Raw genomic sequence first — 72,089 nt, forward strand, 5'->3', positions numbered from 1 at the left:
AGGAATGGGAATTTCAACAACCAAGGTAGGAACCAAAACCAAGGTCAATCATCCCAATTTGGCAATCAAGGTAACAACAACAATTCTCAAAAAGAACCAAGTGTTCAAGACTTGCTTAAGAACATTTTGCAAGAGCAAGTCAAAACGAACAAGAGGCTTGACAAGATTGATGTTGACAAGAGTGTTAGTGATGCCAAGGTTGCCAACCTTGAAGTCCAACTTGGCCAAATTGCCCATGAACTTGCCAAGAAAAATCAAAGGACCTCAACTTCTATTCCCTCCACTATATTTCCTCCTAGAGAGAATGCTAGTGCTATGACATTGAGGAAGGGGAGAACTTTAGAATCCCCTCCCAAGAAGAAGAGAAGGGGCAAGTCACAAGAAAGGGTTATTAACATTGAAGAGCAAATTGAAGAAGAGCTTGTGGTTGAACAAGGGAAAGGATCATCTTCAAAAGCTAATGAGGAAAAAGAAAAGAGTCCTTGGAGCATTGACAAAGGAAAGGAGGGAAGCACCAACACAAAGGATCAACTCAAAGAGATTGAACAAGAGTATGAACCGGAAGTACCATTTCCTAGTGCCCTCACAAGTCCCAAGAAGTTTGATAAAGACACCGATCTTTATGAGGCTTTTAGGAAATGTGAGGTCAACATCCCTCTTTTTACTATCATTAACACCGTTCCTAGGTATGCAAAGTTCCTCAAAGAACTTTGCACCCCTAAACGGAAGCCAAGAAAAGGGGTTGAAAGAGTCACGATTAGTAGGCATGTCTCGGCCATTTTCAAACAAAATCTTCCCAAAAAGTGCGATGATTCGGGCATGCTAACTATACCGTGCTCAATTGGAGGCAAAGATTTTGCTAGAGCTATGCTAGACTCGGGGTCCTCTATTAATGTCATGCCTTATTCCATTTATGAGACCTTAGAATTGCCTCCCTTGTCTAGGACCAATGTTGTGATCCAATTGGCGGACCGTTCCACAATTCACCCCAAGGGCCTTGTAGAGGATGTGTTGGTAGAAGTTGATAAATTCATGTTTCCGGCCGATTTTTATGTTTTGGATATGGAACCGGAATCTAAGGCTACACCCCTCTTGCTAGGGAGGCCTTTTATGAGAACCTCTAAAACCAAGCTTGACATGTATGATGGAACTTTGACCATGGAATTTGAAGGGAAAGTTTTGAAATATAATGTGTATGAGACGATGAAAAAGACCGATGATTTGAGTTGTTGTTACTTTCTTGATAAAATTGAACATTTGGCAAATCGAGTTTAACAAATTAGTCAAAGGGACCCACTTGAGGTAGCCCTCACTAACAATGTCGAGAAGGAAGGGTTGCGGTTTTTGTTGTCTCATGATGTGCAGAAAAATATAGAAGCATTGGAAAAGGAAGAACCACTAGAAGAATCAAAGGAAGAAAAATAAGTGAAAAAAATTGAAGAGGAAATGTCGAGCCCATGCGCAGCCTGCGCAATCCTGCGCAGACCCTATGCGCAGCTTGCGCAATTCCCAGCTCATCCGAATCATGTTTTTCTTCCTACTCTTATGACAACCTATCCCATTTTCTTCCCTTAGAGGCCTCCCTTGAAAGACCCCTTCCATCCATCATTAAGCCACCCACCCCCAATCTCAAACCACTCCCCGACCATTTGAAATACGTCTTTCTTGGGGCAAATAACACTCTACCCCTCATAATTTCAAACCAACTTGAGGGTGATCAAGAGAGGAGATTGGTGGATGTTTTGCATAAGTACAAAGAAGCATTTGGATGGAGCATCGCGGATATCAAGGGGATAAGCCCAAGCACTTGCATGCACAAAATTCGATTGGAAAAGGATGCAAAACCCGTCCGGCAACCACAACGGAGGCTTAATCCACCTATGATGGAAGTTGTCAAGGAAGAAGTTATCAAACTTCTCCAAATGGGTATTATCTTTCCAATTAGTGACTCCCAATGAGTAAGTCCTACTCAAGTTGTGCCAAAGAAGGGAGGGGTGACGGTAGTCAAAAACACTCAAGGGGCATTGATCCCCACCCGTTTACAAACGGGATGGAGGGTGTGTATTGATTATCGCCGCCTCAACCAAGTCACTTGGAAGGACCATTTCCCCCTACCCTTTCTAGATCAAATGCTAGAGAGGTTAGGTGGGAAAGAGTACTATTGTTTTTTGGATAGGTATTCCGGGTATTTTCAAATCCCTATACACCCAGAGGATCAATCCAAAACAACCTTCACTTGCCCATTTGGTACTTATTCTTACCGCCGCATGCCCTTTGGATTGTGCAATGCCCCCGGCACTTTCCAACGATGCATGATGAGCATTTTTTCGGACTATGTGGAGCGCATTTTGGAAGTCTTCATGGATGACTTCACCATCCATGGGGACTCATTTGACTCGTGTCTAGACCATCTCGCTATGGTCCTATCACGGTGCATAGACTCTCACCTCGTTTTAAATTCTGAAAAGTGTCACTTAATGGTGAGTAGCGGAATCGTGTTAGGGCACATAGTGTCGAAAAGAGGGATTGAGGTGGATACGGCAAAGGTGGATGTGATTAAAACCTTACCGTATCCATCTAATACTCGAGACGTGAGGTCGTTCTTAGGACACGCGGGTTTTTATCGAAGATTTATTAAGGATTTCTTCAAAATCGCTTACCCCTTGTGCAAGCTTTTGCACAAGGATGTGGAGTTTGTTTTTGATGATGCTTGTAGGTTGGCATTCGATAACTTGAAGGAAAAGCTTGTAACGGCCCCGATAATTCAAGCTCCAAAATGGGACCTCCCGTTTGAAATCATGACCGATGCTAGTGAGTATGCCCTTGGCGCGGTTTTAGACCAAAGGGAAGGGAAGATTGCTCATGTGATCCAATATGCTTCTTCACTCTTGAATAATGCTCAACGGAACTACACCGTCACGGAAAAGGAGTTTTTAGCGGTGGTGTATGCCATTGAAAAATTCCGGGCTTATCTCTTGGGTGCAAAGGTCATCATCTATACCGATCACAAGTCTATAAGGCAACTTGTAGACAAGAAAGACACCAAGGCAAGGCTCATGAGATGGGTGCTTTTGTTGAGTGAGTTTGACATAGAGATCAAGGATAAGCAAGGAAGTGCTAATGTGGTGGCCGACCATTTGAGTAGGCTTCACATCAAGGAGGATCTCATGAAGACTATGGGAGTAGTTGACGGTAGCTTACCACATGAATATCTTTATTCCATGAAGGCCGTTGAGCCTTGGTATGCCAACCTTGTCAATTACATGGTCACCAAGAAGTTTCCCACCTCACTTTCATCTAGTCAAAGGAACAAGATCAAGTCCGATTCTAGATTCTATATATGGGATGAGCCATATTTATGGAAAATGTGTCAAGACCAAGTCATCCGACGTTGTGTACCGGATGTAGAAATCCCATCCATCCTAACACATTGCCATGAGTACGCTTGTGGGGGTCACTTTGGGCCTCATAGAACGGCACGTAAAATCCTTGAGTGCGGGTTCTATTGGCCCAAGTTGTTTAAAGATGCTCATACTTTCGTTACTACTTGTGATAGATGCCAACGTTTTGGCAACATATCACGTAAGAACGAAATGCCCCAACAACCGATGCTTTACTTGGAAATTTTTGATGTTTGGGGAATAGACTTCATGGGGCCATTCCCTAATTCCTATGGATACATCTACATCCTCTTGGCGGTAGATTACGTGTCTAAGTGGGTGGAAGCCATTCCCACGAAATGTGATGACGCAAAGACGGTGCAAGCATTTGTCAAAAGCAATATATTTTCAAGGTTCAGCTTCCCAAAAGCCATTGTGAGTGATAGGGGGACTCATTTTTACAACAAGGTGATCTCAACCTTGCTTCAAAAATATGGTGTGCTTCACAAGGTTTCTACGGCATATCACCCCCAAACAAATGGCCAAGCGGAAGTCTCTAACCGGGAGGTTAAACATATCTTGGAAAGAACGGTCAATCCCGACCGAAAGGATTGGAGCAAGAGGCTTGAAGATGCTCTTTGGGCTTATAGAACGGCTTACAAGACCCCAATCGACATGTCCCCATATAGGCTAATTTATGGGAAGGGATGCCACCTTCCCGTAGAAGTGGAGCACAAAGCCTATTGGGCAATCAAAGCTTTTAATCAAAATGTCGATGAGGCGGGATTGCACCGGAAGCTTCAAATTCAAGAATTGGAAGAGCTTAGGCACAATGCCTATGACAATGCTAGCATCTACAAGGAAAAAGCTCGGTCTTGGCATGACAAGATGGTCACAAGAAGGGTTTTCAAAGAGGGAGAAGATGTGTTGGTTTTTCAAAGTCGCCTCAAGAATTTTCCCGGCAAGCTAAGGTCGAAGTGGTATGGACCTTACAAAGTCAAGAAGGTCTTTCCACACGGAGCGGTGGAAGTGGAAGACCCGACCTCGGGAAAGTGATAAAGGTAAATGGTCAAAGGTTGAAGCATTACTACAAAGGAATCGAGCTACAAGGCGAAGAGGATCTTCTTTTAGAAGATCCAATTTACAAAGATTGATTCTCCAACATTGACTTTGTCGAGCCATCGACGTTAAATAACGGCAAATTTGTAAATATTCTATCCCAATTTAATTGCTTTCTTAGCGTAGTTTATTTCCGCAATTTCATTCCGCAATTTATTTCCGCAATTTATTTAATCGCATGTTAATTTCGTTAAATTAATTTCATTTGCATTGACATGTAAAAAGACACTTGAGGTTTGTTTAATGATATAGTGATTTGCAAGAACCCTCTTGGAAGGCGTGCCCAAGAGGAGATGAGAGTCGGGTTTAATAGGAAAAATGATTGGAAGAAGCTTTGAGGAAGAGATCAAGGGTAAAAGAAGAAAAAATGAACTAAATTTGAGTTTTCACAATTAAAAGAGCTGAACACGAAAGCTGAAGGTATGCGCGACTGCGCAGATAGGGCTTTGCGCAGTGCGCAATTTCTTGTGAGCATGAACAATGATTGCGCGACTGCTGCGCAGTCGTAATCTCGGTTCTTTATCCTTTCTTATCCCGTGTTCAACCTCATTTCTTACCAAAGCTTTTTCGACAAAACCCCAACATTCATCCTCTCATTCACTCCAAATCCAACCAAATCACTTCATATCAACAACAAACCTACATCTCATCACCAATTTCTTCACCAAGTTCATCCTTGGAATCAAAAACACCATTAAATCTCCAATTTTCTGACAAAAATCCCCCAATCTCCCAAACCCTAGAATTTTTCCGGGTTGATTTGAAGCTTGTTCAAGTGGATTTCTGGGTTATAAAGGGGTTTTTATGCAACATTCTTCCGTATTCAAGCAAGATCGAGGATTTTCGGGAAGGTATAACAACTTTCTTCACTATCTTTGTCTTAAATTTATTCAATTCGATTTCCTTTGAGTAGTTGAGTTGAATTCTTGCTTGTAATTGCTTGTTTGGGGATTGTTGGCAATCATTTTCTGTTAGGGAAGGCAAATATTCAACAAAATTACCTTAGCTACACAAGATTGTGCTAGTGCACACAAGGTGTTTGTTGAATTGCCCCTTAGAAAATTTTTCAGATTTTTGGTTGTTTTTAAGTGGTTGTTTTTGCAGTTTTAAAAGAGAACAAGATGGTTTTTGGTCTTGGCAAAGAAAATCTAAGAAGAAGGGTGAGTCCTCCAACCAACCTCCACCCAATGCACCACCCAAACCTTTTAAGGGGGATGAAGGGTTACCAAAAAACCTTAAGACCTACTTTAAGTTCCTTGAGAGTAAGCCCCTACCGGTCTCCAAATTCCTTCACCCGGAAACCTTGAGGGATATGGGTATCTTTGATCACACCCTTGCCTTCCTCACCAAGGTGGGGTTAGAGAGGTACATTAACCTTCAACCTCGTACATACCCCGCCTACACCTTAGAATTCCTCTCGACCATCCAAATCACGGGGGAAAGAGGGAATGAACAGGTGAACTTTAGGTTGAACAAAACTTGGCATACCATAACCTTTGAGAGAGTAAGGGAAATTTTGAGAATCACCAAACCACCCTCCTCCTTAAACCTACCGGGTACGGCCTTGGACGATACTTGGTTTGCCCTCACGAGGAAAACACCCCGGACAAACAATGACAAGATCTCCTCAATCACAAACCCCCCATCCGGATTCTTACACGGATGATTTCGTGCTTTTTCTTTACGATGGGGGAGCCTACCAAACTCAATGATGGGGTCCGTGAGTGTATGTGGGCGATGTTGCCCGAGGGGGAGGGGGTGCTGGATTGGGCAAGGCTTTTTGTGGTTGGTGCATCTAAGCAACGTGAGAAGAAGGGAAGCATTAATTGTGGAGGTTTGGTCACTCTTTTTGTGGCTAGTTTGTGTGGGGATATTCCGGATGAACAACCTCAAGTGTGGGGGAATCACCTTTACAATGAAGCGGGGTTGGTAGAGACTCACATGATTCTTCCATTGGATACGGTTCCATGGAGTTGTCATTGGTTGGGGGAGGGGAGTGTACAATACATGAAGCTACCTTTGAATGGCCCTCTCCCGAGTGGACCACGAGCCCGGGACTTCTTTTGTCCCGCCGAAACCAATCTCCCCAACCCACCCCCACCAAAAATGAGGAAGAGGAGAGCCGTTGAATTTTCCCGTGATCCCCAACAAGAGGAAGAAAGAGAGGTTGAGATAATTGAGGGGGGTTTCCATGAGACCCCACACATTCCTTCATCCTACCAACCGCCTCAAGACACTCCTATGTTTGAGGCCGGGGGTTCCTCAAGTCCACCTTTACCACCATGGCAACACCAAATGTTTAAGTACTTTGAGGAGACCCGGGGAACGTTGGAAGCAATTAGTGGGAGGGTTGAGAGCTCCCATTCTTGGCAACAACAACAAGCGCCAAGATTGGAGAGTTTTGATCAATTTCGAAAATCTTTTGAAGAACATAAAAGGTTAGGAGATGAGGCCGAATTGGCCCAAAGGAAAATTCTTGAGGAGATTGTCGAGAGGCAAGAGGAGTCTCTTGCATGGCAACAACAAAGTGCCAAGGCTTGGGCGGAAAATCAAGCCATGTGGCAAGAGCAAAACAAGTGGCGTGAAGAAGTGAGCCAACAATTTGGGGTGCAAAACGAAAGGCACCACCAATACCTTGAGGACTCTTACTATGACGCTCGAGCCCATGAAGACTCCTTTGGCCTTATTCAAGGCCTTTTCGGCATGACTCTTCATTAAAATGAACCAACCTATCAACCCACCATCAATGAAGCTCAAGTCAATGCGGCCTACATAAGGGCCCAACAAGAAAAAGAAAGAAGAGAAAGAAGAAGAATGAACCGGGGGGCATATGAGCAAGACGAAGGCTCGGGCCCCTCCAACTAAAAGTTTGAAGAAGTTGGCACTCCCTCACATTGAGTACAATGTGAGATTTAAGTGTGGGGGAGTGAGAAATTGTAACATATGTAAATTGTCTTTCAAGTCAATGCAAATGCAAAAAAAAAAAAAAAAAATTGAAAATTCCGGCTAGGTGAAAACCCACAAGGGTGGGCACCTAGGCAAGATTGGAAAAGGTGGCCGAGGACGGAATGAAAACCTGAAAGGGCATTCCGGGCAAAATGAAGAATCGAGTTGCGAGCCACCGATGAGAGGAAAGGAAATAGCTAAGGTGAAAACCCGAAAGGGCACCTTGGGCAAAATGAGGGATTTTAAAAAAAAAAAAAAAAAAAAAAAATTGAAAAATGCAACACCAAAAAGATGGAGGGACAAGAAGGGAGTGATAAGGAGGGTCTTGGAAGGACGCTAACTTTAGGATTTAATTTCTTTTTGTGTCACAAAATTTTGCTTCAAATTGGTGGTTTTTCATGTTGGCTACTAAGTTGTTGATCCTTGTTGGTGTTTGGCCAACTTAGTAGCATGACTTGCATTGCTTGGAGTGATAAGGGGGTGATATAAGGGGAAGATGAATGAGTTGGAGGATTGTTTAGGTCACTTTGCTATTGCCTTGGGATAAGGCAAGAGTGACCACTTCTACTTTGGTGATATAAGAAGGGTGGAGTTGCGTGATGAGTCGGCGTTGGTGGTGTGTCATGTCCGTGTTTGAGGGAGAAATAAGGCGGGGGAGTGAGTGAAGAGTGGTGTCAAATTTGAGTCAAGTTCTTTTTCTTTTTAATTGGTGGTTGTGTTTTGAGGGAGATATAAGAAGGAAGAGGAAAGGGAAGAGTGATCATTCACTCCTACACTCTCTTATAGACTTCATGGTTGCTCGTTTCGGGTTTTGCTCGGGACTAACAAAAGTCTAAGTGTGGGGGAGTTTGATAGTAATGTATTGTGTCGGTCTAAGAGGGTGATTTTATCACCCTCGTGTCTTTTAATATGGGTCTTTTGGTACACTTTTCCTAACAATTGGCAATTGGTTATATGGGGGTGACTTGTGCATTTTTACTCGGTTGGGCACTCAATCCTTAATGAATGGAACCCGAGCGGAAATAGAGCACCTTTCAAAGGTCAAGACAAGGCACAAGAGGATCACTTGTAACCCGGAAACCAGTTGGGAGAAGTAGGAATGAAGACTAGAAGAAATGAAGGCAATTGAAGAGGTCTAGCTCGTGGAAAATAGAAGTCCAGAAATGCGAGCCTGTGCGCAGCCTGCGCAAACAGGGTGCGCAGGTGCGCAAAATTGCGCAGGCATGAACAGTGTTTGCGCAGCCTGCGCAGCTCTGCTTTACGGGTTTTTCTAATCTTCTTTGTGGGCTTCTTAAGTGGAAATCTTTCTAGGTTTTCGTGAAGGCCTATAAATACCCGAGAGTTTGAAGACCTAAAACATTCACCTACCATCATATCATCTCATCTAATCTCATTCTTAGGGTTTAAGCTTGTAGTAATTTAGAAGACTTTTGGATGCAAAGTTGTAATCTTTCTTTATTTCTTTGGGTTTTGAAGACTATGGAAGGCTAAATCCTTCCCTACTTGGTGTAATCCATTGCAAGTTTCCATCTTTATCATTGTATTGACTCCTTAATCTCTACTCTTTCATTTATTTCAATTTCTAAGTTTGAATGTCATGATGAATGTTTTGTTGTGAGAAGTAATTACCCTTGCCTCTTTTACATTCATCTATTGCTTGTTGTTGTAAAGTTGCTTGCTTTTGTAATAACTTGTTGAAGCATCTCATAATTGTTGTTATCTTGGTTTAAAGTATCAACCTTTGTGAGTAGAAATTGATTATATCATAGGATTTGTTGGTTTAAACATATCTTTGTGATATCCCATTTACTTTCCTCTTGGTTTTGTTCTTCATGCTCTTGGTTACAATTCTTACATGGTTTAATGTTAGAATTTGTAGTTTAAGTAGGATAATCATTGTTGGCTTAGATAGTGGTAATTACTTGCTTGAGGATTGTTGTTGGGTAAATGAAAGCTAGAGAGGAAAGAGTCTTGCTTTGAGAAAAGTTGGAACTTGTAGGATTGCACCAAGTTCTCTTAATTATCAATCATCTTACTCACCAAAGTGTTTGTTATATTCTTGTTAGACTAAGATTGCTAATTTTACTTTGTTTCATGTCACCAATCAACTCAAAAACCCCCTTTTCACGTATCTCTCTATTGTTTCGCTATTGTGAATAACCATTTGTTTGTCTATAGCTTTGTCATTAGTAGTCAATAGTTTACATTTCAAGTTTTTAGCTTAAAAGACCTCTCTTTAATTCCACCCTTACTTGCACTATATTACTTTATCATTTAGAGTAGTCTAGAGTATAGTTTGGCTTATAAATTGTTAATTTGGTAGCTTAATTCTAGTATTTTAACGACCTAGTTTATTCTCTACCAACCACACCCCAATTTCAAGCAGGAAAGCTCAAGGAAGTCTTGTTTGTCATGTTGATTGTTTTTGTTTAAACAATTTGTTTTAGCTTGATGACTATGATGAGTTTAAGGGAGATACATATTACACTAAGACATGTAAATTAATTGCTGATTCTCATAGCAAAGATAATTTTTTTTACTAGTAAGAAATGGAGGTACTAACCGTAGATAATCAATCTAACGACAAATTTGGAGTACTCTTAAGTCCTTAACTATACAAATTTATAGGTCGGGTCCTTAACGGAAAACAAATCAATAGTTCGGGTCCTTATCTTAGTGTTAACTCCTTTATTATAATATCTTGTAATATTACAACATTAAAAAAAAAAAAAAAAAAACACTGGATGAATGAGGAAAAGACAGATTCTCAGTACTCTGGTATATGTACAAAGTGGTGCAAATTAAATTAAAAAGATTGTAAAACAGGGCGTTTACCAAGCCTCTTCATCTCTCTATCCATTTGACCAGTAATCATTAATCCAAACATCTTAAAATCACAATACAATGACCAAAATGGATGCCCAAATGTTGCAGGTAAATTCCTTTCTACAAAGAAATGGCTATACCATGCTAATCCGTATCCGATCAATGGTACCATTATAATCAGCTTCCAGTTGAACAACAACGAATAAATCAACGTCACGACTGCGCTAAGTGTACCCGCCAAGTGCCATCGTCTCGTTGATGCTTTCGAGTGTTGGCTCATGTAAAACGCCCAGAATTCATCCAAGTTTCTAAAATTCATTGCCACCTGACAAACCCCAGAAACGATTTATTTGGGATTACTCTTTGAATTTGGATAAACTGCAAATATCTGTGAGTTTGACTATAAGAATCAGATTCCGGCACAAAAGCTTGGAAGCTTTGGGTGCGTGAGAAAGATTTTCGTCTTGTTATGCAAGTATGGTAGAAGAATTTAGAAACCAGATTTGGGAAGGTTTAATGAAGGTTGACTAATACAATCATCGATTACTTGAAGCAAAACCTGACGTAGAGATAAAGATTAAGATGGGATCATGGGAGGATAGAGTGATAGAGTAATGAGAGGATACAATCATTAGAATGGTTGAAAGGTTGCCTTCTGTGTTTAGTTGGAAAATGGAAAAATAAAGTCAAATTTTCATTTAAGACTGGAATATCCGTCCTAACCTAAGACGGTCAAGTGTGACTATCTGGGAGTTGGGACACATAAATAAGATAAAAATAGAATATACACGGAAAAACAAAAAGATTCATCTTATATAGTCGTGTGGGATATTATTCGACCCGTTTTAATATTAAGATGGATACCTCGATTTTAAGGAAGATTAGTTTTTATAATATACTCCCTCTTATTCAATATAAACCTCTATATTTCCTTTTCCGTCTATTCACAATAACTTCCCGATTTCCTTTTTAGGTAAGTGTTTGTGTTGTCCAATTTAATTGTATGGTGGAGTAGTGTATTTGTGTGGTCCAAATTTATATATATGGTGGGGTAGTGTGTTTCCTTAATTTTTGTGTCAAAATGAAAGGGAAAGTTTATTGTGAATATGAGGGGAGTGAAAAGTTACCGATTCATTAGGCTACGCAATCTCAACGATCTCATGAGTAGACTTGCCACATGGTCAATCGGGTCGGGTTTGTGTCGGGTCAGATCAAGTCGAGTTAGTTAAGGTCTGAAACATTATCAGGTTTGTTCGGACGGGTGGGTTATTTCAAGTTTTCAGAATTTTTCAGTTATGTTGGTCAGGTTATTTTCGGGTCAAATGGGTCGAGTCATCTTGGAGTTAATGATTAATAGAGAAAAAATACGCTTTGAATTATTTTTTATTTATAGTTTACTAGTATAGACCCCGCATATTCCGCGGTATAATATACTTTTTTTTACTTTTACAGTCATTAATTTTCATATTTCTCATCATTGAATTTTATTTTGATTTGATAAAAATAGTTAATCTAAAAATTAAACAAGATAATTGAATAATTTCATGAAATGATTATTTTTATGAAAATATTTTAATTACCTGAAATCTAGTAATTTTATTTTTTTAAATTTTCTCAAATTCTTTTCATAAATTCTTTAAATAACAATTTATGGTTATAAATGGTTATAGTTTTAAACCAAGTGCTATGAGTGCAATGAAGCGGGGGTCACCCTCAAAGCATGCACTCGCATGAATTGCGAGGTCTCGGAATCGACTCCCTACATGGGCAGTATGCAGTTATTGCACGGGGACCTTCGGGGTTTGTTAAAAGAGAGTGTCGGCTTACCGTGCTGTCGCGTATCTCTCGGAGTTTGGTCTCTCAAAGGTGTATCGCCTTAGGCTGCCAATGAGAGATGTTACGCGTTACCAAAAAAAAATGTAGTTTTATTTATACCAAATTTATTTAATTTTAGTTAAAAGGTTACATTTTAAAGTTTAATGATGAAAATATTATAGGTGGATGAAAAGATTGTTATTTTTTAAATGAAAGATTAGTTAGTTATTAATTAAAGAAAATTTATTTTATTTCCATGACTAAATTGGAGCATTTTGGAGGTTATTTTTTGAGGATCTTTATTCTGCTAGTAGATATGGGATTGCATTTGTGTAAAAAAAATAAGAAAATAGTTATTTATGATATAGAATAATTGAGATGTAAATATTGTGAAATATAGTAGCTCACATATTGGGTATTCATATCTATAGCAAGTGGGTTTATTTTACTATGTAAAATTGTAATACCTGGATATTGTGGGACTCGTAGAGGAGACCTCGGGATGCGTGAGAGACCACTCGGGTGTAAGGTGTGACCCTACAATGAACCTAGTGGAGTGTTTGATGGACCTAGTAAGTATAGACTAGACCAAGTAAGACCCAGACTAAACCTAGTGAACCTGCAGTAGACCGAGTAGAGCTCCCAGTGACCGAGTAACTAATCTCAGGGTCTTTATCCTCCAAAGCCTCCTTAAGAAGTCCGTCAATCATCCAAACATCAATGTAGTATAAATTGACTATCGGGTGCTTAGTTCCTATAAAGAGATTAGCAATGTTTTTAAGAGGCTTCAGAAGCTCGAAAATCTTTTCAACCCCAGACCACTCTTCTTCTGTCAAATGCCAGCCAGTATACTCGTCATCAATCATCACGTGTTCAAAGGCACTACGGTATTTGATCACCCTCTCAAGCATCAAATATGTCGAATTCCATAAATGGAAACAATTTGACCAAAGAGGTTCTAGAGCACCTTCTGAAGCAAATCAAGGCACACCTAGTCCCATTGAGCCCGATTTTGGACCATCACGCAATTTGAGGTCCAAGACCAAACCCGTCTAAAGAAAATGTCGAACTTTTGGCCTAGAATCCTCATATCAAGGATTGGAGGATTTTTACATGTTATGTTTTGTCTTAAAAGGAATTGAACCATGTGGAACAAGGGAGAAAACCGAGTGATGGGGACATCTACACGGTTTTAGAGACTATCAAGGGGTCACTTTCAACCTTTCCTCTTTTGAACAAGCAAGTTCTAATGCACCTTTGGAAGGCTACCAAAAGCATGAACCGGTTTTGTGAGCTTCTAAAAGGTCTATTGTGATTATAAATAAGTCAATAGAACATGCCAAAGGAAGGTTGTGTCATTATGCTTTATGTCACTGTCTTGTGTAAGTTGTGTAAGGTCTAGAGGACCGTTTTTCTTGTTGTTTTTTCGGCCCTTATGTGAGCCTTAGATCTTAGTTTGTAATCAAGGGTCAAGATTGTATGGCTTGTAGTATAAAAGCCAAAGTTAGACATGAGAAAATCAGAATTTGATGAATGAATAAACACAAGTTAGAAACATTGATTTCTACTAATCTCCTTTGCTTAGTGCTGGGAAATCCTCTTTTGCTTAGTACTTAGAGTCAGGTATTTTCTTTGTTGTGTGCTTGAAATTATCCTTAGGCTTAGTCTAGTGGCTTAGTGCTTGGATTAAGTCATATCTTAATCACATCCTTTACTCTATTCGATTGTAGAGTTCTGGAACCGTGGTTATAAACAGTTCTGCCGACTGTTCGATTGCAGTCCTCAGAGTTTCTGTTTAGTTTTTAGTCGTTTTTATCACAATTAAATAGTCTCATTCACTGTCCAAATCGAGTCAGTTTCAATCAAAATCCGAGTCTTGAGAGTTTTACTTCAAATTGGTATCAGAGCAAAGGTTTAACACAATTCCATTGTTGTGTTAGTCTTGGGTTGGTAATCCTTCTTGTGAGTCCACTAAACCTCAACTACATTCAAAAACACAAAAAACAACCATGAGTGAAGAAAGGCTACTTGGATTCGAAACTCAAGTAATACGACTCTCCAAGAAATGTGACTACGTGTTGAATACCCTCAACAACTTCTTTCCAACATCAACAAAGAAAGAAGGACCACTCCGTGATAAGGAAAGGAGCTATAGCCGGATGGGAAGAGAACAAGCTTATGGAACACAAGGGCCATACTCGGATCCAAGGGTCCTCGACAAAAACTCAAAGGTACAAAGTCCTAGCCTTCATGATAGTTTAAATCCGAATGTGGGTCTTAACTTAGTAACATGGAGAGTAATGCATACTCATCCCCAACCCCTAGAGATGGATCAAAGACACTGTAGATACCCAGTATCTGCTGAGACTCCAACAAACACCCGACGATTATCGGACTACAACATGTTTTGGGATCGCAGCGTTTGATCGACAGTTTGTGTACAACTTTACGTCGGAAAACTTAAAACTATTTCAAAAACAAAACATTTCAAAACATTTCAAAAATACCTGGAGTGTTTAATGGACGACGACGGGGTCGCAATGACACTAACTAGAGTCAAAACCGACACCGAACCAAAAACCGACTCGAAAATTCAAATCCCGATTCCAACAACAAGTCAAACCGAGTCAAACACAAAAACCAAAATATCTCAAACCTTCTATGCTAAGTTTTCCCGGATTCATGTTGGTCAAGTACCAAACATGTGACTACAAAACCTAGGATAGAACAAATCATGATTGCGTTTGTTGTGATAGTGACAACACAACTCGAAGTGCCGCAACGTGGCTCGCGCCTCTTTGAGCAGCCCAGGTGGCCACGTCGCTCAAAACTCACACAACCACTCATTCTCCTATAAATACCCCTCAAATGCCACCCATTTGAGACTTACGCGAGTGTCCGCCCCCTCTTTTCTCCCTTAAAATTCTCGAGTCGACTTCTTAAGTCACAATCCGACGCGTATTTACGACCTACCGATCGTAAACACGAGCCTTACACATTGTTTGGTACCGTCATCGAGCATTAAACCACTTGACCGACCACTTTGACCACTACACCATCACTAAACTTTTAAAACACTCTTTACTTATCAAAACGGTTTTAAACCGAGTTTTTTCCGATCAAACGAGTTATTACACTTACGTCGGTCACTCGGCATAACCAAACATGTAAGTATGAGGGTGTAAAAGTCCTCTTTTATTATGTTTTCATTTGTTTCATGACTTTAACATGCTAAAACATGCATAACATGAACCAAAACATGGGATAAACGAGCCAAAACCGATTTTTGGTCTGAGGCAGAAGCCCCTTAGGTCGCCAAATGGCTCACGCCTAAATGGGGTACTCAGACCAGAGATCAACTGTGTTTGTTCTCGTCATTTCCCTTAATCCATTTTTCATATTTGTAATCGGTTTTTACCATTTCAAGTATTTTCGAAACCTTTTGTTTCATTTCACATGTTTTAACCATAAAGCATTTTTCACCCTTGGTTCTTCATACCATGACGGTTAAATCCGTGTTTGGGTGATAATATTTGGTTAATGACATTTAAAAGGTATTTTAAAGCCTTTTATTTCATTTCTTTACATTTTCAAACAAACACATTAGTCACCAACACAAAATCATCCTTGGTTCTACACACCATGCCTGATTTTAACCCGGGTACGATGACGAGTACCGACTAATTACATTCAAAATGGACTTAAAACAATTAGTCCATAATCATTTTCAAAACTATTCATGTCAAGTTTGTCAAACCGAACCCGACACCGAATATCATCAAATAATGACGATTATTCGAGTCTAGTTCTTCAAATCAACAAATGCGGTCTAAACGACCCTTTCAAAACCAAACCGGGTTCAAAAAACCATTTTTAACATGTTTTATAACGTTTTCTAAACAGTCAGAACACGGCATACAACCGTTGGCTAACCCGCGCCTCAAGCAGGCCTTTTCTTTCTCATTTTCAAAACCAGAGGGAGGCCCCTTACACCGCCGGCTGGCTCGCGCCTCTTATAGCCGTCAGTACAGGCCCGTTCCTTCCAAAGATTAGTCTAGGACGATCCCGACTCCGGTTAACCCGGATATAGGACGGATCAGATGACTATTCGATTATTCAAAACCATATTTGAAAAATGCCTTACTAAGACAAATGGATCATATTATGCACCCTAAACCTAATACGGTAAATGGATGTTTAATTTCCGTCTTGTATGCAAATCAACCATTAATCCAACTCGACATCTTATACTTGATATTTGGATTAAATCAACCGACTTAGAAAGCTCTCACATGTTAGGTTTAAATTATTGGATGCGCATTCATGCATTTAAATCGTTTTATCAACTTTTGCATTCAACCAACCAAGATCGATCAGTAGAGGCCGCTAAACGCGGGCGAGATTGGGTGTCTGATTAAAGGGCTTCCCAATACGTACCTTCACCTCTTACTCAGAAACTTTGGATAGTGGACGACCTTATCCAGGGCGTACGAGAGTCATTCTAGAGATAGGATGCTAAAGAGGGACGATTTCCTTATCTTTAGTACCTATGTCAAACGCTGCTTTGTGCTTCGATTTGACCGAGGTATAAAGTGGAATTCGAACGGGTTCCAGGCATCCCACAAATGCTTGGTGGTGACTCCGAACATCTCTAATCGTTTCGAGACCCTTACCGAGACGAAACCGACCGATCTAAAACGATCCGGTCGAAGGCATTTTTACGCCGCCGAGTGTGGCTTTCAAAAGACTGCTATACGTCCACAAATTGGCTAGGCGTGTAGGTGAGCCATGTCCACAGATTGGCGACTCCGCTGGGGAAAACTAGGACACTTACATCTTTGTGATCCCTAGATGGTGAGACTCGAACGAGGTCTTGGTTGGAATGCATTAATTAATCTTACGGTCACGGTCGGGTTCCTTGTCTGGGCCCACAACCTAACCCTTTTCGACCAATTGGCTCGTCCCGTCGGCGTGAGTTTTCTCATCCCCGTGTTTCGAATCCCGATTGAGTCAAGCATACCATTGACGCTACACATTTCTGTTTCGTCAAAGAGCTTTCATCACTTTCGAGCACGAGGCTAGGGCACCCTCCTTACACATTTTGTTTGGATTGCTATCCCTCTCGCAAATCGGGGTTTGATTGCTTGGTGTGTAACCCACCCTTCTAAGCCAAAACCCGTGTCAGCATGATGCATAATATAATGAACTGTGAGTGCTTATGTGCTATTTGATCATAAGTCCTTCCGTGTCATTTTCAAACTTTCAAAAACACCCTTTTTGCGCCGTTATAATGGCCATTTCAAACCTCGGTCTTTCGCCGACCGATGCACGCTTTTCTAGGCCGTCGTAATGACGATTTTCAAACCCGGTTTTGTATAACCATTTCAACACGCCTTTCTAGGCCGTCATAATGACGATTTTCAAACCCGGTTTTGTATAACCATTTCAACACGCCTTTCTAGGCCGTCATAATGACGATTTTCAAACCCGGTTTTGCATAACCATTTCAAATCACCTTTTTACGCCGTTATAATCTCCGCGTCTAGACACGGATTTTAACCCGTTTCGCGCCGACAATGGCTCTTTCAAAACCCGAGAAAAGCACACACCCTTTTCTCGAGACACTTTCGAGATCCCGAGGACCATGCACCGTCCCCGAGACCTTTTCAAACATTTCAAACCCGATTTTCAAAGCATACAATTTTGAATTTCAAAACCGTCTTGGGAAGCAACACACTGTTTTCCGAGCCGAATCAAGCTCAAACCATCTTTTGCAAATAAACTTAAGACAACCCTTTCAACTGATCGACTTGCGGAGATTTCTATCTTCGGAAGCCGCCCATTAAAGCGACAAATGAATCTTTTTGAAAATTTCTATTTTCGAAAACTTCAGTCCACCATTCCAATTCCGCCTCGTGTCTATCGAGTCAAAGCAAACGTACTTATACGTCTTTAATTATGAGTCGTCTCAGCACGAGACCCGTCCAATGACGTCACGCCATCATGTTGGACTCATGTCAAAGGTTCGGTCAAACACCGTCACGTCACAAATCGAGTCAGCACCGAGGGACCACACAAGGTCACCCCGTCTTATTGAGTTGATCTTTGTCTCGTCCTTTGTGTTGTCTGCGTTCAGTCTTGGAACCGTGTCGGATTGAGTTGTAATGTGAGCCGTTTTTCTGCCTCAGAACAATGGCCCCGTCTTCAACTTCGTCTGTCAACCACAACAACAATGATAACAACAGAGATTTCACAACTGATCAGCTAGCCAGCCTGCTTACCGCTCTTAAGGTCACCCTGGATCGCGTCGAGACCCGTATCGACGCCCTCGAGAACAAGGAAATTGGGGAACATAATACCCCACCTCGATCGAAACCGAGAAGAGGTGAAACTCTTGGAAGAACAACTCCTAGCCCGGGGTAACAACATCCACCTTGAAAATAACCGAAGGTTCGAACCTGTTGGGGACCAGTTACCTGACAACTTCACCCTGACTGATGTGCCTAAGTTCAAGGGAGTGGAAGATCCACTCAACCACATCCGTGCTTTCAAAGACTACATGGCCATTAAGGGGGTCAAACATGAGCTTTTTACCAGAATCTTCCCATCCTCTTTGGAGCCGATTCCTCGCCAATGGTACTACTCATTGGACCCGAAAAACCTTACCACTTGGGATGAGATCGCAGTTGAGTTTGCCAAACAGTATGCCGACAACGTCGAAATCCAGGCCAACACCCGTACTCTCGAGGTGTTAACCCAAAACGACAAGGAAGGATTCACTGAGTTCCTAACCCGTTGGAGGAGGGTGAGTACTCAGTTGGTCAGTAAGCCGAGTGAATCAACTCTGGTGGAAAAATTTGTCAACAACCTCTGCCCGGTTTATGCCAACCTACTGAAGTATCAAAATATCAAAACTTTTCAAGATCTGCAGATTCTGGGGACACGTATTGAGGACGACCTCCGAAAGAGTGTCTTAGCAAAGACCACTGGCAGAGGTTATCAAGGATCCACCTCAACCGGATCTCGCCCTTACGGACAGACAAACAAGATTGATGAGGTTAACCTCGTCGAACCATCTGCCAAGAAAACTGAACGCCCTAAGAGAGTGTTCACCAACATAGGGTCGACTTATGCAAGTGCCTTGAAAAGGCTCATGGACCAAGGGAAGTTACAACCGATCGGGCCCACCCCGGACCCGGCCGACGCCAAGAAATCCCGATTTTGGAACCCCAACGCCTACTGCCAGTATCATCGAGGGAAAGGGCATGATACCAAAAATTGCTTCAAACTCAAGCACCTCATTCAAGACATGATTGAGAAGGGAGATTTGCCTATACCCCCACCAACTAAGCCGAACAACAAGACGAATCCCCTGGGAATTCACGCCATCTCTGACGATGAGCCGACCCTAGACTGCTCTCATCTCATCTCGCCAATTGACGACGAGGTGAACGTTCTGGAAAAAGATCCTTCAGACGGAGTGTTCGTGTTCAGTGCTGCCACCATGCTCACTATGTTTCAGCAAGTTGAAGAGGCCATAGCCAACCTCTCTGAGAGAATCACCCGACTCGACGACGCCTACCGTCGACTCATCTTCAAACCCCCAACACCGCGTCCGAGGGAGAATTCCCCAAGCATTCAAAACTACCCACCCCAGGATGGATTGCTCCCGCGACCATTCTGGCATAGACCTCACGAAAATCACCCTCAAAATAACTACCCTCAAAATAACTACCCTCAAAATAATTACCCTCAAAATAACTACCCCCATAAAAATCGCCCTCACAAAAATATTCCCCACAAGAACTACCCACCGAGGAATACCCCTCCAAGGTATCCTCGAGACCCTGAAATTAACGGCATATGGCCAGATGATGTTGAGGATGTATATGTCATCCCGGGGAAGGAAAAGCGGACGAAGGAAATCAGACATCTCACCCGGTCCGGACGTCCCTATCAGAATCCGAGCAACCCAGCGGTCGTTCCAACAACGAATGACCAAATCGTCCTGGGAGCAGACACTCAACCAAAGGCTCCCGAGAACTCAATCCTGAAACAGCTCCAGAAAGCAAAGGCCGAAATCTCAATTTGGCAATTGATCACAACGTCTTTTGAGCACCGACAGGCCTTACTGCAGGCCTTGGGGAAATTAACCGTGCCCTCCACCTCTTCCCCAGAAGAAATAGTGGCACATATGACGAGAGACGCCCCTGATCTGAGTAACCCGGTCGTCTTCTTCGACGAGGATATCCCCCTGTTCGGAGCCAATCATAACCTGGCTCTGTACATCACCGTACAATGCCTCCAAAAAAATATACCAATGGTTCTCGTAGATGACGCTTCCGCCGTGAATGTCATTCCTCTCAAGACTGCCCACAGGCTAGGTATAAAGGAATCTAATTTAATCCCAACGAATCAAGGAGTACGCGCCTACGACGGCACTCGTCGCAAGGTCGCTGGGCTAGTCACTTTAACCGTCGCAACCGGGCCACTGGAAAGGCAAACCAGTTTTCAAGTGGTCGACATCGACGCGTCCTTCAACATGCTCCTGGGACGTCCCTGGATTCACGCCGTCAAGGCGGTCACATCAACGCTCCACCAAAAGATCAGGGTTCCCTTCAACGGGAAAACGATCACGATTCCCGCTTCCCCAATCAAAGCAGTTATGAGAAGAGGGGTAGCCTCCCAAGCCATTGAGGAGGACGACAATGAAATGTGGGGTTTCTAAGCCGTGAACGCCATAACTAATGAACCTGCAACCTCTGAGTGTGACCCGTTCACCAACCTCACGATCAACCGTATCATGATGCGTCAGGGTTACTTCCCGGGTTTGCCGCTCAATCAACTAAAGGACCCATTGCCTCCCTTAAAACAAGCTAAGGTCCCCAACATTCCCTTTGGGCTGGGATACGAACCTACTGACAAAGATATCCAGGAGATGAACCTCCTAATCCGAAAACGCAAGAAGCACGGGGTTATCCTCCGTCCCTACCACCTGACTCTCAACGGATACTTTATCCCCGAAGGAGAGTCTGAACTCTACCACGGCTTTCCGGAGCCAATCTATGACTCTGTGGCCAGGGCTAGATACCCGGGAGTGGAAGTCTTCTAAGACTGCTATTTTGTCCCCGACAACATCGAAGCTGCATCAACTGAGTCCAAACCGTCACCATGCCTGGACGGACAAGCTGTCACACTCCTCTTCGGGGAAGATAACTGTTTCGGGTGTAATTTCGGAGCAGATTTGTGACCACGTAAGCTTGTAGAATGATGTCGTTGCTTGTCTCTTCCTTTCGCCCTCTCCTGTTTAAGATGAACAAACTGAGGGCTCGGCTTGGGGCCGAACGTACTCACTCCGACGCTCAAGTCAGTAAACTTAAAGAGATAAGTTGTATGTTAACTTGGCAAAGTATATTGTAGAGAGATAAGGGAGTTTATACCAATTTATTCAGTTGGTCTGGGATTGTGAGATTATTAGATGATATTCGGATAGTTTTCGGATCCTTTTCTCAATGAGAGAAGTGGAGTATTTATAGACTTTCACCTTTTGTCACGTAGTGGCCAAGTGGCCAAGTGGTCGTAGCAGGTGGAAAGACTATCTTACCCTCGGCCGAGGGACCCATGGCAGGCTGGCAGGCCTGGTTGACTCCATGCCGAGGGGACTGGATGTGAGTATGCGGATATGCTTCTCGGCCAGCTAGTTGCCTAGCCGAGACCCAAGTGGCAGGCCGACAGGCTGTGTCGGTTAGGCTGTTTTTCCTTTGACTTGTTGTCTTTTGGCTTTGACCTTGCTCAATATGTTGACTCGGGCAGCGGGTGCAGAATATGCCCCATCAATTTGCCCCCAGCGTAGTCTATGCCGTGGTATGGACCTTCGATGAGTGTTGAGCGTATTCTGCGCAAGTTGAACTTCTTCCTCGGCTTGGTTCTGTTCAGGCCGTACCATATCCCCCCTCCACATGGATGTGTAATGGACATCGAATGTGGAAAACAAAATGGCGCTGGCCGAGACCAAGGTTGAGTGCCGTGTGCTTTGATTGCCGCCGGTCTTTGTCAAGCTTGGTTGATCGGTGGCGTTGCAATAGATACCATGAAGCGTGTCAAAGAAGATTGGTAACTGTATGTCGATTGACATTCCGTGGCTGCATGCTTGACACGTGGCCTGGTGCTGATTGGTTGACGCTTCATGGGCCTTGCTCTGATTGGTCAATTGAATGGGCTTTGCTCTATAAATAGAGCAGTGTGCCCCTCATTTTGACCATCAAACTTCATTTTCTTAAAAAATTTCTTCTTTCTAGGTTTTTCTGAAGCGTTTTCTCTCTAACTTTCGAAGCGTTACTCGGCGTAACACTTTCTTCCAAGGTAAACAAACAAATTTTTCCAACTTTTATTTGTTAAGTATTTATTGTCACCATGTCTTCTGCTGATGCTCAACCCAGTACCTCTGCGCCGGGGGGCGAACCGTCGCGTCCTGATGAACAGGAGCCACTGGTTGTCACCCCGATAAGGATTGGGGGTCCCAAGTCGCCTTCTCCTGAAATTGATGAGAAATATTTGGAGGGTTTTGATGATGAGGATGATGAGGCGACCCATTCTGATGTAGAGAGGCCGCAGTTCTTGTGGCACGGTGAAGCCTGTTCGATCAATCCCGATCGTGTTTGGACGAACAAGTTCGCTAGTTGTTCTGGTCCTGAACTTTTTGAAGACCATTACTCCTTCGGCAGGGAGTATAGAATTATTGTCCCTAAGGGTGATCAGGTAGTCTGTTACCCTCCCGAAGGCTGTATCGGCGTGTACATCAGACACCTGGAGTATGGGCTCCGGTTTCCTATTAATGAACACGTTGCTGCCGTAATAAAAGCCATGAACGTCGCCGTGGCACAACTGCATCCGTTGGCCATCAGGACGATTATTGGCTTTGTGTGGCTCTGTCTCTTTAAGGGGGAGGCCCCAACGGTTAACCTGTTCCGCCGGCTCCACCATCTTCGGCAGACCACCCTAGGTGGCACGGGGTGGTACAGCATGCAGACGGAGCCGGGTTACTTTACCGTTTCTAAGTTGACGTCTTGCAAATATTGGAAGGGACGGTGGGTATACGTCGAGGTTCTGGAGAACTATCCACTGCCTCGGTCATTCCAGAGCCGCGTTAATTTGCGGTGTGAGAGTCAGGGGGAGCATGATAAATATGTCTCCTGTAATAAACTTAAGATGGAAGCCAAGAAGGTCTATCTTAAAGAGGACGAAACGCGGGCAATGAGGCTGTTTGAGGCTGAGAAGGATGGCACGCCGAAGGGATGGATGCCCCCGACGCAGATCGTTCTTCAGGACGAGCCGCTTTGCCATGTCGGCCTCATACCGTCCCTCGGCCAGGGTGAGTGGGGTCGGTATGAGGCCCACCTTTGCTTTTATGCTTCTGTATTTGAGCTTTGTTTTACTTCTTTTGCTTAACTGTTGACTTCGTTTCTTGCAGATCGATTTGGCCGGGATCTCTCCGTCTCCATTTTAAACAAGTTGGGACTTGATCAGGACGGGAGAGTTATTGAGCTGCATCCTAAGGCCGCGCCACGTGTTCGCAGACCGGCCCTGCACGAGCTTATGGAGCAGGCGATGAAGGCAATGGATGTGGCGGCGACTCAAGCGGAGATTGGCGGTTTCGTGCCGCGCCAAAAACCAAAAGTAATGTCTTCGGCGGCTACGACGTCAACTCCAGCTCAATCTTCAATCCCCGTAGTCCAAAAGGAGCAGGTGGTCGTCGATGTTGAAGAGGAGGTCACCATTGTGGAGGGTCCTCCTCCTTCAAATAAGAGAAAAGAGGCAACGCCTGCTGCTGCTGTTACCGAGGCAGGGAAAGAAAAGGGGTCAGCCGGCCCTCTATCCAAGAAGGCCAGGACCGGTACGGATCTAACCCATAGCTCGGATTTAGCAGGTTCCTTAGGCATTCCTGATGACAGGCTTTCTGATATGTCAATGAATGTTGACATGGATGCTTTGTCTGGATTTTTTGTAGATCAACCGTCGCCGGCTGTCGTTCCTACTGAACGACAATTGGGGAAGAAGCCTGTGCAAACGGGCGATAAAAATGTCAACGCCGACTCCTCATCCCAGAAGGCTTCCTGTGTTCAGCTCAGGGAGGACGGCGTAAAGTTGGCAAAAAGGCTGGTGAGGTGGGCTGAACTAGCCGGCACTCAGCTTATCGAGCAAGAAAAGCTTATGGCTCAATCTGCCCCTGAGCTCGAACGGCTTAGGCTTGAGCTAGCCGCTGCTAAGAAGGAGGCTGAGAGGACGAAGAAGGACTTCAAGGCCGCCATGAAGGACTTCCTCGCTGAGCGAAAGCTTAAGGAGGAAGCTGAGAAGCTGGTCCTGGCCGAGAGGGCCAAGGTTGAGGCTGCGTTGGCTGATGCCGCTAAGCTGCGGGAGGAGAAGACCAGATTTCAGGGCGGTTATAATACCATGGTTGAGCAGAGGGATAGATGGAAGTCCCTGCATTCGACTGAGGCAAAGGAGCACAAGAGCACAAAGGCTATCCTTGCTCAGAGGGAGAAGGATGTTGAGATGCTTAAAACCGTCATCATCCCTGACATGTGTGCCCGGTACCGGGACCAAGCTGAAGATGCTACCAGGGATGCGATCAAAGAGCTCCTTCCTGAAGGTACCTTCCCGTGGCAAGATTTTGACCGGCTTCTTGATGAGAAGGCGGCTGCTGCGGAGGCCAAGGCTGTGGATGAGGCGAAGGCGACGAAGGCTGATCAGGAAGCTGAGGCCAAGGCGGCCCATGCTGAAAAGGTGAAGGAGGCTAGGGAGGAGGCTGAGAGGGCAAAGGCAGGTGAAGCTGCCAAGTCGGCTCTCGGGCCGCCCATCGTTGGTGATGTCTTGCTCTGCCGCTGCCGGTGGCGAGCGAAAAGGCATAGGGAGACGGGCGGTCGTCACCGGATTCACCGGCCCTTCGGACGAGCCTTCACTGTTCGGGGGCCAACTATTGAGCCTTTCCCTCCTGCCATCCTTTTGGCGCTTCAAGTCTTATGTCTGTAACCTTTTGTTGTACCTTTTGTTTTTGTTAAACTTTGGTAGGTTGTGTTTAGGCTATCCCTATGGGGACGGCCGTCGACTTTGTTTTGCCTCACCTGTAAACATTTTTCAATAAAGTTTGTTTGTTTGCCTTCGGCTTGGCCGAGGCTTTTGATCTCATCCTCCATTAAGTTGTCTTCTTACGTTTTTAAACATATTGAGCGCTTTTTTTCGTTTTTACCTTCGGTTTGGCCGAGGCAGTTAGAATGCGTATCTCAACTGTACTTAAACGTGTATAAACATGTTGGCATGTCGGTCGCTTCCTCCTCCACTCCCGGTCTTAGCCGAGGCGGTCAGATTTACGCTTCCCAACCGCTGTTGTGAACATGTTGGCGTATCGGTCGTTGTTCCTCGCCGCTCCCGGCTTTGGCCGAGGCAATCGGGGTTACGGCTCGACAGCGTTCGTATCTATAGACATATTGATCGCTTCCTCTGCCACTCCCGGATTGGCCGGGGCAGTCAGATTTGCGTTCTCAACTGTACTTATACGTTCTTAAGCATGTTGGTCGCTTTCGCGAGTATCAACTGCATTTGTAGTGACTGCCGTGGCGTCTACTAAGCATGTTGGTCGCTTTCGCGAGTACCAACTGCCATTGCGGTGACTGCCCGGCTTTGGCCGTGGCGTCTACCTTGGTACGACTACGGAGGGGACAAGCATCTTGATGGAAAATTTGGGTCATTCTTCATAAGGTATAATCACGCGCTGGGGTGCCCACAACGGTCTCGGACACCTCCGCCGCTATACAAAATATTTCCTAAGGTTGTCCGTGTTCCAGTGGCTCATTAGAGGAACACCCTCCATGTCTGTCAGCCAGTATGTCCCCGGCCTCATTTCTTCAACCACCTTGTAGGGTCCTTCCCAGTTGGCCGTCATTTTACCATGGATGTTTCCTTTGTTTGTTGCGGCCGACTTTCTCAGGACTAGATCTCCTACTCTTAAGTTCCTTTTCTGGACCCTACGGTTGTATGCTCTTCTCATTCGGTTTTGATAAACTACCAAGTTGAGCGTGCCGTGTCTCGACTTTCTTCGACCAGGTCTAGGGAGGCTCTTAGGCCTTCCTCATTTTCGACTGGGTCAAAAGTTTGCGTTCTGAATGTCGGCACCGCTGTTTCAATTGGCAGGACGGCCTCAGACCCATAGACTAGGTGGAATGGACTGTACCCTGTTGCTTCTTTCTCCGTGGTTCGAAGGGACCACAGGACGCCGGGTAGCTCATCAGCCCATCTTCCCTTTAGATCTTCAACCTTCTTTTTCAGCCCGTTCAGTATTGTTTTATTGGCTGCCTCCGCCTGCCCGTTGCTCTGAGGGTGGCAGACGGAGGAGTATGCAAATTTGATACCGAGCTCCTCCAACCAATTCATTACCATGTCGCTCCAAAACTCTCGGCCGTGGTCAAATGCAATGACTTGGGGCAACCCAAATCGAGTTATGACGTTCTCCCAAATCACCTTTCTTACGGCCGCCGTGGTCTTGGCAGGTACCGCGACAGCCTCGACCCATTTGGTGAAGTAGTCAACGGCGACAATCAGGTACTTTCTTCCTCCGGAGGCCGTCGGAAATGGACCTAGTAGATCCATCCCCCACTGTGCAAATGGAAGGGGACTAAGCACCGGTTGCAGGTCTCGGGAAGGTGCATGTATTACCGGAGCATGCATCTGACAATTCTTGCACTTCTTGGTCTTTGCTCTGGAATCTCTCAGCATGGTAGGCCAGAAGTAGTCGGCTCGGAGAGCTTTGTGGGCTAGCGTTCTCGCCCCCATGTGATGTCCACAGATGCCTTCGTGAATCTCTATCAGTATTAGCTCCGCGTCGGCTGGGCCGACACATTTCAAGAGTGGTCTTATTACTGACCTTCTGTATAACTCTCCTTCGAACACTGAGTACCTTGAGGCGATCCTTCTTATCTTCTGCGAGAGACTGCGGTCCTCCGGCAACTCATTTGTCAGTTTGTATTTTATTATCGGAGTCATCCACGTCGTCTTGGTTTGGATGTCGCCCACCATGCCGACGGTCTCAGTGATGCTTTTAGCATTCCTGATATCCACCAGCACGGTTCGACTGACATTCTTGATGCTTGAACTGGCAAGTTTTGAGAGAGCGTCGGCTCGGTTGTTCTCAGACCTGGGAATGCACTGTATTTGGAAAGATTTCAATTTTGAGGTGTCAGCTTTTACCCTCTCCAGATACCTTATCATCCCATCATCTCGAGTCTCATTGTCTCCTCTGATTTGATTAGCCACTAAGGGTGAATCTGTTTTCAACACAACATGCTCCGCCCCGGCAGCTCTAGCTAACTCGACTCCAGTTATCACCGCCTCATATTCGGATTCGCTGTTTGAGGTCGAGAAGGTAAACTTCAAGGTGTACTCAAACTCGTCCCCGTTAGGGCTGATGATAAGGATGCCGGCTCCTGAGCTGTTCGCCGTGGAGGACCCGTCGGTATATACTTCCCACACACCGGGATGTGATTCTTCTTGATATGTGCACTCGGCCGGGGAAGTCTCGCAAGCGCTTGCCCCTTTATCGAAGGCCTCGGTTTTGTCTTGAATGCCGGCCGGATAGCTCCACTGCCCATTTGATAAGTCTGCCGGATTTTTCGAATTTTTCCAATGCTTTCTCCAATGGCTGGTCGGTTAAGACCGTCACGGGATGTGCGTCGAAGTAGGGTTTTAGCTTCCTTGCGGCAACGACGACGGCGAGGGCTGCTTTTTCGATTAGTGGGTAATTCCTTTCGGCATCCAACAGTGTATGGCTGATAAAGTAAATTGGGCATTGCTGCTTATTTTCTTCCCTGACGATTACGGCACTGACCGTGGCCGAGGTAATCGCTAAGTATAGATATAGCGTCTCCCCCGGCGTCGGCCTGGACGGGGGTCGGTAGTGTCGAAGGTGAGCTTTCGATTGCCGAAAGTCGTGCTCTATTCCTCCCCCCAACTGAAGTTTTTATTCCCTTTCAGCACTTTAAAGAACGGTGTGCTCTTGTCGGCCGACCGAGAGATGAAGCGGGCAAGTGCCGCCATTCTCCCGGTCAGCGTCATAACCTCTTTTCGATTCCTCGGCTCCGGTAGGTCCAGTATTGCTTGGACTTTCTTCGGATTGGCATCAATTCCCCTGGCACTGACAAGCACGCCGAGGAACTTGCCGGCCCGGACACCGAAGTTGCATTTCTTTGGGTTGAGCTTCATTCTATATTTCCTTAGTGAACAAAATGTCTCGCTTAAATCGGCCAAGTGCTCGCTGTCAAACTTGCTTTTTACAATAGCATCGTCGACGTAAGCCTCGATGTTTCGCCCTTTTTGATTTTGGAACACTTTGTCCACCAGCCTAGTGTAAGTTGCGCCAGCGTTCTTCAAAGCGAACGACATCATTTTATACATGTATGTGCCGTGTATGGTGATGAATGCGCACTTAGGCATGTCTTCCTCGGCCATGAATACCTGATGATACCCTGAGAAGGTGTCTAGCTGGCTCAGCATAGTGTAGCCTGCTGTAGCGTCAATTAAACTATCTATTCGAGGCAAGGGATAGCAATCTTTTGTTGGGAAATGTGTCCTCAACAATAGTGCGATCACATGATTTAAATATCATTATTAAATCTCATTTTAAGAATACAATTGGGAAGTAATATTGTTACTGTCAACTGGTCAACATATATCGGTAATGATTGGCTGACTAGAGTTTGACATTCTTGTCGTGTGACGGTGGTGATCGATTGACCCCTAGGTCATACCTAAAGGGCAATACTCTTAATTGATTATTTAATTAATCGTATAATGTTACGAGTTAATTAAATTACTTGAAAATTGACGGACGATTTTGGAAGTAAAATTTACGTATCATATTGAAATGTGATTAAATAAGGTACGGTCTGAGTAATTGAATTGTATCATTACTCGGATGAAATAATTGTTTAATGTAACAATTAAATTGAATGAATTGATATAAATACAATATGTTGTGATTTATAAATTGGTAAAATTTTTGGCACAAGTAATTATGAAATTACTAAGTCGATTTTGTATATGACGTATTTTTATTAATACGTTGATTTTTAATATGATAAAAATACATAAACAAATATATGTGACATGTGACATGTAACATATAGACAATTGACAAAAATAATATGGACACCATATTATGCAAAGGGCCGAAAATTAGAAGGTGTTTAGCTAATTATAAGTTGTTTGTAATTAGTGGAAAACACAATGATTAAAAGGAAACCTAGCCATGCAAGCCTATTGTTCCTTGTGAAGAACAATTTCTCCATGCATTGGCTCCCATTTTTCTCTCCTCTTACACGGTTTTGGGGAAGCAAATGCCATCATTGTTTTTCTTATAATTTTACCTAATAACACTAAAATGTTTTAGTGTGTATTCATTCTAACTTCACTCATCCAAAATACAAGTTTTAGAGAGAATAAAATCCTCCTCATCATCTCTCTAAAAACCGAAAATAATATAAGAGTTTATAAATATTTTTGGTTCCATTTCTCTACCATTGATTAATATTATAACTAGTATTTGTAATATTAATTATAATTAAGAGAAGCCTTGGGTATAAAGCATAGGGAGAGATCTTACACTTAGATCTTTGTTCTTCCATTGGAATAGCTCAAGAACAAGAAGAGATAGGTGATCTCTCTTGTGCCCTAATAGCCGAAATCCATTTTGTAAGGACATGATTTCTCCTCTATTTATATTATTGTTTGCATGCATAAGATCCGTTTTAATTTTATGACAAATTTATTTAGACATATAAGAGTATGTTAATATGTATATGAATCTACATTTCTTTCAATCGGTATCATGAGCCACGGTTGTTTGCATGCAAATTGGTTAAAAGTTTTTCCGAGTTATATGAATAACAAATAAAACTTGTGAAATTTGTGTTATTATGATATATCACGAAATAAATACATGCATGTTAATATTTCAGGTCCTAAAATGTTTTAGGATTTTTGGTTAATTTTACGGATTTTTATTGTTCATATTTCATTATAATGACATTTAAATGTGATTTTATGAGTAAAAATGTCATTTTTGGACGAAAATTAGCTATACTTTGAATTTTAAGTTGATTTTTGGATATGTTATCACATATATTATTTTGAGATAACCTGTAAATTTTCATAATTTTTGCACTTGTTATGCTCGAAAAATGAATTTTTCATTATTAAATTCGGATTTAAGAGAAAAATAGGTTAATATGAGTTAAATTTCGAATCTGGTCATAGAAAATTTATATGTTGTCACATGCAATTTTACAAGATGTGTGTAAAATAATTGGCTATAAAGAAGTCTTTTAGCATGATTTATGAATTTTTGAAGAAAAATGACATAAATAGTGACATTATTAGTGAAAATTAATAAAATATAATCTATGACTTAGGAAAAACGTATAATGTTGCATTTTATTATCTTTTTCAGATCTAAAATTGAAAAGTTAGTGAAAATAATTTTTCCATGTTTTTATGATTATTTTATTATAAATCGATAAACCGCAACATTGTTTTTCCGGAAAAATTTCGATATTTTTTAACCTATGATTTTGAACATTATGAGTGTCATGGATTTTTTCCAGAATGTTCATGAATTTAAATTTCAAATTTTGAATTTATTTGAAATTTTGTGATTTATTTGAAGTTTAATGGCTTATTTTTGTAATTTTTGGTCCATTTATGAACAATTTTGTAAATATGGGTTAATTATGGTCAAATTATTAGTGAAGACTATATTTTGAGTCCTAAGAGGTTAGGGTAATTAACTTATGCATAAATATGAGTTTATGTATTTTTGTGATTATAAAATGTTGAAATCACGCAAATCCGTAAAAACCGAGTAATATACGATATTGGCTATTTAAGGGCGATTTAGCATAAAAATTGAGCATGTTCATACATATTATAATGCTGCATTTTCTTTATGATTGTCATAATTTTCATTTATGTAATTTTGAATTATGTAATTTTACTTAGTATGGCCTTAGTTTTTTAATTGGTATTTCCCGAAATGTATGGGAATATCGATTCGGTTGTAATTTTTATTGTGATCTCGTATCACCGTTTTGTAATTTAATAGATTTATTTTATTTTAGTTACAAATGTATAATAGGAAATTATGTAATTTATTATGTAATTTTATTCATTAGGAGTTCCCAAAGGCGGATTTCTTCAAGAATGGCGATACATAAAGACGGTGTTACCTCGAGATGCGTGCCACAACCGAAGTTCAAGGGACCAATGGAGTTGGTTTCCGAATGTGTAATAGATTAATAGTTTTTCTATTTTAGGAAAGGCCATACTAGGATTTATTTATCTTTTATGCTTGCATTTTATTTTATGTCACATGCATCGCTAAATCGCCATAACTAAACATGCATTGTCTTTTATCGAGTTTAATCGACCGTGTCAATTAAAATTATCGTAGTTCACCGCTTTAGTTCACTTAAAACGTGATAGATAATAAATTGACATGACCTCTCGCTAAAACTATCAATTGAGACATAGCCTTACCAAATAGTAGAAACCATGAAAACCTATTTCGCGAGGGAGTGCGCTCGGCCCCACCGGGGTACAAACCTTGTTACGTAGGGGAAGTGGGTGATGAATGTTAATCCACCGAATTCATGTTGATGAGGGATGTATCGGCCACATCGTGCCCAAGTTAATGTGGGTTTGGATCATGGACACATTTATTCGAAATTTGGATTGAACTCAACAAAAGTATTTGATAAGGGATGTATCGGCCCCACCGTGCCCTTGTCGATGTGTTTTGGGCTATAGATAATTGTTAATGTAATGTTATCGACCAAGAGTTCTAAAAGTAGAATCGATTAAACGTTAATCCACCGAGTTATATTGATAAAGGATGTATCGGCCCCACCGTGCCTAAGTCAATATGAATTTGGGTCTTGGAATCATTTATCATAGTTGGGTAGAGGTCACTATGTAAATGCTATACTTGTTATTTACAAGTATTAATAAAACGATAAATGTTTTCTTTTCCACTATTCCGTTTTTATATTGTTCTATTTCTTTACCACAATTCATATACGATATCATTTCGATTTTGATTCAAATCTCCATTAAAACATCGTAACTAAAGACAAATATGAATTTGCTTCTAAAACCTCATACGAACCATTGCTAAGGATCTCTTGTAAAGAGTATAGATTGAAGTTATTCATTATCAAACAGGTTTTTGATTCTTGACTAACACATCTACTTACAATGGATTATTTTTCATGTACTTAAATGAATTAAGTACCTTGAAGCGATAAATTGTTTTGGTAATTAGTTTTGTCAAGAATTCGTAATTGACCAAAATAACGCAACCACTTCAATGAAAGTTTTAAGACTAAAACGAACAAATGAAGAGTGAATCTTCATGAATTCAATTTTGCTTCTCAAAGCAAAGACTCATTGAATTAAGTGGGAGCATTCTCTTAAACCGTTAAGATAAGGACGAGGTTCGAGAAGTAAGGATTATGATGGAATTGATACAAGGTAATGTTAAAAGGTAAAGTTGTTGAGAATGACGATACTAAACCTATCAATCCCGACCGATAAAGTTTCCATTGTCTTAAATGTTGGACACGAGAAAGGAAACTACCCCAAATTTTTGAAGAATCAACAAGTTAGTTGTGGGACATCTAATGGGATCTTCTTCTTTAAATGTCTATATGATTGACATAAATTTTGCTAGTACTACTTCGTCAATATTAGAAACCGGTGGTGGTTTTCATCATCATGTTTGATACATGGGATGATAAGAATATAACGACTAGCAACAATAATGTCGAGAGATAGAGTAATTGTGTACTCAATCTAGTTTTTGGATTTAAAGTTGTACTTAATTATGACTATTAAGTGCATAAACTCTAAATAAGGATATAAACTTGTTAAGATACAAAAGAGGTTTTCACTTTTTGTGACCCTATACACCACGATTTGATATATGGCTAGCCCATTATCAAGGTGATTATATTCTAAACCAAACTAGTATAATATATGTCATGTAGATGATGTAAGACTCAAAATTGGTAACCCAAGATTAAACCTTAAATTTTGGAATGATGAACGCAAAGAGTTATTGAGTACTCTTGAAACCATTAGATTGTTAATGGTATATGCGTATCTTGCATTCGAAGCAAGATGTCTCGTGCCTTTTGGTTGAAAAGGAGATCGAGGTTGTAAATCATTGATCCAAAATAGGTTGATCATTTTCTTTTACCAACGATTTAGGTTGACACTAATGTGTTCACTTAATAAGGTAAATAGAGAAATTTTTGAAGAATTTCAAAGAATTCAAGGAATCACGATTTAAGTCGTGATGGGATTATCAAAGTGAAGACTTTGATATAAGCAAAAGGAAATGTGATATAGTATCACAAGTTAATCTCTCTTAGCACGCATTATGGAATAATGTGTGATTAGATAAGAAATCAAACGTTATTCGATATGGTTTGGATTTCAATCAAGTTACTTTGAGTTACTTGATCCTTTTGGGGATTTTATCATTTTTGTCTAAATTATTTTTCCACTAAATCGAATCATATGAGATATGAAATGGTAAGGGTACCATGTTTGTAAGTTTTCACAAGAAACAAATACTCATTTTTCCCTTTCAATTATCACGAGTACGACGGGTTTGTGGCTCGTGAAGCTGTCTTTCTAAAATACAAGTTTATTTTTGAAGACAGAGTGGGAGAAATTTTTCAAGAGCCACAAAGAATGTTATGTCGCAAGAAACTGGTCTTTCTTGGCTACATGAGACGTTTTGTGTAAGACATTGTTTCTTCAAAACCTAGGAGGTTAAATTCGTCACTTGTTAAAAATGATGAATTCATGCTACTTTTAAGAAAGTAAAGAGCTTATAACTTACAAAAGAAATTGTTTGATTCAAGTTGATTACTTCTAGAAAGTAATGAACATATGACTTACATAAGAGTGTTTAAAGTCACAGCTCAATACAAGGCTTAGAGCCATGAAAATCCGAATCGAAAGACTTGATTAGTGACAAAGGGTTTTTGCACTAATAAAGAGAGATTTCAAAGTTTGGTTGGTGGCAAAGTGTTTTGCGCTAGTTGAAATGCTTAAGTCTATTTGGATCTTCTTAGGGATTGTATTTCATTATGAGGTTATGAAATACATAGCGAGTGAATCTAAAACCCACTTCTTCAATAGAAGGAATGTATTCAATACATGTCTTGAGTTTAGTAGATTCTTGCAATCCTAAGATAATGTGAAACTTAAGAGAGGGTCTTAAGTAGGACATCAATGAGTTGAAATCAACATTTTGATCATGTGATAAAACGTTTCTCGATAAGTCGAGAAGTTGTGTTTATACATGGAGTTTAGTGGGAGTTACGGAATTTTTAATTAGTCCGATATGTGGATGACATATTGATCATTGAGAATGATTTAAGACTTTTGGAGTATTATAATACATCTTGAATATCCGGATTTATGAAGATAAATCCACATGATATTAGCGTCAATAAGAAGTCTTATGTTGATAAGATTCATGACCAGTTCAATTAAATTGAACATATTTGATTGGTTTCATTTGCTTCCGCTGCCGAATCAATTAAAAAGAAATGATGTATAACACTTCATATGCTTTGAGCATGATGAGTTGTTTTCAAAAATCGAATTTAAGTAATCTTTACCAAGTAAGCTATAAAGATTACCCTTAGTGCTTGCTTCTTTGAAGCATTAAGGAAGTAAAGCAAAGTGTTTATGATGCAATTTTGTGTAAGGGTATTACACAAGTGACAATTGACAATTGAGGTTGCGCATGGTTTCCGACAAAACCATAATCAAAATACATTAGGATGGTTAAGATACCATTGTGGCTATGTTAATTAAGAAGTAGATTTTCTAGAATCGTTCTAGACAATAAAGAACAATAAGAGATATTTATAACGGAAATTGAGTACACTTGTGATCATGAGATGTGCAAGAAGGATGAGTCCCGCACATCTTTGTGAAAACAAAGTGGGAGCTATTCTTAGGCTAGAGGGCCTATGTCTTGATTGGATCTCGACACGTACTCAGAAAGTTTTGTAATGCAAATGTATACATTACAAAGGAAAACGAGTATGTAGTAAGGTTGAGTAAGGTACAAGAAGTTGATAAAACCTACTAACCAAAGCCTTCTCATAGGCTTAACATGATGAGTCATGTCATTTCAATTAAATTGAGATGAATAACTACATAAAAGATCAAATAAGATTATAGAATATGAAATAGTAATCAGGCATTGACTATTCATATGTGATAATCGCATTTGTCGTTCGAGTTTTTCTTTAAAAACTCCTTTTATACCTTGTTACATCCAAACGGGTTGTAGTGACAATTGAACCCCGTTAAAGTGAACACGGATTAACATTGTATTCGCCCATAGTCACTTGTATGAGGTGACGTCTCGAAGTGACTAGAGTGTGATGCGATTGATGGCAAGTTCAAATGCCATAGAGTCATGTGAGATGACTAGTCGATCACATAGGCAGACTGTTAGGAACTTTTTGTCGGGCCTAATGACCGCTTATAGAGTTCTGGCAAATTTATATAGCCTGGTCGTGGCGAGAGCTGCTATAGTATTCAAATGAGTCGATTCTTTTGACTAAAGACTATTCACCTAAGATGGCTCAGTTTCAGATTAACTTTGATTTGTGTTACTACGACCTTCGTAAATGGGGTCAAATGGGCATATTTTGGGTTATGATGGTGTGGCTAGTCGAAGGGAATGAGTGCGATAGGAATTGTCCATCCCCTTGTCAGGGTTAAAACAATATCTCAGGGCCACTCGAGGAGTAATGAACTGGAAATGCGTGGCCACGCTCGGAAGGTATCCAGAGTGGATAAATCCGGTCAATCGTTATTCTCCGGATCGAGGAAACCACTCTCGATATGATCACTTGCAAGTACGACCTGAAAGACACCTTGCATTGAGTGGGAGATAGTAATAGGACAAGAGAATTGGTGACGCACACTTGTCGAGGACAAGTGGGAGTTGTTGGAATATGTGTCCTCAACAATAGTGCGATCACATGATTTAAATATCATTATTAAATCTCATTTTAAGAATACAATTGGGAAGTAATATTGTTCTTGTCAACTGGTCAACATATATCGGTAATGATTGGCTGACTAGAGTTTGACATTACTTGTCGTGTGTGACGGTGGTGATCAGTTGACCCCCTAGGTCATACCTAAAGGGCAATACTCTTAATTGATTATTTAATTAATCGTATAATGTTACGAGTTAATTAAATTACTTGAAAATTGACGGACGATTTTGGAAGTAAAATTTACTTATCATATTGAAATGTGATTAAATAAGGTACGGTCTGAGTAATTGAATTGTATCATTACTCGGATGAAATAATTGTTTAATGTAACAATTAAATTGAATGAATTGATATAAATACAATATGTTGTGATTTATAAATTGGTAAAATTTTTGGCACAAGTAATTATGAAATTACTAAGTCGATTTTGTATATGACGTATTTTTATTAATACGTTGATTTTTAATATGATAAAAATACATAAACAAATATATGTGACATGTGACATGTAACATATAGACAATTGACAAAAATAATATGGACACCATATTATGCAAAGGGCCGAAAATTAGAAGGTGTTTAGCTAATTATAAGTTGTTTGTAATTAGTGGAAAACACAATGATTAAAAGGAAACCTAGCCATGCAAGCCTATTGTTCCTTGTGAAGAACAATTTCTCCATGCATTGGCTCCCATTTTTCTCTCCTCTTACACGGTTTTGGGGAAGCAAATGCCATCATTGTTTTTCTTATAATTTTACCTAATAACACTAAAATGTTTTAGTGTGTATTCATTCTAACTTCACTCATCCAAAATACAAGTTTTAGAGAGAATAAAATCCTCCTCATCATCTCTCTAAAAACCGAAAATAATATAAGAGTTTATAAATATTTTTGGTTCCATTTTTCTACCATTGATTAATATTATAACTAGTATTTGTAATATTAATTATAATTAAGAGAAGCCTTGGGTATAAAGCATAGGGAGAGATCTTACACTTAGATCTTTGTTCTTCCATTGGAATAGCTCAAGAACAAGAAGAGATAGGTGATCTCTCTTGTGCCCTAATAGCCGAAATCCATTTTGTAAGGACATGATTTCTCCTCTATTTATATTATTGTTTGCATGCATAAGATCCGTTTTAATTTTATGACAAATTTATTTAGACATATAAGAGTATGTTAATATGTATATGAATCTACATTTCTTTCATCTTTAGGGCACGCTTTATTTAGATTGGTAAAATCAACACACATCCTCCACGCCCCTGATGACTTCCTCACCATTACAACATTTGCTAGCCACTCAGGGTAAGTACAAGGCATGATAAAGCCTGCCTCTAATAGTTTGTCTACTTCGGCTTTGATGGCCTCATCCTTCTCGGCCGATGAGTTCCTCATCTTCTGCTTGACAGGGCGAGCGGTGGAGAGTACGTTCAGCTTGTGAACGATCACCTCCCGGCTCATGCCTGGCATCTCGGCTGCTGAGTATGCGAAGATATCTTTGTTCTTCCTCAGCAGGTCTAGGAGATCGGCTCTGAATTTTGGCTCCAGGTCGGCACCGATAGTTACGGTGCGCTCTGGGTCAATTTCCACTTCCTCGGTCTCGGCTCCTTCGACCATGCCGACGTTGGTATTCATCGGGTCGCCCTCCTGCTGCAAGGATGGGCTCTTCCCTTTCTCTTGACTTCTTCGCCACTTTGAGGGATTGCATGTTGCACCCTCTGGCAGATACTTGGATGTTGACGATTTCATCTCTCTCGTCCTTTGAGACGAGCTTTTGTGCTTCCCCCCGGTCCGAGACGTACATCAATGTCAGGGCCCGGATGGACATCACAGCATCGGCCTCGCTCAAAGTGACCCGACCTATAAGAACATTGTAGGCGGACGAACCGTCGATCACCACGAACTCAGATAAAACATTTTTGGCCGCATCCGCTTGGCCGAACATCACCGGCAGTCTGATTGACCCCAGGGGTATCAGGACGGCCCCAGAGAAGCTGTACAGCGGGCTAGTGCAGGGGCTCAGGTCTCCAATCTTTAGACCGAAATTGAGAAAGCACTCCCTGAACATGATGTTCGTGTAGGCGCCTGTGTCAATCAGGCACCTTTTGACCAAGTGGTTGTCTATATCAAGGTGGACTACAAGCGGGTCACTGTGCGGGGCAACGACTCCGTCGTAATCCTTCTTTCCGATGGTTATATCGGGGACGGTGGAAGCGGGGATCGCTGTGGTGGGCACAAAGTTGATGGCTTGGTAAAGCTCATTTAGGTGCCGTTTGTGCCCATTAGCTGATCCACCGTTCTCGTTTCCCCCGATGACAACCTGGATCACTCCCATCCTTTGGAATACTGATTTTCTATTCGCCCCGTCGGAGCTTGTTTCTGGGCGTCCAGCTACATACTTGCTGAGGGCCCCCTTTCGGATCAGCTCTTCGATGGCGTTCCTCAGATGCCGACAGTTGTCGGTCTTATGGCCGGTTTGGCCGTGGTACTCGCAAAACTGGTTAAGGTCGCCGTCCCCCCTCGCCTTGGGGGGCCTTGCCCATTTCTGCCCTTCATTCTTGCTTAGGGTAAAGACCTCGGCCGGTGATTTGACCAGGGGGGTGAGACCGCTGTACCGCTTCTGGGTGTATGGTCCCGAACTCCCCCCGGCGCCCGCCGAGTTCTGTTTCCTATTAAATCTCTCAGGCCGTGACCTATTAACGTCACGGCGTCCTTCATCTACGTTGTCCCGGCGGCTCCTCCTCTCCGGGTGCCTAGCTTCACTGTGGCCTACCCAGGTCTTGTGATAGTCCTCCACCTTTACGGCTCGGTCGGCCATCTTTATGACGGAGTCTAGGTTGAGGTCTTCGCACTTGATGAGCTCGTTTTTGAACTCGCCTTTCGGGAGGCCTTTCATCAGCGCGAAGGCCGCCAGTTCGGTGTTCAGCTCACGGATCTGCTGAACCTTAGCGTCGAATCTCTTGACGTAGCTCCGGAGGGACTCGTCCTCCCCCTGTCGGATAGTCAGGAGATCTGATGTCTCCACGGCCCTTCGCTTGTTGCAAGCGTATTGGGCTATGAAATTGTCTCTCAGGTCGGCATAACAGTATACCGAGCCATTAGGTAGCCCCTTGTACAAACTCTGAGCCATGCCATGGAGGGTCGTTGGGAAGACTCGGCACCACACCTCATCGGGTTGCTCCCATACCGACATGTACGACTAGAAAGCCTCGGCATGGTCGGTTGGGTCGCTATCCCCTTTGTATGATAGGGGAGGCAGCTTCAGTTTAGTCGGCACCGGGACTTCAAGGACATAGGCACTGAGGTGCTGTCTGACCACGTGTCGAATGATACGCGGCGATCGGCTCCTCGCAACCTTAGTCCGGCTTCTCTCCCCGTGGCGGGAAGGGCTTCTTGTTGTCCGACTTTGGAGAGTCGGACTTCTTTCTTCATTTCTTCGGGGGTGGCCTCGTTGTTGCCGCGGCGATGCTGTCCTCCCGCGAGTGGAGGAAGGACTTTGGTCTGCCACTGGCACCACGGGCTCCGCCGCTGTCCTTGCATCTTGACTCCTTGTATTACTCCGGTCAAGTTGTTCGGAGTCACTTTATGGGCCCTGGTCACTGTGGAGGCGCCGCCGTCACCGTGCCGTCGTGACGGGGTGACCGGCGTACCACCCATCAGGTCCAGGAATAGCTTCAATTTGGCCGCATCGACCACATGTCCCATGACAGTGACTTGGCCGGTCGGCAGCGGTGTTTCTGGCTCTCTTGGCATCCCGTACTTCACCGACTCAGTGACTCGGCCGGTGGGGGACTGCCCGATGTCAGAATTAAGGAACGTGTCATCCTGGTAGAATTCAGTTTCTACACTCACAATTTCTTGTTTTTTTGACATCCTCTTAGCTCTTTGAATGGTTTTTTGGTTGTTTTTTTTTGTAAGGTAGGTGACTAGCTTTTAGTATCTAATCCCCACAGACGGCGCCAATTGTTCTGGGTGTAATTTCGGAGCAGATTTGTGACGACGTAAGCTTGTAGAATGATGTCATTGCTTGTCTCTTCCTTTCGCTCTCTCCTGTTTAAGATGAACAAACTGAGGGCTCGGCTTGGGGCCGAACGTACTCACTCCGACGCTCAAGTCAGTATACTTAAAGAGATAAGTTGTATGTTAACTTGGCAAAGTATATTGTAGAGAGATAAGGGAGCTTATACCAATTTATTCAGTTGGTTTGGGATTGTGAGATTATTAGATGATATTCGGATAGTTTTCGGATCCTTTTCTCAATGAGAGAAGTGGAGTATTTATAGACTTTCACCTTTTGTCACGTAGTGGCCAAGTGGCCAAGTGGTCGTAGCAGGTGGAAAGACTATCTTACCCTCGGCCGAGGGACCCATGGCAGGCCGGCAGGCCTGGTTGACTCCATGCCGAGGGGACTGGATGTGAGTACGCGGATATGCTTCTCGGCCGGCTAGTTGCCTAGCCGAGACCCAAGTGGCAGGCCGACAGGCTGTGTCGGTTAGGTTGTTTTTCCTTTGACTTGTTGTCTTTTGGCTTTGACCTTGCTCAATATGTTGACTCGGTCAGCGGGTGCAGAATATGCCCCATCAATAACATCAAACACCTCGACTATGAGGACATCATCAACATCGCCCTGAAAGACAACCAATTTAATCCAACCGCCTTGATCTCCGATACTGACCTAGAGAAAGCCACCCAGAGCTGGAGGAAGACCATCAAGTGGATCGATCGCCAAGGCCGCATTCTCAAGATAACAACTGGAGAAGGCCCTATGTTCAAGGAGGGAAGTGAGGAAGAGTCTGAGTCTGAGTTGGAGTCAGAGTCTGTCATAGCTCCTAACACTCCGGATGTCCCAGTCAAGGTCCCCTTCCCACTGTTTTATCACAAAATCGTGGCTGATTCAGAGGCTGAGTCTACTAGGGTCACCCCCACTCCCATGAAAGGTGACAACTTGGAGCCTGTTCCAGGGGCCACTTCCTCTGTTGTGTCGCCTCTGACTGACCACGAGATGTCTGTCCTTTCCGAGCTTTTCGCTCGTGTCAAATTAATGAACGCTAAGTTTGCTTATGACTTGTCTCAATTTAACTGCAATGCAATTCTGAATGACTATGAGGAACTTGACTTGAGTGACTACACACCTCACTTAGCCAAAGAACTTGACAAACGGGAAACCAGAACCCCCATCATTGAGGAAACCGAACCTATTAACGTAGGAACCGACAATACACCTCAAGAACTTAGGATAGGGACAACCCTGGACCCCTCGGAAAGACAACAGTTCATTGACCTCCTCCACGAATACAAGGACGTGTTCGCCTGGTCTTACAGAGATATGCATGGGATTGACTGAGAAATTGCAGAGCACCGGATACCCATTAAACCCGGAGCTAAACCTGTGAAGCAGAAGCTACGCCGGATGCGTCCCGAGTGGGCCCTAAAAATCAAAGAAGAAGTGGACAAACAGTTCAAGGCTGGGTTCATCAAAGTGTCTGAATACTCGGATTGGGTGGCCAACATTGTGCCTGTGCCAAAGAAAGACGGAAGAATTCGGGTTTTTGTCGACTTCAGGGATCTGAACAAGGCGAGTCCAAAAGACGACTTCCCTTTGCCACATGTTGACATTCTGGTAGACAACACCGCCGAGCATGCTCTCTTATCATTCATGGACGGGTATGCTGGGTACAACCAGATTAAGATGGCTGAGGAAGACATGCACAAAACTGCGTTCACTACACAGTGGGGTACATATTGCTACACGGTCATGCCTTTCAGCCTCATCAACGCCGGAGTAACCTATCAAAGAACCGCTACCACTCTCCTACATGATATGATGCGCAAGGAGGTAGAGGTATATGTCGATGACATGATCGTCAAATCAAAAGAACGGGACGGCCACATCAATGCCCTTCGGAAATTCTTCGCTCGTCTGCGGAAATATAACATGAGACTAAATCCTCAGAAGTGTGCATTCGGGGTCACCTCCGGAAAACTCTTGGGACATGTCGTTAGCAAAAGAGGCATTGAGATTGATCCAACCGAAATCAAAGCCCTACAACAAATGCCTCGGCCTAAGAACGAGAAGGAGATTCGGGGATTTCTCGGTCAGGTCCAGTACATCAGCCGGTTCATTGCCAAGCTCACTATGATCTGTGAACCAATATTCAAGAAGCTTCGTGCCTCCGATCACACCGATTGGGACGACGACTGTCAGAAAGCGTTCGACAGGATAAAGGAGATCCTATCCAAACCTCCCGTCCTCATGCCACCTCAACCGGGGATTCCTCTATCCCTATACCTGACTGTTACCAACACAGCCATGGGAGCAATGCTAGCACAAACAGTTGGCAACGAAGAGCGAGCCATCTACTACATCAGCAAAAAGTGTATTGAGTACGAGACGAGGTATACCCAACTGGAAAAGACATGCCTTGCCCTAGTATGGTCAACAAAGAAGCTGCGGCATTACATGCTCAGCTACTCGGTCCACATCTACTCCAAGATGGACCCGGTTAAATACATCTTTGAAAAACCCGTACTAAACGGAAGGCTGTCTAGATGGACGCTCATGCTGTCCGAGTTTGATCTCAAGTTTATACCCCTCAAGGTTATCAAGGGAAGAGCAGTCGCAGATTTCCTAGCAGAAAATCCCATCAACGAGGATCCAACGACCGACACATGGTCACTTCCTGACGAAGACATCCTTTGTGCCGACTCCGACGCATGTGACCTATACTTTGATGGTGCATCTAATCTGAGAGGCTTCGGGGTAGGAATCCTTCTAATATCACCAGAGGGAGAACATGTTCCGATCTCGGTCAAGCTGGACTTCGCCGTCACCAACAATGCCGCTGAATATGAAGCATGTCTCATCGGCCTACAAGCATCCATCACACTGGGCATCAAGAGATTGAGGGTCCATGGCGATTCCTCACTCATCATCAATCAGGTATCCGGATCATGGAAAATCCGATCTGACAACTTAGCTCCCTACCGAGCAAAGATCAATCAAGAGGCCGAGTTCTTCGACCAAGTAGACTACTTCCACTTGCCGCGAGAGGAGAATCAATTTGCTGATGCCCTAGCAAAACTCGCCGCGCTCGTCAACATACCTGACGACATGACATCGATGCCCCTATGTGTCGAAAGACGGAGCGAGCCATCTCATATTTGTGCCATTATCGACGACGAGGAAAGCCATGATGAACCTTGGTACCAAGGCATCCTCAATTACAAAACCAAAAACGAATTCCCTCCCGACTCTGATCAAAGAGGACAAAGAGCCATCCGTTTACTTGCATCACAATTCGTGATAAACCAAAATCAACTCTACAAAAGAACACCCCAAGGAATTCTCCTCCTTTGCATTGACCATCACAAAGCCAAGAAGGTCATGGGAGAGGTCCACGACGGAGAATGTGGCCCTCACATGAGTGCAATGATGCTTACACGGAAAATCATGCGGCTAGGTTACTACTGGACAACCATGGAAGCCGATTGCCTTAACTACGTCAAACATTGCCACAATTGCCAAATCTTCGCCAACATACAACACATACCACCATCCCTTTTATACACCATGACATCACCCTGGCCATTCTCAACCTGGGGCATCGACATCATCGGAAAAGTCAACCCAGTAGGCACCAAGGGGCATTGTTTCGTCCTCGTCGCCATCGACTACTTCACCAAATGGGTGGAAGCACAATCATATGCAGTCTTGACCGCCAAACAAGTGGCCAAGTTCATTCAAAACAACATCATCTGCCGATATGGGGTACCCCATGAAATTATCAGCGATCAAGGCTCTCACTTCCGGGAGGAAACTCAAGCCTTGTTGGACAAATACAAGATCAAACGACATCGATCATCCCCCTACCGTCCCCAAACCAACGGAGTGGTGGAGGCAGCGAACAAAACTCTTGTTACCATTATCAAGAAAATGCAAGACAACTACCGCGATTGGCCGAGCAAACTCCCATTCGCACCCTGGGGATACCGAACCTCCATTCGAACACCGACAGGCGCCACACCCTTCTACCTAGCATACGGTATGGAGGCGGTTCAACCGGTGGAGTTAGAGGTCCCATCTCTACGCATCCTACTGGAGAGTCAAGTCCCTGAGGCGGAATGGACCCGTCGAAGGTACGAACAACTCACTCTTCTAGACGAACGGCGACTCAACGCCTTGCACAACGTCCAGCTATACCAACGACGTATACATCGGGCATTCAACAAGAAGGTCAAACCCAGAAACATCCAGGAGGGCGACTTGGTCCTCAAGTCAGTTCGAGCACCATTACCCTTCGATCCGAGAGGAAAATTGAAACCCAACTGGGCCGGGCCATACCTGGTCAAGAAAATACTTTCGGGGGGCGCAGTGAGACTGAGTGACCTAGACGAGGAGGACTTTACAAACCCGACCAACCTAGACCAATTCAAGAAATACTACCCTTGAGCCCTATCAACCAACAACCTAGCCTAGTTTTGCAACTAGCAACAACCTCAACCCTTTTCAACTCAAGTTCCTCAATGTGTTCTGATTTGAAATTGCATGTTTTATCGAGTCTAAGCTGCGGCACCTTGCCCGTTTCGAATGTCCTTTGATCCGTCAAAGGCAACGTCCATTTGCACTACAAAACAAAACAACAAACCCCCTGAACTACGAGCATGGTTTGATTTCACCTCTTCAGGTGGATACATAGGCAGTCCCTCTTATGCCTGAGGGATACAACCACAAAACCCAATTCAAATTCACAAAACATTTCGAACTACGATCATGGTTTGATTTCACCTCTTCAGGTGAATATGTAGGCAGTCCTTTCTTACACAACAAGGATACAACCATCCCCACAATAAAAAAAAAAACATCGCCATCAAAAAAGGAGGAAAAGGGAAAACCATTCCCTTTCCCCACCAAAACACAAAATGAGCCTTTCTCCCTTTCCACAAAATACCACTTTCCCAGGTGCAATTGTTTAGGACAATTCAAATCGAATTGCCTTTACCAAATGGATGGAAGAAACGAGCGTTCACAATTTTCGACACGGGCAACCCTCTTATTTAATTGATAATGGGAAGGATTACAACTTCAACAATAAATAAAGCTCGACGAGTCTACAACTTGTCAAAGCTAAGGTGTCAATTAACACACCTCACATAGTAACACTAGCACAAAACACACAATAACTAGCTAGTACAACATAATAAAAACCTACAACAATAATACAACATAATAATAAAGTGGGTAATGGAGGCCTTCACTCTTCCATTCTACCCTTGCCTTTTCCTTCGGGGTACATCTTCCCCTTGTTCTTCTTGTTGGCCCGCCTAGCATGGATTTCCTCCTCGGAACGGATCCTAAACGGATCTAAGATGGCGACGGCCTCCGGTCTAGCACAAGACCCCATATTCGACCCAAGACGAGCCAATGCCCGGCCCACCATATTCTTGGGACCGGAACTCCTCCTCTTCGGTGGTCTCATCACGTCGGGAGTAGCTCCATCAACATACTCCTCAAAGAAGGCACGGTTGGCCTTGCCAACCTCTCGATACTTCAAATCGACAACCTCGTCCTTACGAAATTTGGATCTCTCTTCCAAGGACGGAGCACGTGACCACTTGACATAAGTGGGAGTCACCCATGTTGTGGCAACGGGGTTTGGCGCCTCCCAAAGCGGCCGAGTGGCCCACCACCTTTCAAAGAACTCCACAAGCTCGGAGTTCTGGAAAACATTCTCTTGGACAAGAGTATCTTGAGCGGGCACCTTTTGTTGACGCCCCATTTGCCTCATGAGCCTTTCGGGATAAATGAAGGAAACAACCTTCAAGCCCACCACCATCAAAGAACGAGGGCTAGCACCCGAAGCGGGCAACCCCGTGAAGGACCTCAAGTGCCACCACGGCACCACCCAACGGATATGAGGAACACCCTCCTCCGCCAATCTTGCGGCCCAATAGGCCTCGGTGGAAGCAAAACTATACGGGTACAATTTCTTCCTCATGGTAAGGTGACGGAAGGAATAAGAAGAAGGATTAACCGGAGGCTCTACATACCTTAGCCTCTCCAATAGCCACACTTGAAGGATCCTCGGCGATCCAAAAGAGGGAGCTTCTCCACAAGAGCCTTCCTTGTCCAAAGCTTGGATAATCTCTCCAAGCACCATTCATGATGGATCTCTACCATGCTCCATTTGCTCAATCACATGGATAAGGGTCATGCTACCATGGCATCTTGGCCCCTCCTTCTTCAAGACATCAACAAAGAGATACACATGGACAAGGCAAAATGCAAGAGCCCTTCTCCTAGCAACCTCCGAGACATTAGCATCTAACCGATTCGAGAAGATGTTGATAAGAGCCAACATATCCACACCATGTGGAGCAAGAAGAAAGTTGACTTGGCTTGTTGACAAGCCCAACATGGAACGGAATTTCTCCTTGTAGCACAACCGAGTCGGAGGAAGCACCGGAGCACAACCCGGCCACCCACCAATGGCTCCAACTTCTTCGGCAAGAGGACAAATTTCACCTTTCGGGAAAACAAAAACATGATGTTTCGAATCCCAAAACCGAGAACATGCTTCAAGAAGCGAAGGTTGCACCTTGACTTGACGAAGCACCAACAATTGACCAACTCCCATGCAACCGAGTTGATACTTCTCGGGAGGCGACAAATCCCGGCACCATTGTCGCAATGCATTCTCAAAAGCATCCATGAAATATTTTTGTGGAAGAAGAAGAGGTTTTGTAGAGATGTTTTTGTGTTTCGGATGATGAAACAATGAAGCGCAAATGTCCCTATTTATACAAAATGATCAGCGCATTTTTCAGAAAAAGAGGAGAGCCGGCTTCCATTGCCAAGATGCTCGCGCCTCTTTGAGGCTTCTCCAGGATTCCCGCTGTTGACCTGTCTCTTTCAACATGTGTTTTCTCCTGACACCTCAAACCTCCCGCCAGGAACCCCGCGCCTCTTCGGGATGATCTGGGAAATTATGTTTTTTCACACTCACATTTCCTTGTTTTCGCGTTTTACGAAATCCGACACGATTTCCATGACGCAGCTTTAAACATACGGATTTTTCTTTCTTTTTTTAAAAGGGGGGAAGGGCTAGTCGCCCCGATCCGCGATGGATCGTTTCCATGTCAGTCGAAATTCCAAAAAATTTTCGCTTTTTCGCAATTTTCCGGCAAAAATCAAAATCGAAAATTGATAACACGACATCAATTTTCCTCAAAAATTCAAGCGCTCACAAATTCGGGTCTTGACCTCAAAAGCCAAATATACTCGCAAAAATCCTTTTCTAAAAATTCTTTCCTGATGGTTTGAGTTTGAATTTTTCGAGTCAATTTTCAAAATTGCAATGCAATTTAATTCACGACACGAGTTAATTGCTCAAATTTTCAACAATTCCTTTTGAATTCCGAACGTGGCGATTTTGTCACGGAATTTTCAAAATTCATTTCAAAATTTCAATTTTAACTTCAAGTCATCTTGGTTAATTTTGATTTTCAAATGCTTTACGTGTTTACAATCAATTGCTTCTACGTGTTTACGTTTATGCGTATGTGCTATCTGTTGCCTGTTTTTCTACACTAACGATGCAGGAACTGGTGCAAAGCAAAAGGAGAATCAACAGCCGACAAGCGCTCCTCCGAAACACAACACAAAAAGCCAAAAATCACAAAATAAACCACAATCCAAAAACACATATATACAAACCGCCTTACGCAAAATACATCGACACACGTCTATCATACAGACACTGGCCTAAAACAAACGTCTATCATACGTACACATCGGCCTAAAACAAACGTCATCATACGGACATCGCCTAAAACAAACGTCTATCATACAGACACTGGCCTAAAACAAACGTCTATCATACAGACACTGGCCTAACACAACGAACTGGGGGCTATCCGCCACCTACCAAACTAAGCACCTCTATCCTCTCAAACAAAAAGGAAAGGGAGCAACACGGGAAACAGAGGAGCAACAGCGAAAACAGAGGAGGTTACCATGACGATAACCCCGCGCTCCTACTCCATGACAAAAAAGAAGACAGTGTCTTGCAGACTTCGGATGACGAGGAGGCCAAGAACCATGATGCGATGCACCATTCCGATACTGAACCCCACTCATCAGCCACCTTGTCTATGAGCCACAACGAAAAGGACAAATCGGCCATATCAGCCGCCTATCCTCCTCTACGGAAGCATCCTCCACCACCGCCTCGAATACGGCAGCCTCCTCGGCCACTACATCCCCTCCAGGATCGACTTCCTCCTCCAAAGACTCAACAACGGACCCCATCGGTCCCAGACGATACCCTGCGATAAAAAAAAAAACAACAAAAAAAAAAACGTCAGCCGAAATTTCGGCATTACGACGGCATGAAATGGATAAATCCAAAAACAACAAAACTCAACATGCAATACAAAAAACAAAGGGCAATCCCGCCCAAAATCCAACCAAACAAAAACCCTTCACAACAAACAAACAAAAACGACTCGCCCCTCTTTTCAAGCAAAAGATGAGTCAAAACCACAAAAACGGCATTTCAAGACCCATACAAGGTCTGCCAACAACCCAAAATACATTCCCGACACAATGGGATTTTTCTACGGTTCAAAAAGGCAATTCATACGCTAATTTGAGCCCCAAACCGGTCAAAAATCCAAAAACGACCGCAAAAAGGCAAACGTGATTTTATCACGCCCCAAGGTGACCTAAAATACCAATAAGGTCCATTTCAAGGCAAACTGACTCAATTCAAGCCCAAACAGACACTTATTTTGTCAGACGTAAGACCGTCGCAAAAGGCAAAAATCCAATTTTGCCCACAAACATCCAACGAAGGTCCTTAGATGGCAAACACGGGTTTTGCCAACTACAATGCAACCTAGTGGGACCCACTACCCAAGCAAATAAACTTGGCATTGTGAAATGAGACGGTTTCTCGCCTCAATCACGTTTTTCGAGCACAGGGAGCGGGAACGAGGAACAAAATGCAAACTAAAAGCACGCTTATACTCCTAAACAGGTTTCTAACCTAATGCAAACATCAATTTCACTCAAAATTGGCTCAATCAAAAATGCCCAATTCGATTTTTGGGGCAAAATTTCGCTCTAATTCAATCAAGCTAAAATCGACAAATTTGAAAGGATTGAAGAGGAAATATTTACCTTGAGATGACATTTGTTGACAGTGGCACAGACAAAAGCAAGCTAGAAGGTCCTTTAATGGCGATTTTGGTGAGATTTTGAGGTTGAAGATGAATAATCATCCGCAGCTCAACCTCGCGTCTTTTTAACAGAAAATAGGGAAGCCGACTTCTATCGCCAGATGGCTCGCGCCTAAACCAGGCCTCCCCTTTTCTTTTCAGCGAAATTTGGGCTTTGGCCCAATTTCCCATGACAAATTCCAAAATTTTCGTTGACGATATTGAATGTCGTCATTTCCTCGAAAACAAACAAAACCAAATAGTGAAAATTCAAATTCGCTATTTTCAAAAACTTCAAGCAAACGGCGATCGAAACCGCCAACTTCAAAAACAATAGCGAAAATTCAAAATCGCTATTTTCCTCCAACTTCAAAATAACAGCGAAAATGTCAACGGCGGCACATAAACCGTCACTTCGATCAATAGTGAAGATTCCAAATTCACTATTTCCATCACATGTCAATGGCGGCACATAAACCGTCACTTCAATCAATAGTGAAGATTCCAAATTCACTATTTCTTTCAAATGTCAACGGCGGCACATAAACCGTCACTTCGATCAATGGTGAAGATTCCAAATTTACTATTTCCATCAAATGTCAACGGCAGCACATAAACCGTCACTTCAAACGCTATAACAAACTCAAATTTGCTATTTTCCTTCAAAATTAGAACAAATGGCGATCAAAACCGCCACTGCAAATTCAAACCAAATGGTGAAAATTCCAAATTTACTATTCCTTCAAATACCAGCAGGGGGCTTCCTCGCGAAACCCACTCATTCCAAAAATAGTGATAGTGAGAACCCATACTCACTATTTCCCCAGCGACGTCGTGAGTTCGCTATTCTCAAAACAAGCCTAATCGACGCGGCTACTCCCATGGTCCATTAACCGACCTTACCATGGCTGGCGAGCCTTTGTCCGCATCCTTCCAAGGATAGATCCCGAAGATGCCTCGGGTACATTTCCTTGTCTCGGCTGGCGAGTCTTACAACGCATCGCGGCTGGCGAGCCCTCCTCACATACGCACCACGGCTGGCGAGCCTTACAACGCATCGCGGCTGGCGAGCCTTACAACGCATCGCGGCTGGCGAGCCCTCCTCACATACGCACCACGGCTGGCGAGCCTTTGCCCGCACCCTTTCAAAGACAGATCCCGAAGATACCTCGGGTACATTTCCTTGTCTCGGCTGGCGAGCCTTACAATGCATTGCGGGTGGCGAGCCCTCCTCACATACGCACCATAGCTGGCGAGTCTTTATCCGCAACCATGCAAGGACATACCCGAAGATGCCTCAGGTATGATTCTTTCTTATGGCTGGCGAACCTTTGTACGTAGTCTAACGGACTTTAAACGACCCGCACGGACAGTCGACAGACTCTAAAATGTTCCCGACGACAGGTCCTTGACTCATACTCTCGAGTCGCCTTGGCGTCGCCCTTCCCGACGGCGGGTCCTTGGCCCGAATCCTGTCGAGCCGCCTCGACGTCGCTTGGGTCTTCAGGTTGTAATCTTCGATTGACCTGGGGAATCTACTTTGACTTTCGCCCTGTCCAAGCCTCAGTCAAAGTGGGGGCTCTGTAGATACCCAGTTTCTGTTGAGACTCCAACAAACACCCGATGATTATCGGACTACAACATGTTTTGGGATCGCAGCGTTTGATCGACAGTTTGTGTACAACTTTACGTCGGAAAACTTAAAACGATTTCGAAAACAAAACATTTCAAAACATTTCAAAAATACCTGGAGTGTTTAATGCACGACGACGGGGTCGGAATGACACTAACTAGAGTCAAAACCGACACCGGACCAAAAACCGACTCGAAAATTCAAATCCCGACTCCAACAACGACTCAAACCGAGTCAAACACAAAAACCAAAATATATTAAACCTTCTATGCTAAGTTTTCCCGAATTCATGTTGGTCAAGTACCAAACATGTGACTACAAAACCTAGGATAGAACAAATCATGATTGCGTTTGTTGTGATAGTGACAACACAAGTCGAAGTGCCGCGACGTGGCTCGCGCCTCTTTGAGCAGCCCAGGTGGCCACGTCGCTTAAAACTCACACAACCACTCATTCTCCTATAAATACCCCTCAAATGCCACCCATTTGAGACTTACGCGAGTGTCCGCCCCCTCTTTTCTCCCTTAAAATTCTCGACTCGACTTCTTAAGTCACAATCCGACGCGTATTTACGACCTACCGATCGTAAACACGAGCCTTACACATTGTTTGGTACCGTCATCGTGCATTAAATCACTTGACCGACTACTTTGACCACTACACCATCACTAAACTTTTAAAACACTCTTTACTTACCAAAACGGTTTTAAACCGAGTTTTTTCCGATCAAACGAGTTATTACACTTACGTCGGTCACTCGCCATAACCAAACATGTAAGTATGAGGGTGTAAAAATCCTCTTTTATTATGTTTTCATTTGTTTCATGACTTTAACATGCTAAAACATGCATAACATGAACCAAAACATGGGATAAACGAGCCAAAACCGATTTTTGGTCTGAGGCAGAAGCCCCTTAGGTCGCCAAATGGCTCGCGCCTAAATGGGGTACTCAGACCAGAGATCAACCGTGTTTGTTCTCGTCATTTCCCTTAATCCATTTTTCATATTTGTAATCGGTTTTTACCATTTCAAGTATTTTCGAAACCTTTTGTTTCATTTCACATGTTTTAACCATAAAGCATTTTTCACCCTTGGTTCTTCATACCATGACGGTTAAATCCGTGTTTCGGTGATAATATTTGGTTAATGACATTTAAAAGGTATTTTAAAGCCTTTTATTTCATTTCTTTACATTTTCAAACAAACACATTAGTCACCAACACAAAATCATCCTTGGTTCTACATACCATGCCGGATTTTAACCCGGGTACGATGACGAGTACCGACTAATTACATTCAAAATGGACTTAAAACAATTAGTCCATAATCATTTTCAAAACTATTCATGTCAAGTTTGTCAAACCGAACCCGACACCGAATATCATCAAATAATGATGATTATTCGAGTCTAGTTCTTCAAATCAACAAATGCGGTCTAAACGACCCTTTCAAAACCAAACCGGGTTCAAAAACCCATTTTTAACACGTTTTATAACGTTTTATAAACAGTCAGAACACGGCATACAACCGTTGGCTAACCCGCGCCTCAAGCAGGCCTTTTCTTTCTCATTTTCAAAACCAGAGGGAGGCCCCTTATACCGCCGGCTGGCTCGCGCCTCTTATAGCCGTCTGGTACAGGGCCTGTTCCCTTCCAGCATTAGTCTAGGATAATCCCGACTCCGGTTAACCCGGATATAGGACGGATCAGATGACTATTCGATTATTCAAAACCATATTTGCAAAATGCCTTACTAAGACAAATGGATCATGTTATGCACCCTAAACCTAATACGGTAAATGGATGTTTAATTTCCGTCTTGCATGCAAATCAACCATTAATCCAACTCGATATCTTATACTTGATATTTGGATTAAATCAACCGACTTAGAAAGCTCTCACATGTTAGGTTTAAATTATTGGATGCGCATTCATGCATTTAAATCGTTTTATCAACTTTTGCATTCAACCAACCAAGATCGATCAGTAGAGGCCGCTAAACGCGGGCGGGATTGGGTGTCTGATTAAAGGGCTTCCCAATACGTACCTTCACCTCTTACTCAGAAACTTTGGATAGTGGACGACTTTATCCAGGGCGTACGAGAGTCATTCTAGAGATAGGATGCTAAAGAGGGACGATTTCCTTATCTTTAGTACCTATGTCAAACGCTGCTTTGTGCTTCGATTTGACCGAGGTATAAAGTGGAATTCGAACGGGTTCCAGGCATCCCACAAATGCTTGGTGGCGACTCCGAACATCTCTAATCGTTCCGAGACCCTTACCGAGACGAAACCGACCGATCTAAAACGATCCGGTCGAAGGCATTTTTACGCCGCCGAGCGTGGCTTTCAAAAGACCGCTATACGTCCACAGATTGGCTAGGCGTGTAGGTGGGCCATGTCCACAGACACCAAATATTTCGGTCTAGATGTACCATAAAGGGAAAGGTTTGTAATCTAATCATTGATGGGGGGAGTTGTACCAATGTAGCATCTAGTACCCTTGTCGAAAAGCTTTCCCTACCCACACAAGACCACCCATGTCCTTATAAATTGAGATGGCTCAACAAAGGGGCCGAGGTGAGGGTTGACAAGCAATGCTTGGTACCTTTTTCCATTGGTAACAACTATGTAGATGAGGCCCTTTGTGATGTTTTACCCATGGATGCTTGTCATCTTTTACTTGGTAGGCCTTGGGAATTTGATAGGGATTCGGTACATCATGGGAGGGATAACACATATACTTTCAAATTCGGTTCAAGAAAAATTATCCTTTCACCATTACCCCCACCTATCAAACCAACTCCTCCACCATCTATGGTTGAACCGACAAGAGAGGTTTTGTTAATTGATGAGGCCGAGATATTACGAGAGTTGAAAGGGGAAGATGACATCTATGTCCTAGTGGCCAAGGACATGCTTGGGGAAAACGAGATGACCCTCCTAAATAACTATGAAGATGTGTTTCCTAGTGAGCTCCCAAGTGGCTTGCCTCCCCTTAGGGGAATCAAACATCAAATCGATTTCATTCCGGGTGCTACCCTCCCCAACAAAGCCGCATATCGAAGTGATCCAAAAGCTTCTCAAGAGTTACAACAACAAATTGGGGAACTCATGAGTAAGGGTTTGTGAGGGAGAGCCTTAGTCCTTGTGCCGTTCCGGCCTTGCTCGTGCCAAAAAAAGATGGGTCTTGGAGAATGTGTACCGATAGTAGAGCCATTAACAACATCACCATTAAGTATAGATTTCCTATACCTAGACTTGACGACATTTTAGATGAACTTAGTGGAGCTCAAGTGTTCTCAAAAATAGATTTGAGGCAAGGATACCATCAAGTGAGGATCAAGGAAGGAGATGAGTGGAAAACGGCTTTCAAGACTAAGTATGGGTTATATGAATGGCTTGTGATGCCATTCGGTCTCTCTAATGCGCCTAGTACGTTCATGAGGCTTATGACCGAAGTACTTAGGCCTTATTTGGGCCGATTTGTGGTTGTTTATTTTGATGATATCTTGGTCTATAGTCCTTCCAAGGAAGAGAATTTTAAATACTTGCAAGCACTGTTCGAAACTCTTAGAGAACACAAGTTGTACGGTAAAATCAAGAAGTGTTCATTTTTACAAAGTGAAGTTCAATTCTTTGGTTTCATCATCTCCAACCAAGGCATTCTTGTTGATCAAGAGAAAGTTAAGGCAATCAAGACGTGGACAATACCAAAGACCATCACGGATGTGAGAAGTTTCCACGGCTTAGCCTCTTTTTATAGGAGATTCATCAAAGATTTTAGCACCATCATGGCTCCCATAACCGAATGCATGAAGAAGGGTGAGTTCAAATGGGGAGGGAAGGCCGAGGAGTCCTTCAACACCATCAAACGGCTACTTTGTGAGTTGCCTATTCTTTCCTTACCCAATTTCAATAAGCTATTTGAAGTTGAGTGCGATGCTAGTGGAGTTGGGGTAGGAGCCGTCCTCTTGCAAGAACACAAGCCTATTGCCTACTTTAGTGAGAAGTTGAGTGGTGCCAAGCTCAATTATTCAACATATGACAAGGAATTCTATGCCATTGTTCGAGCCCTAACCCATTGGAGCCACTACTTGAAGCCACGGCCCTTTGTCCCCCATTCGGACCATGAGGCTCTCAAATACATCAATGGTCAACATAAGCTCAATCATAGGCACGCCAAGTGGGTAGAATTTCTACAATCCTTTAACTTTTCAAGCAAGTATATTGAAGGGAAGGACAATGTGGTGGCGGATGCTCTATCTAGGAGGTTCATTATGTTGAGTTTTATGGAGCAAAGAGTCCTTGGGTTTGAGTACATGAAGGAGTTATACCAAGAGGATCCGAATTTCAAAGAAGAATGGGAACTACTTCAAGGGGGCCAAATCAAAATCAAGAGCAAGTACTTGACTCAAAATGGGTTCTTTTTTCATGGAAACCGGTTGTGCATACCAAGGGGACCTTATAGGAGCCTCTTAGTAAGGGAAGTCCACTCTAATGGTCTTGCCGGCCACTTTGGCATCCAAAAGACTTATGACATCCTACAAGAGCAATTCTATTGGCCCAAGATGCTTGGAGATGTCCAAGATGTGATCAAGAGGCGTGCTCCTTGCCAACAATCAAAGGCCTACTTCCAAACGGGTCCTTACACCCCTCTACCCATCCCAAATCAACCATGGGAAGATATTAGCATGGATTTCATTGTTGCCTTACCAAGAACTTCAAGGGGTAATGATTCCATCATGGTGGTTGTGGATCGTTTTAGCAAAATGGCTCACTTTATTGCTTGTAAGAAAACGGAGGATGCAACTAGTGTAGCCGAGCTCTATTTCAAGGAAGTGGCCATGCTCCATGGCATTCCCAAGTCTATTGTCTCGGATAGGGACTTAAAATTCATGAGCCACTTTTGGAGAACCTTATGGAAACTACTCAAAACTAGGTTGCTCTTTAGCACCTCCCACCACCCCCAAACCGACGGTCAAACTGAAATCACCAACAAAACATTGGGGCGGATACTAAGGTGCACCGTTACTAAGTCTTTGAAAGATTGGGATCTCAAGCTAGCTCAAGCCGAATTCGCATTTAACCGAGCTCCCTCTACCACCACGGGCAAGTCCCCATTCGAAGTAGTCTATAGTGTCAACCCAATGATGCCCACGGACTTGGCACCCATCAAGATAAACATTATTGATTATGATGCTAAGAAAAGGGTTGAGCAAATGCTCCATATTCATGAGCAAGTCAAGAGGCAAATTGAGAAGAGTAATGAGGTTCACAAAGCTAAGTCCAAGGTTCTAGGAGGTCCAAGAATTTCGAGCCCGGAGATCTTGTATCGTTACATCTAAGAAAGGAGAGATTTCCCGACAAGAGAAAGAATAAGCTCATGCCAAGGGCCGATGGTCCTTTTGAAATACTCGAGAAAATTGGACCTAATGCCTACAAACTCAACCTTCCCGGGGATTATGAAGTGCACGGCACATTCAACGTTGGGGATTTGAGTCCTTATTATGAAGAACTTAGTGATGATCATGTCGAGGATTTGAGGGCAAATCCTTTTCAAGAAGGGGAGATTGAAGCAAATCAAGGCACACCTAGTCCCATTGAGCCCGGTTTTGGACCATCACGCAATTTGAGGTCCAAGACCAAACCCGTCTAAAGAAAATGTCGAACTTTTGGCCTAGAATCCTCATATCAAGGATTGGAGGATTTTTACATGTTATGTTTTGTCTTAAAAGGAATTGAACCATGTGGAACAAGGGAGAAAACCGAGTGATGGGGACATCTACACGGTTTTAGAGACTATCAAGGGGTCACTTTCAACCTTTCCTCTTTTGAACAAGCAAGTTCTAATGCACCTTTGAAAGGCTACCAAAAGCATGAACCGGTTTTGTGAGCTTCTAAAAGATCTATTGTGATCATAAATAAGCCAATAGAACATGCCAAAGGGAGGTTGTGTCATTATGCTTTATGTCATTGTCTTGTGTAAGTTGTGTAAGGTCTAGAGGACCGTTTTTCTTGTTGTTTTTTCGGCCCTTATGTGAGCGTTAGATCTTAGTTTGTAATCAAGGGCCAAGATTGTATGGCTTGTAGTATAAAAGCCAAAGTTAGACATGAGAAAATCAGAATTTGATGAATGAACAAACACAAGTTAGAAACATTGATTTCTACTAATCTCCTTTGCTTAGTGCTGGGAAATCCTCTTTTGCTTAGTGCTTAGAGTCGGGTATTTTCTTTGCTGTGTGCTTGAAATTATCCTTAGGCTTAGTCTAGTGGCTTAGTGCTTGGATTAAGTCATATCCCAATCACATCCTTTACTCTATTCGATTGTAGAGTTCTGGAACCGTGGTTATAAACAGTTCTGTCGACTGTTCGATTGCAGTCATCAGAGTTTCTGTTTAGTTTTTAGTTGTTTTTATCACAATTAAACAGTCTCATTCACTGTCCAAATCGAGTCAGTTTCAATCAAAATCCGAGTCTTGAGAGTTTTACTCCACCTTCACCGACAAGTTTTTCAGCTGCCTCCTTAAACTTCAATCTTTACTTCTCATGGCCAACAACATACTGAATGCCCTCTCTCATCTTCTTTATAGGCTTTTAAATTAGCTTGAAGATTTCTTGAACCATTTTGTCAATAAAACGAGCACCACAGCGTACATGGAAATAATCGCCATTAGAAAGTAAAACCCCATCAAGCTGATTAAGATGGTCCTTTAACATTCCTCCGAGTCCATCACCACACTTTCCACTATCAATTGTTACTGTGAATATCCTCTTCTCGATTCCCCACTCAGGTAACAGATCGTATATTGTTTGCAATAAAGCCCGTTCCCAAGGAACGAGATTCAGAAACTTGCTTTGCAACTTCTAGTTAGAATCCACATAACTCACTGTCAAACAAATGTAATGAATAGTCCGAACATCAGTCCAAACATCAACTGTCAAACAAGACCTGCCATGAACAGTTGACAACGCGTGTTTAAGCTTTACTTTCTCACTCTCATATGTTTCCAAACAATTCGCCTTAGAAATCTCTCTAATGACGCTTGGAGCATTCGGGTTAAGGAATGTATGCAGCTTTATGTGCATTTCAAGAACGACAATGGGTAGCCATGTCTTATGATGGCAGATAATGCTACCAAATCGTCTAAAACCATATGGTCGATTACAGCGAGTACTTGGACGAGTGGACTCGGTACTCACCCGAGTGGACTCGGCACTCGACCGAGTGCAGCTGTTTAGCACGAGATAAAGCCTTATTTCAGGATATTATCTCCTTAACCCTAAAATAATTTCTCATTTCTTCCTTGTCACTTTAAACTCTCTCTAAAACCCTTACAAACACACTCTTATGGCATTCAAGCTTGATTTAGTGGATTTTTCACCTTCCTTCTTCCTTCCTTTCACTTGGTAAGTTGAGATCTACTCTTTTTCAATTAGTATGAACCCTAACTTTTAAGTGTTTTTATTGGGTTAGTTAATTAGTAACTAGTATGTATAATATGGGTAATTAGTGGGAAATAATAAGAGGTGTTGTATTTTATAATAGTGTAGGATGTATTGTGATAGTATTATGTGATTTGTGTAGGATGACACAGTTTCATGAGACGGAATCGGGTTGGATTAGAGTAGCTTATGAAGATTTCTAAAAGATAGGTTAATCCTACTCGATTTTGATAATATGTACGATTTTTTGTGTGTCTTTTACATCATTTTCATAATATGGGTCGTATTGCATCACATGGTAGTATTTGAGGATCTTGGTGAGTCTCTTATGTTGTCAAAAATGTATTATAACATGATATTGAGTTATGACGACTCACTGGGTCGGGATAATGGAGGATTTGATGTTCATAGTATATTTAGGAAGTGTACTTCATAATAAGTCGTATTTTGGCATATTGAGTTGCATATTTCATTGTGATGGTATTTGTGTATGTTAGAGTTTGGTGGTAATACTTAGTTGTTGTTGTTGAGACTTAAGGCGGTTGAGAGACCTTCTTACTCTTGAGTCGCCCCTTGGAGTTTTCTACTCTAAGGGGGATGCACACATTAATGGCTTGAGTACGGAGGGTCGTGTGGTTGAGGCACGACGTCTGGCAGGGGATCCGGTTGGCTTCCGGACCCAGTACCACGGGCGTGTCCTGAGTACCTATTTGTGAGGTGTGTTGTCGTGGGCGTGTCTTTAGCAGATGTGTGATTGTGGGTACAATTGGTGTGTTCCGGTACCGGTGTGGTGTTGTATGGTTATGGGTTATGGATTTTATTAGCATATTTAATACTTACATATTGCATCGTGTTCTATGTTTATTTATTGAAAATGACGTGTTTGGGTTGTGTGTAAACTGTCACCTATATCCAGGGTAGCTTGTGTCGTTCCATACATGATATTTTCGATCATATTGGGAGCAGGTTGAGTACATGTATAATACCCGCCCTGTTAGGGACCCGTTGGCTGACCTTAGACATATGGTAGACCCTTGAGAACCTTTCATACAATCGGACTTAGTACTTGGCGACCATTAAAAGTGGAGAACTCGATCTAGCGTAGACTGTTGGAGTATGTGTCCTCGACAATAATGCGATCACATGTTTAAATCTCATATTAAGAATGCTAAAGGGAATGTAATATTTTATTGTCAACTGATCCACATTAATCGGTAATGATTGGCTGACTAGAGTTTGACATTACTGTCGTGTTACGGTGGTGATCAGTTGATCCCTTAAGGTCATACCTCTAGGGTAACACTCTTAATTGATTAATTAATTAATTGTATGTTGATACAAGGTAATTAATTCCTTAAATTTGAACAAATGATTTTGTGAGTAATGATACGTATCTTATTGTAATTCGATTAAATAAGATTCGTACTAAGTAATTAAATTGTTTTATTTCTTAAAGTTTATTTATTGTTTATGAAACAATTATAATAAGAATGAATGGTTTATTATATAAATACAAGTAGTTGTAATTTATAATTGTATGACCCATGTTAAGTAATTGTAATTGTGAATTACTAGTTAATTTTGTATGTGATTTATTTTGTTTATATAATGATTTTTAATAAGTTAAAAATTCATTATTTGAACTACATGTCTAGTAACATGACCAATATGTCACACTATACAAATTGTCATTTGACAAACTTAAAATGGATCCATTTTATCATATGTGAGCCGTGTAAATAGGGAATAAGAGGAAATTGTGCTTTGATTATTTTAATTAAGTGGAAGGCATAATCATAACCTACTAATGATAGGTTTGCATGCCTAAACTCTTGAGAAGAGAAATATGCAAAAACATTGGGCACTCTTCCTCTATGCTACCCGGCCACCCTTGTAAATTGGGAGAGTTTTTCTCTTCCAATTTACAAAATTCATTCTTATAAGTTTATTACTTGGTTAATAACTTATCTCTCTAGTTTAAGTTTTTGAACACACTAGAAAATTCTCACATAATCTCTAATATTATTCCTCTATTACTAGAAGTATTAATCTCATAATATTAGTAATTTTTAAGGACACAAATACTAATTTCTAGTAACTAAATTAGTATTTGTATTAAGAGTGTTTCCTTGGTACAAATCATTAAGGAGTAGATCCCATTATTGGATCTAGGGTTTTGTTGGGCATTTGAATTTTTCTTTAAGAAGACTAATTTGGTAGGAGACTAATTAGTATAAACCATTCGGCCCTCATTGTAAGACTAATCGATTTTTCTTTCTTACTTTGTATTTTGTTATGCATGCATAAGTTCCTTTTAGTTTATGACTTAACTAATAAACACAATAGTTATTAGAAGTTTCTAATAAGAGATTAATGAATCTTTCAATTGGTATCAGAGCAAGAGTTGTTGCATGCATAATCGGTTTTGTTTTTCCGTGTTAATATGTTAACGTATAAAATTAGAAATTTGTGATTTATGAAGATAAATGCCACGAATTTTTTTGCATGTTAAACATTCTGGTCCTAAATTAATTTTAGGTGAATTTTGATGATTTATGGTATTTTATTGCTCTTTAATATCTTTTTAGTATTTTTATTACATTTTATTGAATAAAATGTCACTTAAAATGCTAATATTAGTGAGACTATGATTCTGACCTTGAAATTTTTACACGACCTCACATGCATATTTTACATATTGTATGTAAAATTTCGTATAAAATAATTTTATATAGCATGATTTATGATTTTTTCATGATAAAATTGATTAAATAGAGGTATTTTGGTTAAAAATGGTTAGACTTCGTTAATGACCATAAAATTTTAGTATGTTGTCACATGCAATATTTACACACTGTATGTAAATTTTAAGATAAAATGGTTTTACTTTGCATGATTTATGATTTTTAGATGTAAAAATCACATAAATAGTGACTATTTTAGCAAAAATAGCTAAAATAAATTTTATGGCATGAAAAGTTTTTCCAATGTTGTATACATGATATGAACATCAGATTTAAAGTTGCATGTTAAATTTCGTATGATTTAAATGGTTATTAATTGTTATGAGATATAAATTGATAAATAGCAACTTTAATAGTCATTTATATAAAAATTCGATTTTGGGCTTAAAATTTGTCATTTCCAGGTTCTAGAAACTTGTTTAGAATATTCAAAATTTTGATTTTGATTTATTGCATAATTTTATGTTTAATTTGGAATTAAAAGGTTAAAATTATGTTTTTAAACGATTTATTTGTGAAATAAATTAAAATAATCTAAGGGCAAATTTTATTAAAATTTTGGAATGTTGGGAATTTTCCAGAATATAAAAAATTATGATTTTGAATTTTTCGAATTTTTATGTCTTAGTTGGGAATTATTTCTCTATTATTATGAATAATAGATGTTTAAAGAGCAATAATAAAATATCAAGTTGAATTATTGTCAAATATTTAGTGAAGACTAAATTTTTGAGTCCTAAGAAGGTTAGAGTAATTAACTTGGACATAGATTTGATTTATGTAATATTGTGTGATTTTAAAAGGTTAATTATCACAATAATCCATAAAACCGGACCAAATATTCGATATTAACTTAAATAAGGCGATTTGGCACATCACACGGCATGTTTCATACATATATTAATGCTGCATTTTTAGTATGATTGTCATATTTTTATTTTATATTATTTTGACTTATGTAATTTGTACTTAGTATGACCTTAGTTTTTTAATTGGTATTTCCCGAAATGAATGGGAATATCGATTCGGTTGTAATTAATGTGATCTCGTATCACTTTTATTTTATTTTATTTTGGTTTTTCTTTTTATAATTTATAAAGTAGAAAAGCTATGTAATTTATTTATTTCGGAGTTCCTTGAAGACGGTGCAATTCGAGAAGGTGGTCCGACAAAGACGGTGTTGCCTTGGAGTGCATGCCATATGAAGTTCAAGGGACCAAAGGAGTTGGTTTCCGAATTTGTAAATAGTTTGTTTGATTTATTTTTTTAGGAAGGCCATACTAGGATTTTATCGTTTTTGCTTTGCATTTGTTTTATATGTTTGCATGCATAGCCAAATCGCCATAACTACAAATGCATATTATTTTTATCGAGTCATCGACCGTGTCAATTATAATTATCGTAGTTCACCGCTTTACTTCACTTAAAACGAGATAGATAATAAATTGACAAGACCTCTCACTAAATAATAATTGAGAATTAGCCTTACCAAATAGCAGAACCATGAATCCCAATTTCATAAGGTAGTAGGCTCGGCTCACCGGGGTGCGAAACTTGTTACGTTGGGTAAGTGGGTAGTAAATTGTTATTACATCGAAATTTGGATTGAGCTCAACGGAAGTATTCGTGACCGTAGTCGCATGTGTTCCGGGCTAAAGATAAATATTAAAGTAATTTTATCGACCGAGAATTCTAGAAGTAGAATCGATTAAAGAGTTAATTCACCGAGTTATATTGATTAGGGATGAATCGGCTCACCGTGCCCGAGTTAATATGAATTTGGATCTCGGAATCGTTTATAATAGTTGGGTAGAGGTCATTATATAAATGCTTAAAACTTGTTTAAAATGTTTACAAGTATTATTAAAATAATAGATGTTTATTAATTCCTTCACTTCTTATTTTTGTAGTCAAATATTGTTTCTCAATTGCAATGGCAACTCCAAATTCATCCGCAACCACTAGCTCGAACACTCTCACCAATGTTTCATGGCTCCGATCCTTCATGGATCGTTGCAAATTAGAAAAGAATGTGTCCAACTTCGCCGATTGGGACGCTCAACTTCGCTTGGCCGCGGAAGGTGACGACAAGCTTCGTTACCTTACCGAGGCCCCTCCCGCCCCACCTAACGCTAGGTCTACCCCCGCCGCTAGGCAAGCCTATGAGACTTACCAAAAGGAGTCGGCCGCGATCAAAAATGTGTTGATCTTCTCTATGGAGGCCGAACTCCAAAGGAGTGCTATAAAGATTAGCACCGCCTATGAGATCTATAGAAAGCTTGTGACCATGTTTTCACAAGCTCCGAGGATCATTCAATATGAAGTGGCATCCGCATTCTTTAATATCAACATTAAGGAGGGCCAAAAAGTTAGCCCTCATGTGCTCAAGTTGATGGAGCATGTTGAGACCCTAAAATTGCAAAAGGTAGAGATTCCCGAAGAACTCATCATTGACCGAATTCTTCATTCTTTGAACAATGGGTGAATTTTAATATGCAAAACTTAAAAGTATCCCTCGATGAATTGCACAAAATGCTTGTGCAAGCAGAGAGGGACATGGGGCTAAATGCTAGCACCACCAAGGATGTGCACAACATTAATCAAAAGAGCAAAGGGAATTTCAAGAAAGGTGGCAATAAGGGAAAGAAGAAAACTCCCTACAAGAACAAAGGAAAAGCTTGTGAAGCTAACTACTCTAAGCCCAAGAAGGGTGCCCCATCCGGGGACAAATGCCACTATTGTAATGGTGTTAGGCATTGGAAGAGAAATTGTCCAAAGTACCTTGGCGATATAAAGGCTAGAAAGGTTATTCCAGTAGGTAAATAACTATCCCTATCTTTTATGTTTCGATCTCAACTTTGCTATTATGATACAAGTTGTGATGATTACCCTTTTTATTTTAATGAGGGCATCCAAGCAAGGACAAGGGCAAAGAAAAGCAAGCCTAGAAGATCTTAAGGGAAGCTAGATGTAGCCGCCCATGGTGCTAGATCGATGGAAGCTTGGCTTTATTTTTTTTGTCTTTATTTTTCATGTTGTATTTTGAAATTTTAGAACGATTTTGATTTCCTCGTTCGACTTAGAAATTTGGTTGTTTCCTTAAACAATGGTTGTATTTTGGATATTCGTGACTTGGTTTGCAACCCAAGTCACTTGCCTTATCGTATCGTTTGTTCTAAAATTTGTCATCATACACTACTTGCATCAAGAAACATAAGATTATCGACTTAAATTGATCAAATATATAATTATAATGATTGAGTCATTATATGTCCATAAGCTATGAATTCGATTCTTCTTATTGAAGGAAAAGTAGATCTATATATACTTACATATTCATATATGTTGTGATTTAATTTGTCATAAAATTAATGATTGATCTTATGCATGCAAACTTTAAAACAAAATAAGGAAGAAACAATATTCTTACATTGTATTTTCGGTTTATAGGGCACAAGAGAGATCACCTTTCTCTCTTGTTCTTGAGCTTTCCTTTTGGATGAACAAAGACCCAAGTGTAGGATCTCTCCCAAGGATTTATACCCAAAGCTTACTCTTAATTAAAATTAATATTATGAATACTAGATAATATTAATTTTGTATGATAAATGACCCAAAATAATTTGGTTTTTAATCTCCCAAAACCGGTTGAGAGAGGAGAGGAGAGGAAGTATTTTTATCTTTCTAAAATTCTTATTTCAGATGAGTTAGAAAATGAATGAATAATACACACTCATGCATGTAGTGTATATCAAAAAATATATAAGACAAAAACCCTTTGCCTTTTCTTGTGGTAAAACCGGGTAGGAGGGAAGAGGAGAGAAGAAAGAAGACCCAATGCATGCTCTTGTTTGCCTTCACAATGCAAACCAGGGTTGCATGGCTAGGCTATTAGTGAATGATTATGTTTTCCACTAATTTAAACAACACAATATTAGCCTAATTCTCCCCTTTAATTTTGGTACATACATAAAATGGAATCCATTTTATTTTTGTCAATTTTGTCTTATGTCACATATCATATGTTACATAAATTTGTTATGTATTTTTAACATATTAAAAATCAACGTATTAATAAAAATACGTCATATACAAAAATCGACTTAGTAATTCATAATTACTTGTACCAAAATATTTTACCAATTTACAAATCACAATAAATTGTTTTTATAATAATTCATTCAATTTCAATTGTTTCTTTAAACAATAATTTCATCCGAGTAATGATACAATTCAAATACTCAGACCGTATCTCATTTTAATCAATTTCAATGTGATACGTAAATTTTACTTCCAAAATCGTCCGTCAATTTTCAAGTAATTTAATTAACTCGTAACGTTATACGATTAATTAAATGATCAATTAAGAGTGTTGCCCTATAGGTATGACCTGGGGATCAATCGATCACCACCGTCGCACGACGTAATGTCAAACTCTAGTCACCAATCATTACCGATATATGTTGATCGGTTGACAAGTAAAATATTACTTCCCAATTGTATTCTTTATAATGAGACTTAAACATGTGATCATCATGATCAACAGTCGTGATCGCATTATTGTCGGAGGACACATATTCCAACAATCTCCCACTTGTCCTCGACAAGTGTGCGTCACCAATTCTCTTGTCCTATTACTATCTCCCACTCAACGCAAGGTGTCTTTCAGGTCGTACTTGCAAGTGATCATATCGAGAGTGGTTTCCTCGATCTGGAGAATAACTGATTGACCGGATTTATCCACCATGGATACATTCCGAGCGTGGCCATGCATTTCCAGTTCATTACTCCTCGAGTGGCCCTGAGATATTGTTATAACCCTGATTAGGGATGGACAATTCCTATCGCACTCATTCCCTTCGACTAGCCACAGCCATCAGAACCCAAAATATGCCCATTTGACCCCATTTACGAAGGTCGTAGTAACACAAATCAAAGTTAATCTGAAACTGTGCCATCTTAGGCGAATAGTCTTTAGTCAAAAGAATCGACTCATTTGAATACTATAGCAGCTCTCGCCACGACCAGGCTATATAAATTTGCCAGAACTCTATAAGCGGTCATTAGGCCCGACAAAATGTTCCTAATGATCCGCCTATGTGACCGACTAGTCATTCTCATATGACTCTATGGCACTTGAACTTGCCATCAATCGCATCACACTCTAGTCACTTCGAGACGTCACCTCATGTAAGTAACTATGGGCAAATACAATGTTAATCCATGTTCACTTTAACGGGGTTCAATTGTCTCCACAACCCGTTTGGATGTAACAAAGTGTATGGTGAGTTAATAATAACTCAAACGACAAATGTCGACATCACACTCGGGTAGTCAATACCATATTTCAACCTTGTGATGTATATCGTAAGTGTAAACACTTATTGATTGCAATAGAAGTTTAACATGCCATGTGTCCATGTGTTCAAACTTCTTACACTTGCATTTTCCTTTACATTCATGTTCTTCTCATAGCATGAATCTTACCAAGTACAATTCAAGGTTCCCGACCTTGGTTTCGGTTCTTTAACTTGAAAGAACCTTCTTGTTGATTATCACATAACGAACGAATTTGTGGTGGATGAAATAACTTGTACTGATCAAGTACTCCATCCACACACAATGCACTAGGTACATGTTTTGTAGAGTCTTGAAACAATTTGACAAGATGATTAGCCTAGCACTTCTTAAAAGTCCTAGCATAGTTAGGAAAGATTAGTTTTGAGTAACTTCTTATTCAACTAAGTATCTTTCCAAAACTTCTTATTTCTCCTTTAAGCTTGAAAGGCTTAGGATTCTCATAAATCCGTACAAGTGCTCGGATTTTCTACAATATGTGCAACCTCTTGACACATAACAGAGCATTTCGTCAAACACCGAAATCGCTCATCGGATTCTACTCGAGAATTCATGACGTTTCTATTATGGCTTACCAATGAATCATCATTCTCTCTTATGCATATGATTCACCATTGGACATGTGCATGATTATTCTATTGGCGGAAACATTAGTTACTAATAATCATGAGATCAACCGTTCTTAGGTTCAATGAACGACCATGACTGCTAATGGCAATTCCATTTTCATCTACATGAATAACCTATGTATATGTTGATAAGATGTGTATCTCTTAATACTAATCCAATATTTCTTGAGGTAATTGGATTCATCATAGTCCAAATTCATCCAGAATTGAAAACTCAAATCTTCCTCTATGAAGGAAGGTATTAGCTCGTCATTCTTCAATGAGTGGTGAGTTGTAAACATTCAAAGGATGATAGCTCCCACTAAATTCCATGTCTTCACATGATAATTTCTAATGCTCCCACTTAATTCCACATGTTTCGAAATTGATTACTCAATTGAACACATTTCAAAATTTGGAATGTATGTTGCTTTGCAAAGTTATTAAGATGAAAACATATATGTTCCCATCATATCCTTTCAAAATTCCTATTTCGAAGAGGTCTCATTTTAACCTTATGGAAAGAGATTTTAAATCTCTAACACACTCATGTCATAATGATGTGTGGCAATGTCATTTATTAAATATAAGTAATATCTAATACACATCCTTCAAAATATCCCTTTTAGAAGGAGGTTTTAACCAATTCATTTTCATAATGAGGTTAAGTAATGACATCTGCGTGGTTTAAAACTTTGGCTGTTGAAGATATCGGTATATCAATCCTTGCAACCTCTAGTCATAAATATCGCTTATTACTAGGATGTTACATTGATTCATTTAGGCTCTTAAGTAAATCTCAAGGTTGAAACTATTGGTCAAAATTTTCATAAACTTAGTCAAAAACTTGTTAAGACTTTACATTAGTCATTTTTCTTCCAAAACTTTCTTTTGGTCTCCTCGTGTAGTTATCTTAAGAATATACTCTTATGATTACTTCACTTGGTCTCTTTAGTCATATAGAACTTACTTGAGACCATAGATATCATCTATTTGGTATACTATGTGAATAGATATATCTTCATTCAAATCATTCTCTCTTGCGTAGATCTTCATTTACACAAGTACACAATTTTATCTTGCCTTGTGTGTTGTGTCCTCATTTTTCTCCCACTCTATATTTAGAATAAATACACTATAGATCTAAAGATAGCATATGAGACACAATTAATGATGTTGAAATTTTAAGGAGAACTACCTCATAGGTTGACTAATAGTTTTAGATTTCGTAAGTGTACTTAGTGATTGACATTCCTTTAGGAGAGTTCATAGACTCAAAATTACTTTGTAAATGATCATACACAAGCCTTAAGCACGTGGACATATAATGTAACCCGTCATTATATTTGTCTATTAGATCACTTTAAGTGAACAATCATATGTTTCTAAGAGCAAGCATTTAAATACGGATTTTAGAACAAAAGGATAAAATGATAAAACGGGTGACTTGGGTTGCAAACCAAGTCACCATTATCCAAAATACAACCCATTATCCAAAATACCTTTCCATGTCGAACACGGAAACTTAAGGTTCTAAAATCCAAAACATAATTTAAAATAAGACAATGAAAAGCAAAGCTCCATGAAAGCTATCCCTAGCTTTTTGATGGTTTCTCATGCTTGCTTTTCCTTTCCCTTGTCTTTGCTTGGTGGAGGCCCTATTTACAATAAAAAGGGAGTACATTATCACAACTTTGCATCATAATACCATAGTTGAATTAGAAACATAAAAGAAGGATAGTCATTTACCTACTGGAGTAATATTTCCAGCCTTAATATCACCAAGGTATTTGGAACAATTTCTTTTCCAATGTCCCATACCATTACAATAATGGCATTTATCAAGAGGACCCTTCTTGATTTTCGAAGTGCTAGCTTCATAAGTCTTAGCTTTGGTGAAAGTGGGAGCTTGCTTCTTACCCTTCCTCCCATTCTTCTTGAACTTCCCCTTACTCTTAGTGCTTATGTTAAGCACATCTTTTGGTGGGTTCACATTTAACCCCATGTCCCTCTCGGCTTGCACAAGTAACTTGTGCAATTCTTCAAGAGACACATCCTTATCTTGCATGTTAAAATTCACCCGGAATTGAACATACGCTTTGACTTTGGACAAGGAGTGTATAATCCTATCTACAATGAGTTCTTTGGGGATTTCAACCTTTTGAATCTTCAAGGTCTCGACAAGCTCCATAAGTTTGAGCACATGAGGGCTAACCTTTTGGCCCTCTTTGAAGTCGAGATCAAAGAATGCCGCGGCCGCCTCATATTGGACGATCCGCGGAGTTTGTGAAAACATTGTCACAAGCTTGATGTAAATCTCATTAGCATTGCCCATTTTAAAGGCTCTCCTTTGGAGATCCGCCTCCATCGCAAATATCAAGACATTTTTCATTGCGGCGGACTCCTTTTGGTAAGCCTCATATGCTTCCCTAGTGGCGGCGGTCGACCTAGTAGTAGGTTCGGGTGGAGAGGCCTCGGTAAGGTAACGAAGCTTGTCGTCACCTTGGGCGGCTAATTTGAGTTGGGCATCCCAATCGGAGAAATTTGACCCATTCTTTTCAAGTTTACATCGATCCATGAAGGATCGGAGCCATGATGAACTAGCGAGAGGCGTGGCGTTAGGGGTTGGTGTTGCCATTTGTTATGAGAAAAAGAAGTGGTCTACAAAACAAAATAGAAGGAGTAAAACAAATGTCGTTTTAATAATAATACCCGTAAAAATGTATGATTTAAACAAGTTTTATGCATTTTTCTAGTGACCTCTACCCAACTAGATAAATGATTCCAAGACCCAAATTCATATCGACTTAGGCACGGTAGGGCCGATTCATCCTTTATCAATATAACTCGGTGGATTAACGTTTAATCGATTCTACTTTTAGAACTCTTGGTCGATAAAATTACTCTAATGTTTATCTATAGCCCGGAACACATGCGACTACGGTCACGAATACTTCCGTTGAGCTCAATCCAAATTTCGAATAAATGTGTCCATGATCCAAATCCACATCAACTCGGGCACGGTAGGGCCGATTCATCCCTTATCAATATGGATTCGGTGGATAGACATTTATCACCCACTTCCCCTACGTAACAAGTTTTGTACCCCGGTAGGGCCGAGCGCACTCCCTCGCGAAATAGGTTTTCATGGTTTCTACTATTTGGTAAGGCTATGTCTCAATTGATTATTTTAGCGAGAGGTCATGTCAATTTATTATCTATCACGTTTTAAGTGAACTAAAGCGGTGAACTACGATAATTCTAATTGACACGGTCGATAAACTCGATGAAAGAAGATGCATGTTTTAGTTATGGCGATTTAGCGATGCATGTGACATATAAATAAAATGCAAACATAAAATAAATCCTAGTATGGCCTTTCCTAAAATAGAAAAAAAAAACTATTTAACTATTACATATTCGGAAACCAACTCCATTGGTCCCTTGAACTTCGGTTGTGGCACGCATCTCGAGGTAACACCGTCTTTATGTATCGCCATCTTGAAGAAATCCGTCTTTGGGAACTCCGAGATAAATTAAATTACATAGCAAATTACATAATTTCCTATTATACATTTGTAACTAAAATAAAATAAATCTATTAAATTACAAAACGGTGATACGAGATCACAATAAAATTACAACCGAATCGATATTCCCATACATTTCGGGAAATACCAATTAAAAACAAAGGCCATACTAAGTAAAATTACATAATTCAAAAAATTACATAAATAAAATTATGACAATCATAAAGAAAATGCAGCATTATAATATGTATGAACATGCCCAATTTTATGCTAAATAGCCTTTAATTAGCCAATATCGTTTATTACTCGGTTTTTACGGATTTGCGTGATTTCAACATTTTACAATCACAGAAATTACATAAATTCATATATATGCATAAGTTAATTACCCTAACCTCTTAGGACTCAAAATTTAGTCTTCACTAATTATTTGACCATAATTAACTCATATTTCTAAAATTTGTTCATTAATGGACTAAAAATTTCAAAAATAAGCTATAAACTTCAAATAAATCACAAAATTTCAAATAAATTCAAAAAATGAAATTTTAAACTCATGAACATTCTGGAAAAATACCATGACACTCATAATGTTCAAAAATTTAGGTTAAAAATTTCGAAATTTTTCCGGAAAAACAATGTTGCGGTTTATCGGTTTTTAACAAAATAATCATAAAAACATGGAAAAATTATATTCATTAACTTTTCAATTTTAGATCTGAAAAAGATAATAAAATGTAACATATAATGTTTTTATTTAGTCATAGAGTATGTTTTATTAATTTTTCATTAATTAGGTCACTATTCATGCCATTTTTCTTCAAAAATCCATAAATCATGCAAAAAGACTTCACTATAGCCCATTATTTTACACACATCTTGTAAAATTGTATGTGACATCATACTAAATTTCTATGACCAGATTCGAAATTTATCTCATATTAACCTATTTTTTACCTAAAACCGATTTTAATAATGAAAAATCCATTTTTCGAGCATAACAAGTCCAAAAATTATGAAACTTTACAGGTTATCTCAAAATCATATATGTGACAACATATCCAAAAATCACTGGAAAATTCGAAGTATAGCTAATTTTAGACCGAAAATGACATTTTTACTCATAAAATCATATTTAAATGCCATTATAGTATAATATGAACAATAAAAATCCGTAAATTAACCAAAATATCCTAAAAACATTTTAGGATCATAAATTTAACTTGCATAAATTTATTTCCTGATATCTCATAATAACACAAATTATTCAAGTTTTATATGTTAATCTTTATAACTCGGAAAAACTTTTAACCGATTTGC

At 41.2% G+C, this 72,089-nt stretch overlaps 1 protein-coding gene and 1 pseudogene across 1 annotated transcript; both read right to left on the reverse strand.

Moving 5' to 3' along the window:
• Positions 1 to 10,118: 10,118 nt before the first annotated feature.
• Positions 10,119 to 10,952, reverse strand: LOC141646223 (uncharacterized). The gene has a single exon (XM_074454194.1). The coding sequence runs from the start codon at positions 10,588 to 10,590 to the stop codon at positions 10,252 to 10,254; it is 339 nt and encodes a 112-aa protein (XP_074310295.1). The 5' UTR covers positions 10,591 to 10,952; the 3' UTR covers positions 10,119 to 10,251.
• A 1,703-nt stretch (positions 10,953 to 12,655) lies between these two features.
• On the reverse strand, positions 12,656 to 58,172 carry LOC141649468 (zinc finger BED domain-containing protein RICESLEEPER 2-like; annotated as a pseudogene).
• Between the last annotated feature and the right edge of the window lie 13,917 nt (positions 58,173 to 72,089).

The sequence above is a fragment of the Silene latifolia genome, chromosome 3, assembly GCF_048544455.1.
Source record: "Silene latifolia isolate original U9 population chromosome 3, ASM4854445v1, whole genome shotgun sequence".
NCBI lineage: Eukaryota > Viridiplantae > Streptophyta > Magnoliopsida > Caryophyllales > Caryophyllaceae > Silene > Silene latifolia.

What these genes read in the sequence shown, in the direction of transcription:
- LOC141646223 (XM_074454194.1), bottom strand. Translation starts at nt 10,590, where the DNA reads ATGAATTTTAGAAACTTGGATGAATTCTGGGCGTTTTACATGAGCCAA.